Consider the following 72,089-nt stretch of genomic DNA (forward strand, 5'->3'; position numbering starts at 1 on the left):
GCTACGGGGGAACGGTCCGGATGGGATTTGAACCCGGTCCGGCCGTGTGGACTGGCGCCGTTTATCACATGCACCACCGGACCGCCCGACCATCTAAAATGTCCAATTTACTATCTTCGCTCCGTCAGAATTTCTTTACAATAGTTCTGCTACAATAGTCAAAATAGGAAAAATTCAAACATTGAAGATGTTGATGGAAGGCTTAAAAATTCCGTTTAAAAAGCACATCGGGTTTCTTTAGTCTTGGTTTCATGATGTGCCATTGTAGGATCGACCACGGAAAAGAAATATTTTCGGAGCGCATGACATGTATTCCGTTTTCTACAACCATTAAAAATAGAAAATTGTTGAATAAAATGTCTAATCAAATTCGAAAATTCCTTACCCCTTACCGACAGCAAATCAGATCTATTTAACGCAATATATTAATGGATGTTTTCACTGTTTTTCAAAATTTGCTGTGGTCAATGGTGGCCCGGTGGCCCGGTTGCCCGGTCTTGGTAATATTATCACCATCTTAACCAGCTATTCCTTTTCTCCTGGATGGGCATCACCATTTACTCTTCAAATTGTAGTGTTTTGTGTTTTGCACTATACGCTTAACATTTATTTAGTATATAAGTATAAGGATTTACACGGAGCGGTACAGAGCTTGGAAATTGATCTTACACGGTCGACGGTCCGTAAGTGAGAGAGCCGGTGATTGGATCTCAACGGCTGTGACCCCTGTGAACTCGCAGATAAACGGCATCGCACGCACTCTCTTACAGAACGGTGCGAGCCACCAGGTCATATCACAGGGGAGACATTACTGCCATCACAACATAGCGAATTTAAAAAAAAGAAGAAGAGGTCTTGGCCAGCCATTGCTAACTTTCCTTGGCTTTATTAACCCGTAGAGAGACAGTTTATCCTGCGTACGGAAGTTTAGCCCGGAAGAGATTTAATCACTGGTTCTGTGGTGTACAAACCCGCGCCGCTACCATTCAGCAATTCCCGCTCAGCAATTAAAAAATCACAAATCTTCGTTGAATTGCTTCAAACTAATATTCTGATGTTAAAATGTAATTAATTTTGCTTTCTTCAATTTTTGCTAATTTTCACTTGGCCAACACACTCTGGCAACCGTACCACTTGTACCATTTGTTGAGCCAGCCTACTAAGAAATATTTAGCATCGTACTACCGTAAAACATCGTTTGGTATAATCCATTAGGCGCGTCTACACGATACGATTCCGATTCGATTTTTCACATTCAGCGAATCTTTTTCGTATGCATTGGTGTGTTCGAGCAGAGTTGGGCAATCTTTTTCGCCTGAAAAGATTAACCAACTTTGGTGGATGCCTCGAATCTTTCGCTTGTAATCTTTACCCGGTTACTTTGATGAAAATTACATATCTTGTCAGATGTCAGATCTCAAATGTGAGAAGAAAGCAATCATCCTCCGGAAGACGGTGTGTATTTAACGTTGTTGTGAAGAAAAACAAACATCTACAAAAATATACGTTTTAAATGTAAGTATGGTTTGTGTATATATCGTTTTTCTTCACAAGGCGGGCGGAATTTTTAAATTTGGGTTCCCAGTTTTAGGAATAGAAATGAAGAATGGGCGAGTTCTTCTTTTCCTACTTTTATTTTCTCGTTCGCCACACGACGGGGTATTACGTAATGTTATACTACAAGGAGAGAAGTCCCCACACAAGAACAATAATTGCGGTAAACCTCCGGTTTATATACCGTCAGTACAGTGTACCAATCCTGTATCTTTCTCACTCAGGATACTCCGTACTTCCTCAGGGTTCTGTACTCAGGCTACAGTACTCAGGGTTCCGTACTTCCCACTTAACATTTCAACGTGGTCCGCAGGTCACCTACTAGAGGGGAAGGGTTGCCACATGTTTGACGACTATTTTGTGATGAAAGCCTAAACCATTCACGGTGTGCATTATGCGCATTTTTTTTGGTTGGTTATGTGTATTCTCGTGTTTGTTTTAACTGACCCAAGAATTTTCACACTACAACCAATGATTTATGTGTTTTTCTAATTATATTGCAAAACATAGCTTCGGTTTAGGAAAATAACTTATGATTTTATTATGTTTCTTTAGGATATAAAAGATCAAGCTTCATCGTTGAAATTGAACTCGATCGAACTCGTAAAAGAACATGGAGTCTTGTGGTCAGTAACGTCCAAAAAATATTTGGACAGTAATTTATAAAAGGATGCATGGAAAAAAAATTCCCTGGATTTGGGACAACCTGTGGAAATGTGTCGAAAGAAATGGAGTTCCTTGTGTGCTTACTATCGAAAAGAGAAGGCTAAAATTAACCAATCGATGATAACGGGTTCAGGTATGTACGACAACCAGTTATGTTCCAAATAATTAAAAAAAAATTATTGTAGGACACTCTGATGTATAACAGGTTGGCTGATAAGTCCCCGGTCGTACACATAGATGGCGCCGCTAGTATTAAATGCATATTATTTTTATATAGTAACAACCTTCAAACGATTAGTGTCAAAATTTGACGTCTGTATGTCAATTAGTTTGTGAGACAGAGCGTCTTTTGTCAAGCAACTTTTGTAATTGTGAAAAAAATGGAAAAAAAGGAATTTCGTGTTTTGATAAAATACTGTTTTCTGAAGGGAAAAAATACAGTGGAAGCAAAAACTTGGCTTGATAATGAGTTTCCGGACTCTGCCCCAGGGAAATCAACAATAATTGATTGGTATGCAAAATTCAAGCGTGGTGAAATGAACACGGAGGACGGTGAACGCAGTGGACGCCCGAAGGAGGTGGTCCCGACGAAAACATAAAAAAATCCAAAAAAAATTGTGAGACAGAGCGTCTTTTGTCAAGAAACTTTTGTTATTGTGAAAAAAATGGAAAAAAAGGAATTTCGTGTTTTGATAAAATACTGTTTTCTGAAGGGAAAAAATACAGTGGAAGCAAAAACTTGGCTTGATAATGAGTTTCCGGACTCTGCCCCAGGGAAATCAACAATAATTGATTGGTATGCAAAATTCAAGCGTGGTGAAATGAACACGGAGGACGGTGAACGCAGTGGACGCCCGAAGGAGGTGGTCCCGACGAAAACATAAAAAAATCCACAAAATGATTTTGAATGACCGTAGAATGAAGTTGATCGAGATAGCAGAGGCCTTAAAGATATCAAAGGAACGTGTTGGTCATATCATTCATCAATATTTGGATATGCGGAAGCTCTGTGCAAAATGGGTGCCACGCGAGCTCACATTTGACCAAAAACACCAACGTGTCGATGATTCAGAGCGGTGTTTGCAGCTGTTAACTCGTAATACACCCGAGTTTTTGCGTCGATATGTGACAATAGATGAAACATGGGTCCATCACTACACTCCTGAGTCCAATCGACAGTCGACTCAGTGGACAGCGACCGGTGAACCGGCTCCGAAGCGTGAAAAGACTCAAAAGTCCGCTGGCAAAGTAATGGCCTCTGTTTTTTGGGATGCGCATGGAATAATTTTTATCGATTATCTTGAGAAGGGAAAAACCATCAACAGTGACTATTATATGGCGTTATTGGAGCGTTTGAAGGTCGAAATCGAGGCAAAACGGCCCCATATGAAGAAGAAAAAAGTGTTGTTCGACCAAGACAACGCACCGTGCCACAAGTCATTGAGAACGATGGCAAAAATTCATGAATTGGGCTTCGAATTGCTTCCCCACTCACCGTATTCTCCAGATCTGGCCCCCAGCGACTTTTTCTTGTTCTCAGACCTCAAAAGGATGCTCACAGGGAAAAAATTTGGCTGCAATGAAGAGGTGGTCGCCGAAACTGATAATCGTTGTATCGCTCTTGAAGGGAACTATGTTGAATAATAAAAACGAATTTTGACAAAAAAAATGTGTTTTTCTTTGTTAGACCGGGGACTTATCAGCCAACCTGTTACCGCTCATCCTGGTTTGCGTATGAAAGCCTGGGATTCATAGGGAACACGGTGAAACCTCGGAAAACCCAGTCTACCGTAAGTTATCAATAATATATTTGTGTTCAGTGAAACATAGTATTAGTCTTGGTCCGGATAATCTAGTAGTATAGTAAGTGTTATTGGTCCGGAATCTGCTTAGTTAACTATTAACTGCTAATGCTTCCACTGTACATGTACAAAATGTGTACAAAATAATGTTTTCTAGACAACAAAAAATGTTGTAGACAAGTATTGTTTTATTGGTTTCGGTACTGATTTGCTATTGCGTAGTTTGTGATAAATTCATGCGCAAGATACAAGCGCACTTGCTGCATTTGTGCTGCTGATCGCCGTGGTATTCCAGCCAGAGGTAACATCGACGAGGTGGGTGCGCCAGGAACCATTGACGGTGTCTCCCTGAATTTCTTGATCGATGGATCCCACTGGTGTGTATATTTGGCTTGAATTCCTTTTACGGGAAAAATTATGCAGGTAGACCGTTGCCAACACCACCTTTTCTGCGACTGTTGGTTCGAGTAACATAGGTTTACGAAGTACTCTGTAAACGTTGCTTAAAATACCAAAAGCATTTTCCACAGTTCTTCTAGCTCTACTAAGGCGGTATTTATAAATTCTTTGCGGTGAATTTCTGACAGGAACACCCCCGAAAGGGGTTAGCATATAATGTTTGAGAGCAAAGGCCTTATCGCCTAAAAACACGTAGGGTACCCGTATACTGTTTGTATGTTGCCTTGATAATACTTCGGGTTCTGGTATATTTAGATTATTGTTCTCTAGTTCGCCAAAAATGGAGCTGTTAGCCAATACACCACCATCTGAAATTCTTCCCTGTCATCCGACATCAGCATACATAAAATTATAATTGGCGTCTACAATACCTAATAAAACTATACTGTAAAAATTTTTATAATTGTAATATTCTGCTCCGCTATTCTTAGGAGCAATTATGCTGACATGCTTTTCGTCAATAGCTCCGATGACGATGAGGAAAATTCCACTTCCTCTCAAATTATGTAGCTACCTCCTTCCACTCGGTATTCGTAGATGGCAGCTAAAAAAAGTACCATAATTATTATTAATATTTTTAATGCTAGTATAATAAGTAAATTATTTTGTTTTAATTTTCAATTGTCGAACCAGAACAACATCCTTCTACATCATCCGCTGTACATACATGCGAAACTGGTCGTCAAAAGAAAAAAAAAATTCGATGAAAAATTTGAGCAAATGTTTACGGCCATAGGACACAGCTTGGAGACAATTATAGATAGTTTGAGCGTTCAAAACAGCAGGAACGTTGCTTTTGGCAACCTCCTCACAAAAACGCTGAACCAATTACCTGTGGCTCGGCAGGAGGAGTTAATAAAACTCTGTAATGAGGCGATGCACCAGGTTGTAACAGGGCAACATGAGGAATAAACCAAATGAATGACCAAACATGAATTACCAAATGATTATTTATATTTAAAAAGGACTTCTTCTTTCATGGCTTATCGAGCTATGAGGCCATGTCCAGTTATAGATATAGAAAAATGTGTAAAGCTGATTTTACAACATTAATGTTCCTGTATGAATTTCACTGACCGGGAAATCGGTATTATAGTGATATTTAGAAAAAGGATGTGTTGCACGTTAGAGGGTCAGTTTGCTACTGTTTTTTATTCTGTCCGGTTACAAGTTCATTCGTAGTTCATGCGTTGAGTTCATTTTTCTTATCCCTATTCCTTACTTCGTGCGTCCGATTTATACTAATAGCTCCTAGTGTTGTCCTGTATCGTTACGTTGTAAAATTTAAAAAAAAACGGAATTCAAATAATTTTCGTGCTACAACTATAAATTCCAACAGTTCCTCTTAAATTTTTAATGTTATCGTTTAACTTAACATAGACTGAATACGTAGATAGTGGTAATCAAAAAATCTTACCTTTACATAATCATGAAGAGCATCTTTGATGGCATCACATACTTGAGGGATAATTTTCGAAATACTAGATTTTGAGACCTGCATGTAAACAAGGGTATTTGTGTGAACAGTAAAAACATATATTAAATTAGGTGTTTGAAAAATTTATCAAATTCTTACTCGGAATAGGACGGATAACGATTCATATGAATCGCCCGTTGCAAGGAATCGCATTTTTATACATAGTCTCTCCAGAGGAAAAATCGCTTTACGCATGTGTGAGAAACCTCACGAAACCAGTCGTGCGAGATTGTTTCTTTCGCAAAATCTTTCCGGATTCCTTTTAATACGTGTAACGCGCGCGATGATCGGTTAGCTACTGTGTATTCATTTGTCCTTAAATTCATTTTACATCGAGTTCATTTCGTAATCCTAATAGTTCATTAATCATTGCCCTCGATCGGTTGTCATAATTACTCCTCTAGTGCAGTTTTTAGCTAAGGTCTATATTGCATGTAAATATCCGTGAAATATTTCAACTTAATTTTAATTAATTCAGATAAATCTCAACATTCCGGCCACCAAAGAAAGTATTTCTTTAACTAATCTAAGAAGTTCAATATTGGCTTATCTGTAATGATTACATGCAATTCACTGCTCTAAACCTATCATGTGTGACCGCTATCAATGTGATCTCATGCCAAGTGAAGTGTATGTGTATGTGTATGTGTATGACACTTGTTTTGTTTTGTTTGTTTTGTTTTGATCGAAACCGAATGATCCCTCGTGGCTACTTATCTTCAAAAAGATTTGGATTCGGAAGAATAGCTAATCTAGCTGCTGCACGTACTATTTCCTTCCCTGCACCTGTTCTCAAAGTGACAACTCGAACCGTATTATCCTTCCCTGGGTGTAATTTCGTTATTCTGCCCATTGGCCATAAGGTAGGTGGTGTGTTGTCTTCCTTGATAATAACTAGTTGTCCCTCTTTCAGATCTACCGGTTTTGATGAAATATGCTTTGCACGGGCCTGTAGCTGTTGCAAATATTCTGGGTACCACCGTGCCCATATACACTGAAGGTGTTTTTGAACGAGTTCGTATTCTTTCAACCGATTTGACGGAGTGTTCGTACAATCAACCTGTGGTGGTGCTAACATGTTTGACCCTACTAAGAAATGACCCGGTGTCAACGGTTCCATATCAGTGGGTTCGCTCGATAACGGAACTAATGGTCGAGAATTAAGACATTGCTCAACCTGGGCCAACAATGTCAACCAGCCTTCTTGGGTGAGGCTCGCCGTTCCAATCGTCCGTATAATGTGATGTTTTGCGGACCGTACCGCAGCCTCCCACAGTCCACCGAAATGAGGCGCCCGTGGTGGAATGAACTTCCACCGGATTTCGTTGATCGCGCACCAATTGAAAATTTCCGCCCGTTCCGTGTTCCTGCACTTCAGCATCTGGTACAGACGATGCAGCTCGTGTGCAGCCCCCTTAAATGTAGTCGCGTTGTCGGAGTGAATTTCCGTAACCAGACCTCTGCGAGCGATGAATCGTCGTAGTGCGGCTAAAAATGCAAAGGTGGTTAGATCGTTGACCAACTCTATGTGCACCGCTCTCGTCGAAAAGCATACGAAGATCGCGATGTATGCTTTGGTTGCGCTTCGATTGCGGATGGCTGACTTGATCATTACGGGTCCGCAATAATCAACCCCGCACACTGCAAACGGCCTTGTCGGTGACACTCTACATGTAGGCAAATCGGCGGCAGCTTGTCTCACCAACGAAGGTAAAAAACACCTTAAAACACCTGTGGCATCGATGAAAAATAGACTTCACTAAACTGCGGCCTCCGATTATCCAAAATCGCTGACGAAGTGAAGCTAGCAAAAGTTGCGGTCCAGCATGCAACAGTTTGCGATGATACCAACAAACCAGTAATGATGCGAGCGGGTGTTTCGACGATAGCACAATCGGATGTTTCGTGGCGTCTGTAATCTGCGCGTTCCGAAGCCGGCCACCAACACGCAAGATTCCATCATGATCAACGAAAGGTGACAACCATTTTAACCGTGAGTGTCGTGGCATCTCGTTACCACTCCTTATCGCATGAAGATCCTCCGGAAACGAATCTTGTTGCGCAAGTTTACACAAGCAAATCTCAGCGCGATGTAGTTCATCCTTGGATAGTGTTGAGATCAATGCGATAAGTTCTGCAACTGTTGTATTTTTTCTGCTAACTGCTGTTACCGAAGATACGCTATCCTTTAAGCATCGAAGATAGCGCAAGGCGTAGGCCGTCGTTCGGAGAAGTTTCAGGTAGCCAGAAAACCGTGCGAAATATTTGCTGCCAAAATCGTTCGTTGTAGATGTTGCAGCAACCAATTGTGTAGCTCTCTCCTCGTCATTGCAAACGATTTCTTCTGTGGTAGGGTTATGTGGCCAATCTGCCTCCTTGCTACTTAACCAATGTGGCCCATGCCACCAGCGATGAGAAGATAGTAGCTTGTCTGGAAGCAGCCCACGAGATATATCATCTGCTGGATTGTCCACCCCAGGAACGTGTCTCCAGCATTTGATCCGAGTTTCCTGTTGGATCTGTGCCACTCTGTTGGCGACAAATGGCTTCCAGCGACGTGGAGGTGACTTTAGCCAATATAACACCGTCATCGAATCAGTCCAACAGAAGATGATGATGGGAGTATTGAGTGACGTACTGATTCTCTTAACCAATTGTATGGCTAACCGTGCAGCGCAGAGCTCGAGTCTGGCGATCGAGTGAGTGTTAGCTAGTGAAACAACCTTTGACTTTGCGGTCAACAGGTTCACAGAAATCCCATGATGATTTTCTGCCCGGAAGTAGCAACATGCTCCGTATGCTGCTTGAGAAGCATCCGCGAAGACATGCAATTGGGTGGTAGTTGCATTTGGAAGCGATATGAACCGTGGAATGTGCAACTCACGAAGAGAATGTAGCGATGAGTGAAACCTGTTCCACTCTTGTTGAAGATGCAATGGTAGCTCACTGTCCCAACCCAGTGCAACACCATTTTCCTTAAGCGACCATAACTGCTGCATAAATAGTTTGGCAATAACTATCGTTGGGCCGAGTACTCCGAGGATGTCGAATATTTTAGCGATATACGATAAAACCAAGCGCTTTGTCAACACTGATGCGGAAGGAGGTAGTTCGATGCGAAACCGAATAACGTCTGCTGTTGGCTCCCAGATCAGTCCCAAAGTGGACACAAATTGCGATTTTTTTCCATTCATGGCATGTTTGCAATGCCAAATCTTCCTGAGGGATCCCGTGAAGCGCCTTAGGATTGTTCGATGCCCACTTTTTCAGCGCGAACCCAGCTGACTGCAACATGGATGAGATTTGTTTCTGCATCTCGATCGCGTCTGATATTTCATCTGTCCCCGTCAACAGATCATCAACGTAGAAATCTCGAAGCACCGGAACGACTGCTCGAGGATACTGTTCCTGATGATCGTATGCAATTTGCTTCAATGTCCGTGTGGCTAAGAATGGCGCAGATGCGGTACCATACGTTACGGTTTGTAACTCGAAGGTTGCTATTGGTTCTGACGGATCCTTTCTGTACCGAATTCGAAGAAAGTTTTTATCTGCAGGGTGATGTCGGATTTGACGGTACATCTTTTCAACGTCAGCTGTGAGCGCAATAGCATGTGACCGAAATCGAAGCATAATAGTGTATAGATCTTGCTGAACGACAGGTCCAACCAGCAGGGAATCGTTCAACGAATAACCTGACGTCGTCTTACACGAAGCATCGAATACTACACGAACCTTTGTCGATGTGCTGGATTCTTTTACAACAGCATGGTGCGGTAGGTAGTAATGTGGACATGATTCATCAATTGGCTCCTCAAGCCTTATCATGTGTCCCAAATGTTCATACTCTCGCATGAATGACGAATATGCTTCCCTCATTTCAGGATTAGCCTTCAGTCGCCGTTCTACCGCTAGCAAACGACGATCTGCTATCTGCCTTGAGGCTCCTAAAATGATATTGGGATTAGACTTGTGTGGCAAGCTAACGACATACCTTCCTGAACCATCCCGAGTTGTATTAGCGGTGAAATGATTCTCACAGATGTCTTCTTCCACAGATAGAGCGGGTTCATCGGAGATGGTTTCGCTCTCCCAGAAACGTGTCATGATTGCCTCCAAAGGACTTTCGCTCATTGCAACATGACATACACGTGGAGTTGGTGATGACTGCACTGTATTTCCGGAAACAGCCCATCCAAATCGGGTCTCCACTAGCCACGGCTTGCCTGCGCCTAATGATCGCTTACGTCCAGTATGAACCTCCCAGAATGGATCACTGCCGATGATGAGATCCACCTTACCAGGAACGTGATAAGTGGGATCAGCGAGGGTCACGTTCGGCATATCCCATGAAGAAACGTCTACCGGTTTGGTAGGAATGGCTGCGATCGGTGTGTCAAGGATGAAAAACTCCATCGGTGTGGTGAAGTGTAGATCCTTAGATCGAACACTAGCGGTGATTGAACCTTTCACCTGCTGCCTAGCTGACCCGATGCCAGTAACGCACACATTCACCTTCGTACGAGGGGTGAGGAGTTTCTGAGCCAATGATTCCGATATAAAGTTTAACATCGATCCCGAATCAAGAAGCGCTCTAGCCTCGTGCTTAATTCCATAATCGTCTACGATGTAAACTATTGCCGTCTCGAGAAACACCATTTCATCGTCGGATTGAGCCGCCAGAGTAACTTTCGGTTGAACAGTTACGGATGAATGAGAAGCGTGATGAAGTAGGCTGTGATGACGTTCACGGCATGATCGGCACGAGTAGTCTGATCTACAAGATTTCACTTGGTGTGAGCTGCTGAGGCAGTTCCAACATAGACCCGTTTGTTTTGACGATGTCACGTCGTTGTTGTATCTCCTTGTTGATGAATTCCGGACAATTGCGTAGTAGATGAGGTTCCGGACACTGCAACGGACATCTCTGTAGTTGTGGTGAAGTAGACATGGATGCGTTCTTCTGCATTGCAGCTGCGCTCGTGATCGACTTCCGTGATGCAGGAAGACGATGTGCGCCGGCCACCTTGGTCGGTGCAATCTTTGCGCATGCAAAGCTCTTACTCGATTTCAATATTTGAACACGATCCTGCAGGAATTCAATCAGCTCACTGTACTTATCCCTTTTAAACTGCACGGAGTGTTTTTCCCATGCTAAGATGGTTTCGTTGTCCAACTTCATTAGCAGCATGTTGGACAGAGGTGTGTCCCACGAATCGACTGGTTCTTGTAGTTTTACCAATCCATTCACATGCCGCGTGAATTCATCCACCAACGATGTCAAACCGTCGACACTTTCTGCTTCTATTCCCGGAAGGAAATGAAGCTTCCGCCAATAATCGCGAATCAGCATCCGTGTATTGTCGTAACGCTTAAGAAGTGACGCCCACGTCACAGCGTAGTTCTCGGTAGTCAAAGCCACATGTTCAAAGGGCACCGCTGCGTCGCCCTTCAACGAAGAAAGCAGATATTGTAATTTTGCAATGTGTGGTAAGTCGGGTGAAGCGTCGATCATAGCGACAAAACGATCGCGGAATGACAACCACTTTGTTGAATCCCCATCGAACGTCGGCAGTTCGATTTTTGGCAACCGAAGATTGGGTGCGTTTGGCCGTCCAAACGCAAGCGTTGAATTTGCCAAAAGAGTGGATTCGTTTAGCGGGTTGGCGTCCTTCCGTTGGTTCTCTCTGAGAAATGATTTCAGCCGTCGGCACCGTTCTTCCATATCGATCCTGTCGTTGATACAGGATTGTATCGCCTCACTGCTGTCGTCGCATTCCTCCAGTTTCGCCACTGCGGTGAAAAACTCCTGCTTGTACTGCTCCAGCCCCTCCAAAGCCTCCGGAATTTGGCTTGCATCGTCGCTGCTGAACGCCTGTGTAAACCGCTCCAGCGATTTAATGTTCTCCAACGCGATTAATTTTTGATGCTGGGCAGTTTTGATCTTTTTGTCCATTTTAGTCACTTTCACTGACTGATGATTCATGAAAAATAACTACGACCGAAAAGGACCGAAAAACACGATGACACAAATTTGAACGATGGCGCAATTTCGACCGTTGCCCTTTCCGTAGGGCGAATGAACTTTCACGCGCGAATTCGGAATGGCGCGTAAGATGATTTGCACCTTGCTCGTGATGCGGAGCGTACCGAATATACCGATGCTCTTGATGCAGAGCGAAGAAAGAAACAATTCACACACTAATCCGTATCTATCCGGTTCGAAGGACCAAAAATGTGAGAAACCTCACGAAACCAGTCGTGCGAGATTGTTTCTTTCGCAAAATCTTTCCGGATTCCTTTTAATACGTGTAACGCGAGCGATTATCGGTTAGCTACTGTGTATTCATTTGTCCTTAAATTCATTTTACATCGAGTTCATTTCGTAATCCTAATAGTTCATTAATCATTGCCCTCGATCGGTTGTCATAATTACTCCTCTAGTGCAGTTTTTAGCTAAGGTCTATATTGCATGTAAATATCCGTGAAATATTTCAACTTAATTTTAATTAATTCAGATAAATCTCAACAGCATGGTTGAATCCTTCTTTGTGATACGATTCCTTACAAGCTGCAGCAGAGGATTGAAATCATCTCTGTTGAGCTGCACGAAATTCTTTAGAGTATCTCAAACTCCTTCATTTCTCATATCTTCCAAGTAGTATTTCTGCGATGTTCAAACAATGTTTGCGTCCAAAAATCACGACAACCCCGTTGTCGACGCGCTGCCGCAAATAACCTTATACCATTTGATACCGCTAGTAAACTTCTAGCTAACATCATTTTGCTATGATACATGTTTAATTCTGGTGAAAACACTATAGTATACACTGCGTTTTATTGCACTCCCTATCGACAAACTGCTCGCCTGAGAGTGAATTTCGAGTAAAATTCACGGCTTCACAAGCGGCTTCACAAAAGCTTCACAGCAGATCTTTTGAAGCCGTTTTTTGAGAGTGTGTGCGTGAGATTCATGATTTTATGAGCGCGTTTTCGTAAGGTTCATTTGTTTGCTATAATGTTCATTTTCAATCGTTCTTTCCAGACCGTTGATTTCCAACGGAGTAATGAAAACATTTTTTGTTTTTAACAAATGTTATATTATTTTTTTATTTTTTCTGGTTTTATGGCAAGCGTAAAAAGATAAGAATTAACATGTACTGTTTTAGAATCATAACAATATCAATATCTTACGCTTCATATACCATACCATTCCATCCTGGCAGCGTACAATTTTCAACGCTCGTACTCTGCGCCAGCTTAGCCAGGGATTTCTAATCCTGATCCATATGATTCCGCCCACGATATATTACCGTTTTTCATAATCACGCGGCCAGTTTCGATAGGTGCAGCGTAAACAATACATAAACTTGGACATTTTCTCCCTTCCAAGATCAATTTTCGAAGATATTGATATCCTGTATCAATCAAACAGGTCCAGGCTAAAATTTTTAATGGAATTTTCAGCGTGTTTCGAAACAAACTAACATCGTGTCTTTGAGTTTGGTATCGTATGCGATCTCGATTTAATTTGACCGCATTAACACGCGATTTTTTGCATATTTCACTCTATTTTGTACCTGCAAATGGAAAATAAGACCGATAGGAAAGAAAAAAAGTACACATGTTAGTTAAGTATTAACAAACGTTGTTTTTAGATATGCTTACCAACAAATACAAAGTTCAAATCATTAGGAAACTCGAATCGAATGGTGATTCCTGTACATGATACAAGAAAAAACAAGATTAATTATTAATTTCTCTACAATCTGCTAAAAGTCTAACATATTACTTACTCGAGTTAGTAAGCTTTATCGGTCACGGTTTGTAGAGGTGCTAGGTGGCCATAGAACATTGTCTCAGAGAAGGCGATAGAACATTGTGAGCAGAGCGAAGAAAAATCCAATCCAGCGCCTATGTAGAGTGCTAACAAGAGCGGTTTCCACTATCCTGTTTGTTGAGCAATGAAAATAAGGAAGATTAGGACACTGACACTTCTTCGAGAATCGTTAGCTGCGATACAAACCGATTTAGAACCGATCAGCAGCAAAAACAACCAATACTAAGGTTGGCTTGTCTTTCACTTCCATTGGCAGGTGCATCATAGAACTGGATAATCACGACCATGTCCAATAATTTGTTCCTTTCAAATGACGCGGAAAAGATGCTTCTAGCGATTCGTACGCTCTGTCCGAGAGCAACCACCAAGAAGTATGAATGTCAACTGAAATAAGAAGAAGAAGTTTCACGTTCAACCGATTGCGTTAGACGCCATGGCATTGATTGTACAGGGTAGCCTACCTTTGAAGCAGTAGGCCAAAGGGACGCGTGGGCACAGTTGTTAGAAAACACGCGCTTTTCTCTTTTGACGAAGTATTTCACACTACGGCACTTGAATCCTTCCTGCTTCCTGAATTTGTGTACACAAAAACCTCTAGATATGAGGTCAACTGTGGCCATATGTCCCCACGCGTTACTTTTCAAATGTCTTGAAACAGCTTGTCCTGCCTCTGCATCGTCGTATTCAGCCGAAATCTGCGCCAGCAGGTTACCACGCTGGCGGTACAACTTACCAGTGCCGGCACAGGAATATCCTTTTACAACTAGAACTGGAACAACTTTGCAAACACTATTCCACAATCGAATACACAGTCTACACACTGGCGCAATCCACAATTCACTAACTATTTCCGTATGAAAATGTACAGCGACCGAGCGAAACAGAAAAACAGGTTTTTCGCAGCTCGCTCGCCGTCGATGTACGAAGAACTGCTGGCAGAAAGAACAGCAATGGAAACTAAACGCAGCGGTTAATCGGCCGTATCGGGGAAATCGATCGTTCCGCAAAGGTCGTCGCGCGGTGTAACTCATTTTGTAGCACAGCTATCTGAGAGTATTTGAACAAACAGTTATGCACTGAGTTGAAAGGCAGTTTCGTTGTGAATTGATATACCTTTTTATGTCATTTGCGTACTGAAAACAAAAAACCTGTTTATTGTTCTCAAGCTACATAAAATATGAAATTTAGTTTCGTGGGTTTAAGTAAAACATGTAAAAATTCGCAATTAAAACATATTTTTGCTTAATTTTGAATCTCCATAAAGCTTGCAACAACATTCATGTTCTATAACATCAGTAGAAATATTTAAACACAACCATAAGCAAAATGCACCCCGAATCCGCTGCTCAAAAAGTCGCGGATTTCTTTCCATGCAAATGGGAACGGTCGTCGCCGTGTATAACACTTGTTTTCAAACATATTGCGTTTGCTTCAATCTAGTAGGCGCTTTAGTTTGAATGAGTGTAATTGAGTGGTTCCGTGAGTTGAAATGAGTGTAAATGAGTGCACCGCGGCGACCTTTGCGGAACAATCGATTTCCCCGATACGGCCGAATATGTTAACTCTGCATGCACCGCCACACTTATTATGATTGGATGAATTAATTACACGTTGTTTAATTAATCAACGATGTAGACTTTTTTTTATTCTAAATGCGGATTTTTTTATATTTATATCTTTCACCCCACTTCCTGACCGTTGTTATACATAATTAAAATAAATTGGTAAAAATCTGAACTGAAACTACAAACAAACAGATACAAAAACAAAGCTTCTCCTAGCTTTCGACAGGTCTTCTCCTCATCGAAACGATTTCGATCGAAATGTAGTGTTGGCGATACCAATTGTCGACAAAGTTGTCGACTGCTCGATGTTTTACTCACGTTTTGTCTACAGGTCGAAACTGACATTTCGATTTCGATTTCGATCGACTCATCCAGGCTTACGCGATGCCGCGGTGAATTTTGTTCACCCGAAATGAACATTTGTTCACGAGTTTTCGATTTCGATCGTAATCGAAAGCTTATACGATTCCACCCAATGTCAACAAAAGCAATGGTACCTCTACAGTGCGATGAATTTCATTGACGCTACAACGGAGTGTGGTGAAACAGAAGATACGGTGAGTTAAACAAATTAGGCTACGTGCCGATCATGTTTTTGAATGAATGCTCGGGTAAATGAAACAACTGATGTTTAAAAACTAACCTATCTCGGATTGTTGACAAAATATTCAGGCAAATGTTGTCGTATTTGTAACAACCTAAGATTTGGTCGTACGGTATTTCCTGCCAGTTCCGCCATATTGTTTGACGGATCACTACTTTCTGCATTTACTAATGCTTGTTCAGTTTCCTGATGTCTGCGAATAAAATTGGGCAGGTACACTGTGGCAAGCACTATTTTTCGGACAACTGGTGGTTCTAATTTCATTGGTTTTCTTAGCACCCTAAATCTGGCACTAAGAATACCAAACGCCATTTCTACTGGTCGCCGAGCTCGGGAATGACGCTCATTGAAAATTCTCTCTTTAGATCCCCGAGCGGTAATACCACCAAAGGGTCTGATACAATAATTGGTGAAAGCGAATGCTTTGTCACCTAATAGCATATACGGAATGTTGATATGTGATGAGTCATTTAGCGGTTGAGGTGCCGGAATGTTTAACATTCTTCTCTCTAACATGTAGTACAAACTAGTGCTTCGTAAAATTCCTTCATCTGATATTCTGCCCTTTGCTCCTACATTTGCGTACAGGAAATTGTAATTAGCATCAACCACAGCTAATAACTCAACACTGAAAAATCTTTATAATTGTAATTATCCGTTCCTGTGTTGTGTGGTGATGTAATGCCAACATGCTTTCCATCCATGGCTCCATTAGCATGAGGAAAATCCCATTTCTCTTCAAAGCCTTTTGACACACGTAACCATTCTTCAGTTGTGGACGGCAACTATGGAAATGAAATAGAAAAAAAAATTGAAATGAAATCTTGTACTACAAGCAACGTAAAAATTAAATTATTTATGGTAGCAATACTAACAGGCTTTTATTAAATGTATCAATTTCGTTTTAGTTTGAACCAGAAATCGAAATGTTGGATGAGGCACTGGAGTATTGTTACGACTTACAGCAAACAGTCTCAATACAACCAGAATCATCAGAACATTTCGAGCAACCACCATCACCAGGCCTGTCTACTTCAAGACCATCGTTAACCCCACATGATAATCCACGTGAGCTACCTTCCGTCCCGATACATCAAACTCCTCCTGCCGAACGTGCTAGGAATACAAAACGGAAATGGTACGAGGCTAACCTAAGCTATAATCAAGAAGTGCTCCGTACGCTGCAAGAAGTGTCCACGGCTACTAATACGATGTTAAGATCAATAACATCAGATAGTGACGCGTCACGTTTCGGGATAAATGCTACAAAAATATTGGAGCAATGGTCTCCCCAAAGACGACGGGCAGCCATAATAAAAATGGAAGCATTTTTGAATGAGGAGGAGGCAAAGCGCTTTCAGCATCATTTTGACAACGAGCCTTAATTTGATTGCATACGAACTGAAATAAAGTTAGTCTTGTTCTGAATTGTAACCTGTTAGGACGTGTCGTCTTTCTCTTTAAAAACAATTCAAAATTTCTTTCGGATTAGATATACTATCTGGTTATATATTAGTAAAGGTTTTTGGTGGAGGGTAGTATAAGTTATTATGAAACATTTTTGAAACATATATTCCTTTAGGCCAAATCGGCCTTTCAGGTAACGGCTTAGATTTACATTACTTACTCTAAAAAACTAATTTAAAGAACTATTAGAATCATTGAATAGAACTATTTCCTCATGTTAAAAAAGAACGGTCCAAATGGGATCCTGTCATGTAAAAAGCTGGTTTCACTACATGAGAACCACCACTTCTTTTGTGTACAATGACATACAATTTTGAAGTTACTTAGGCTCCGATCGTTTTTATCATTCCGGAAACCCATTTTCGTTCCTCACGGCTTTTGTTCGGAACGATGTAATAAAAGTGTGTAAACTAAGCCTTAGTAGTAGCGAGTAACGGTTGGAGATTTACTCGCATCTCGCACACATCTTTCTGCTCTTAGCTTCAGCCTCCAAATCCGCTACTTACGCCACTTTGGTCTCTTTTTCACGACACCAAAGGCGGGTTCTCCTCTAAATCACACAGGTTAATTTGATGAAATATATTTAGTTGTTCCTACCTTCACGTATCTCCGTAGCACTATAATCAGGCAGGAACAAACTTCCCCAATAAACTTTGAAATTGATTGCTCTGAAGGCTTATAATAATAGTGTTGTTAGAATTTACGTTAAAGATAAGTACGCAGGGAGCGCTTTTCTACTCGTCACACAACTCGGTTTATTCACACATATATATATATATATTATGCAACTCGTCTTGAGCGGAAGTAGTTAGAAGAATGACAATTGAAGAATGGCGTTACATTAGTTCGTCTGCGTTGCACAATGGGTGATCCCATGTCCAACAAGGGTAAGTTTAATATTACCATACAACAAAGCAATAGTGGACATTTTGGGCACTTACTCTGTAGGCATACTCCAAACTTTTATAATCATCACCCGAAGCAAGAAACCGTAAAGTGATAATCAATTTGTCCTTTGCTGTTATGGCCTTTCGCATATTCGTATCCTGTTTTTGGATCATGAGTGTCACTAGCAACAGCAGATAATTAAAATCTGCTCTCGACATCCGCATAAAATGTATGATGGTTGTATCTAACTCCTCCTTAAGTATCGAGGACAGGAGATTGCTTGCATGTTCATTCCTTTCCAAAAGCATAGGTCTCATCCAAATGCGCTCCCGTGGCCTACGTAATTGAAGAAGGTGTAGCCGAATAAAGTTCGTCCACGACGAAGTAAGCCTGAGAAGGTTTTCCTCCATTACTAGACAAATTTATAACGAAAGAACAAACACGAAAAGCGAAAACGGAAACGGAAAGAACAGAATAAACATTTGTATCGAACAACGTATTTAATATTTGTTGTTGTAAATTTCGGCGCTGACAGTTCAAATATCGCTAATAATTCCTGCGAAATTTAACATGAAATTACACGACAATTTCCAAATATGACAGTTTTGACAATTGAAATTTGCGACAAATCGCAATTGCGACATGTCGCAGCGCTCATCTATTTGCACCTTTACGATGTAACCGTGCCGACGAACCGCATGGTCGACATAGCGGTTATAGCAGGACAAAGGTTAGGGTAACATAAACAAACCATGACAGGATAGGGTAGGATGTAGGCACCTTGGTTGTCAAAGTGACAGAATAGGACTTTCGAACATGATCGAGAAAGCGCAATGATCGGAGCGAAGCGATAGCGCAACGGTCATCGCGGGAAAAAAAGGGATATAAGGAGCGTGCGTAGGGCAAACGGCCTCTGCGCATTACAAACCGTCAAAGTACCGCGTTTTTAAAAACCCCGCCACATAGTCATATAAAACTGTTATACGGATTAATAAGCGTATAAGCGGATTGATTGTTAGCGTTGTTATTTAAACGGTAAATAGTATCACGGGCGCAGAGAGTTGCGTTTGCAACAGAGCCTGTAACAAAAAGATTGGTAGGTGTGTTAGAAATTTTCGGGTAATTTTCTAACTAACAAGACTTTTTTTGCCAAACACCGCTCTATGGTGCGCCAAAAAATTGGTCTTTATTCGCTTGCGTACGAAAAAGCCCCTCTATGGGCGCATCCTGCGGTTTTTATACCTGTTTTTCTTCCATCCTTTTTTCTTCTTCTCCTGACATCCCTATTTTCTCATATCTTTTGACAGGTCGTTGGGACCTGATCTTCCTTCCTTTATAAGGTTCCAACAAGGTGTTTTCGTGTTTTCACGATACCAATCTTTACCAGGCCTGCTTACTTCTTCGTGCTTCCAGCACAAATAAAATATATCAGAAAAGATATGTTCTTTCATCAAAATAACCGTTTCTTATAATCGGGTGTCAAAAGATTACAAGCGAAAGATTCGAAGCATCCACCAAAGTTGTTTAATCTTTTCAGGCGTAAAAGATTGCCCAACTCTGCTCGAACGCACCAATACATACAAAAAAGATTCGCCGAATGTGAAAAATCGAGCAGGAATCGTATCGTGTAGACGCGCGTATTTACATTTCGATAAGTCGTAGTAGGTTTAGATTTGTACAACAATCAAAAAACGAAATCAATTCTAGTGAACATGCAGGGTGCACGAGTAGAATTTATATACAGATATTTTCTTTGGAACTGAAACAATCATGAATTGAATGCTGCAAAAGGTTTCAGAGAAATTTGTTCTTCTAGCGAAGCACCAGGCCGCCTCACAGGGCATGCATAACACTAAATTTTCGCATATCCGTACTCTTTCACTTGCTTAAAATATGAAAGTACACATAACATAATGCACTGGTTTAACTATTAAAAATAAACTTACCTTTTTCTAACGTTGTTTGGTTAATCAGCTTAAAGTGCACGTCCTCAATGAAGTAATATTCAATGTAATGTTATTTGATTTGCACAGTATGATCCGCTCACTAGTTTAGTCGCGGCCTCCTGAGAATACATGACCAGCAACACCATTTGTCAATTTGTGAGCTATCAGGCAAGCTTGGTTAATTCAGCCAAGGTATATACATGACAGCTCCTAGAGTTAGCCTGAAGTCACAGCTCCACCGTTCTGGTTTTTTTCCTATGATCATGTCAAAATTTTAGGTGGAATAACTAGGTACCATCTATTTTTCTAATTTTCTAATTACCCCTATTCATATTCACAACATATCCAAGTTCAGAGGTGTAGATTTCAATAGAGCAATGTGAATTTAGATCACGTTAGCAAAGCGTTCGCACACTCTCTCATGCCCTGTCTCTCGTGGTTTTAGTGCGTTGGTGTCAAAAAGTATATGTAAAACAGGCTTGTATATTGTGTTACATGCATACGTATGCATGCATTTACATAATTACTAAAAAGTTCATGTAATACTTTTGAGATACCATTTTCAACACGTTTGGGTTCGTAATAATGTTTTGGATTAATTCAATTATATACATTCTAACCCTATTAGCATCAAAAACAACAACAATAATTCATTAACTATTAAATCTAATCTATTGCAAGAAAATACCTAATTAATAAGAACAAGAAACGAACTACAACAAAATACACTACCCTAATACTAGCCTTAAAACTATTCAAAATGTTCTTGACCGTTCGAACAGTTGCTTAAATTCGTCCACATATGACGAACATACCCTTCACAGTCATTTCTCGAGATTAGGAATGATCCGTTGGAGACGGCAGCCATCAGATCATCTTCATTTATTGGCTGTTGAACGTCGGACCTTTCCTGGCCTGCTCACGGTCGAGCACTTCGCGAAGACTTGGCCCGGTTGCCAATCCGTTTCCAGGATACTCGGTCCAGGACTGCAGGCCTCCATCCTCGGCTGTATCCGATCTCCGACAGGTTTGACTCCACCTGATCCAGCCAACGAGCTCGCTGTGCTCCTCTCCGCCTCGTGCCGAACGGATCGCTGACGAGCACCTTCCTGGTGGGGCATGAGTCCGGCATCCTCATCACGTGCCATCGCCAGCGTATCCTTCCGGCTTTGACCACCGTCAGGATATCTGCACCGCCAAACAGCTCAGCTAGCTCGTGGTTCATTCTCCTTCTCCACACGCCCTGCTCGCACACACCGCCAAAGATAGTCCTTAGCACCTGCCGTTCGAAAATAGCGAGTGCATTGACATCCTCCGTTAGCAAGGTCCAGGACTCGTACCCGTAGAGGACTACCGGACGTATCAGTGTGCGATATATTGTGCATTTCGTGTGTTGCTGGAGCCTTCTGGATCGCAGGAGTTTGTGGAGCCCGTAGTAGGCACGATTTCCCAGAACAATGCGCCTTCGGATTTCGCTGTTCGTGTTGTTGTCCGAAGTTACGATCGTACCAAGATAGCAGAACTCCTCTACCACCTCGAGATCGTCGCCGTCAACTGATACTCTGCTCCCGAGTCGGGTTCTATCACGGTCAGAGCCTCCGGCAAACAGGTACTTTGTCTTCGTCTCATTGATCCTCAATCCAATACTGTCGGCCTCGCGTTTCAGTCGGGTGTACGCGTCGCACACCGCCGCAGATGTCCGTCCGATGATGTCGATGTCATCCGCGAAGCCGAGAAGTTGGAGAAAACGGGTGAAAATCGTGCCCCGGATGTCGAAGCCCGCGCTTCGCATGACACCTTTCAGTGCGATGTTAAACAGCAAACAGGAGAGTCCGTCCCCTTGCCTCAGACCCCGGTGAGATTCGAACGATTCCGACAGCATGTTCGATACTCTCACCTTGCACTGCACCCCATCCATCGTGGCCTTCAACAGCCGTACCAGCTTCCCTGGGAATCCGTACTGCTGCATGGTGTTCCATAGTTCGGTCCGATCTATGGTATCGTAGGCCGCCTTAAAGTCAATGAACAGGTGGTGCGTGGGGATCCGATGCTCTCGGCACTTCTGGAGGATCAGCCGTAGAGTAAAGATTTGGTAGGTGGTCGATATTCCTTCAACAAATCCAGCTTGGTAGCTTCCGACGAAATCTATGGCAAGGGACGCAAGTCTGCAGAATAGTATTCGGTACAAGATCTTGCAGGCAGCATTCAGGACTGTGATGGCTCGGAAGTTAGCACAGTCCAGTCTGTCGCTCTTTTTGTACACTGGGTGCATGACGCCCAGCTTCCACTCGTCCGGTAGTTCTTCCTGGTCCCAAATTCTTACGACCACCCGATGCATTATCGCGGTAAGCCTCTCGGGGCCCATTTTGAACAACTCGGACACCAGACCATCGCTGCCAGCTGACTTGTTGTGTTTCAGCTGTTTGAAGGAACTGATGACTTCGCCCAAGGATGGCGGGGGCACTTCGTCATCCAACTGGCTGTCGTAATACTGTTCTCTTCTGCTTCCTGCGCCTGGTTCAGTCTCTCCTGCATCTGCTCCGTTCAGGTGCCTGTCGAAGTAGCACTTCCACCTGTCGATCACCTCTCGCTCGTCCGACAGGATATCTCCCTCCTCGTTGCGACACATAGCGATCATGGGAGTGAAACCGCCTCGTGCCGCATGCAGCATCCTGTAGAACTTACGAGTTTAAACGTAAACGAATTTACGATTCGGGCGTACTGAATTAGCGATTTATTGATGTCGATAACTAGAACACCACCAGCGTTCAAAACAGCGTCGTGCACCATTTGCTGTGCCACTAAACTTTCTTCAATTAAGTTTATGTGGGAACGGACGATAATGTCAGTTGTGTGGTATGCCATAATTTTGTAGCAAACGGGCACTATAAAAAGGTTAAAAATAATAAACCGATTATCATTCCTACATTTATAACCAGGCATACTTTATTTACTGAAAAGCCTCGCTTCAGCGTTGCATTGCCGTGAGCCAGTATCAAATTTTTTTCTCAAAAAAAACTTCAAACTAGAGTGTTCTTTTCCCGAATCTGCAATAACTTTGAACCAGAATGAATCTAGCCTGCATTCACGTTGCTTGTAAGCAGCTAGCGATGAATATATACTTAAAATTTGCACTGCCTTTGCGAATTCTTCACGAGCTTTGTCAGCTCCAGAACACGCTATTTGGTCTTTTTGGGCCATGTGATCCAGGCAGAACTCCAATCTTTTCAGTGCAATTTCCAGAGAGCTTGTTATTATCTCGGGGTCGATACACGAAATATAACATGTAAAACTATGTTTTAGTGGCGACCGGTCACACCTTTTATTATGTATTTTAATCCGTTAAAGTAAACTCAATATTACAACAAAGGTACAAGTGCGTTCGACAGCCGGAGTGACAACTACTGTTTTCCTTACACACCCAGTCAGGTCGAGTCGTATTCTCCAGAATGACACTGAATGTCATTTCATATCCCAAACATTTTCTTCAAAAATGTAACATAATAGGCTTGGCAATCGTTAAAATAAATTTCAACATCACCTTTTCAGATATCTTGCCATGGGTAATAGTTGCTTTAATTACCGCTTTGACACCGAAACCGATATCAACTTGCGGGAGATAATATCGGGAGAATGTTGTTGTCTGTCAGCTCGATATCGGTGATTGCTTTCGCTTTTACATTCAAACATTTCGGTTTTAAACCTTGCCCATGATAGAACGAATAAGTGCAGTCAACTCCTTGAACAAGAATGGAGTCATAGAAGCATCGCATTAGAACTCTCCCAAAAAAGGTTCCACCAATGCAGCTGATGATATGAAAAAAGCAAGTTTTGAGCTCAACATTTGATCAGAAATGGCTTTTTCTTGTGCAGCGAACGGCCTGTACTGAAATTCTGATGCAAAACTCCTTTTGAACGAATGGTGGCCTTGTTTAAGCTTTTTGTCACGTTGGTTTTTGACTGCAGTCTCATATATCTTCAAATGAGAAGCCGTTTTAGAATCACGCTCAGCAACACTCAAATTTTCGATCCATCGAACAGGACAAAACTTCAGCGGGAATAGATCAGATCCGGTGGTTTCTTTGTATTCCACACGGCGCAATGGAAAGTCCTTGAACAAGTAATATAGCGATGACAAAAACTCGTCGATGCCCCATTCCGTATGCTTTATGCCATGGCGTATGCGGGTTGAAGGCGTTGTGAATAGTAATTCTTCACTGAAGTCCTTCATTAAACGCCAATTGACGTTTGGCCCGTCCATGCTGAGTTGGATCACGTTATTTAAAAGAGCTGGGTTTCTCTCTGTACACTGTTTCAATCCGTTAAGTAAATCACTAACACGAAAAGAATCCAGAAACGCTAATCCGAGGTATCGGATTTTCACCTGGTCGATGTTGTCATTCCAAAATCTCACTCTGACATCCATCTGTTGGCGTTGCGACACTTTATTCAATGTTTCATCGAAACCAATCACGAACTCAGAGCATGCTTCGAGTTGTTTAAAGGTTTCGTTTTTTGTGCCAAACCGTACGTTATGAAATAGGACAGTTTTATGCGTCCCAACTCGATCTTGGCAGCGATTTGAATATCCGGAAACATCTTCTTAAACAGATTCGTGTTAGCTCCAGCACTGCGATAGTAGTTATGAAAGGCATATTCGTAGTAAAAATGTGAAATGTGAAAATGTTGAAATGTTGTGAATTTTGTCGTTCTCAGCGGCACAAAAAGAGTCAAACGTTCAAACGTTCGCTCTTCGAAAAATCAACTCTAAATCGTTCTACCAACTACGGTATAGGGGCACTACTATCGGTTGCCGCCATGATGCATAGTCAGGACCAACGTGCGCCTACGAGCGTCGGTCCCGCCTTTGAGGCCAGCCCGGCCGCGGGCGAGAGAGTGCCATCTACCCTAATCGTTAACATACCGCTCGTTGCTTACGCCGCTGCCGATCTCCACGTGGAGAAGCTGAACGCCATGCGGTTGAAATCGCCGGAGTTGAACACTGCGAACATCCATAAATTTTTTTACGCACTGGAAAATTCGTTCGACGCATGGAACATACCACCACGCAGTGATAATAAACATTTCAACAAACTAAAAACACAGATGCCAACGCGTATCCTTCCCAAAGTGCGCCATTTTCTTGACCACGTGCCATCTGCGGAACGATATGAAGCCGTCAAACGATCTCTCATACGCCATTTTGAAGAATCGCAGCGAAGTCGTTTACATCGGTTGCTAACGGAGATGAGCCTCGGCGATCGCAAACCCTCGCAACTGTTGGCCGAGATGCGGCGCACCGCCATCGGAGCCATGTCGGAGCCATCAGTTGACCTTTGGGTTGGGCGACTGCTACCCTACGTGCGGTCGGCAGTGTTCGCAGCTTCGCAAGGTGTGGAGGAGAAAGTGAATGTCGGCCGACGCTGACTGTATCATAGAACGGGTCTGTTGCCTGTTGTGCCAACAGGGTCCAAACCAAAGTTCTTCTGAGGTTAGGAACAGTGAGTTGGATCGACTCACACGACAAGTGGAAGAACTAAGCGAGCGCATGGAGACCATTTTGAAGCGGGTCAACCGGCCGGAGCATTGCCGTCAACGTTCACTGTGGCGATCACAGGACCCAAACCGGGGCAACTCCGCGAACAGGATTGACCACAAGCTGTGCTAATATCATCGGAAATTCGTCCAGGAAGCGCGTTCTTTGTGATCCGGCAATATGCCAGAAATCCACGCGGTAACATCAACTAGTTATCGCCTTATGGTGGTGGACCTGAGAAGCAATCAACAATTTTTTATAGATACCGGCGCTGACGTCTCTGTGATTCCACTCCTTTCAGAATCCTTGTATTCCTTGGATCTTGGCCTCCGACGATCTTTTTCATGGAATTTCATTATTGCAGATGTAGGAACAGCCATTATCGGTGCTGATTTTGAACCTGTTAGTGGATCTTCGACGTAAATGCTTGGTGGACGCCCTGACCAACATGCGAACTATGGGAGTAGCGGAACGGAATCTGGGAGAGCCAACCGTCAAGGTTTGTGATGCTGACCAGCCTGTCGCTTCCTTGCTGAGGGAATTCCCTGGAGTAACCGCCCCAGTAACACCTGGAACCTTTTTACAAACTCGGGTTAGCCACCGAATCGAGACCACCGGTCAACCGACCTTCACGCGTCCGCGAAGGTTATCTCCAGAGAAGTACGCTGCAGCTCGCGCGGAGTTAGAAGCATTGGTGCAGTTGGGAGTTTGCCGTCCTTCTAGCAGCAGTTGGGCCAGCCCACTGCATATGACGAAGAAAGCAGATGGTACTTGGCGCCCTTGCGGTGATTACAGAGCTCTCAACGCAAAACGCAACGCAACGCGTCTGATCTGTCATTCTGATCGTTCGCTTGTGGTTGTCTCACGCTCTGTTTCTTATCAGTATTTTTGTGTGCAAATCGTAACTTATCGTTATCTGTGCATATATATTGTCTGTGTTGTTTCCTGGTGATCATTCCTGTTATATCCCGAGAATTCCTCCTGTGAATCAGAAGCAGTTATTTGCGTTTGTTTATCGTTCCTGTTTGCTGTTAGTTGCATCTGCAGTTCGTCGCTATAGCCGCATCCTGTCCTTCGTATCTGCAATCGGTAATGGGAGAAAATGTTTACTTGTGTGCTGGTCTATGCAATAACACCTAGCATCAAGCTTGTCTGGGGATCTCGGATGAAGTTTTGGCTGAAATCGCTGTTGGAGGCGTTCACGGATATTCTGTCCAACTTTAAAATGGTGTTGTTAAATGAATTTGATCGTCGCCTATCAGAATCGTTTGCTGCAATTTAAAAGCGATATTCAGACAACGGTGTGCGTATTATCGTCTCGTTTGTTGACCGTCACGCAGCCTGTATTGCAAAACGCTCACCTGTTGGATACGCAACCTACTCTCTGCAACACTTACACACCGCTCAGTACACGAAATAGTGACACTAGCTCCAGGAATGCTCCGAAACGTAATGCGCCTAAACGTAGGCTAGTTGATTACACTCCACCGAAAACAGCTTCTACCGACAGTGCCGCACCATTGCTTTAGACACCATAGGCACGGCTCCCATTTCAACACCGTCTCGTGCCTTACCAACGGTCCAAGCAAAGGAACCGAATTTTTGGTTGTATTCGACCCGCAGTGCACCAACGGTCTGGGACGCTAATGTTAAACCTATGGCCGCTCACCAATTAGGCATCGATGACGTCATAGTAATAAAGCTGCTGCCACAGGATCGCGATATGAGCACACTCACCCTTTATATCATTCAAGGTCGGGCTGTCGCTGGCGCACAAAAGTAAGGCCATCTGGTTTGGTCTTCCGTGAATTCACTGATCGAAGCACTAATGTACAAAATTTTTGATATCCTGCATCGCAGAACCCACCTCGCGACCCACCAATGGATATTCTAGTAAACACGCAGCACATGTCACCGCACACAGAAACTACCTCAGGTGCCAAACCACAAATAAGATTTCAAACCGATCCCACCACAAACACCGCACCACTGACAACAGCATCCATTCAGCAATAGTAATTTCACCAGTAACTGAGCATATACACGTGTATTATCAAAATGTACGAGGAGTGTGCTCTAAACTTGACAACCTTCTGCTAGTTATTGATGAATCTGACCACGATGTGATCGTGCTTACGGAAACCTGGCTGAATGATTCTATAGTATCAACGCGCTTTGCAGATAACACCCACACCATTTACCGCTGCGATCGAAATATGGATAACAGTCTTTGCTCTCGGGGCGGTGGAGTATTGATCGCATGCTCTGCTATTCTCACCACTTCTGAAGTTACGCATACTTTTTTATCGCTCGAACTTACCTGGATTTGCATCAAGATGAACCATGCATCGGTGTTCATCGGTGTAATTCATCGTATACTGTTGCTGGGTGATTTTAACACCCCAAATCTCTGTTGGAGCGTATGCCCTAATGACACCACCTGCTACATTCCTGCTTCAACATCCGTTAATGACTGACTACTTACGACAGTATCACCCTTAATGGACTGTCAAAAATTTCCGGAGTGTAAAACATGATCAACCGCCAGCTTGATCTTATTTTTGCCAATCCTTTGAGCGCATCGTCCTGCTCTGTTGATGTACATCGCTGCTTATACTGGACAAATACCACACGGGACTTGAATTTACCTTGTCAATCCCATCGATCGTACCGGCTCCAACCAGACTCATTCATCGAGATCCTGGCATGAACAGAATCAGACGTTATAATTTTCGTAAACTTGACTACCCTACTTTCGAACGAATCTTAGCTAACTCGGACCTTAACTTCATCGAATCTGCTGCAATAATTGACGCCGCCATGACTCAACTGTACAATATTATCCTTTCATCCTTTTCAACCCCCTCCCTCCAACCCGTTGTGGTCGAACAGGTGTCTAAGAGCTCTTAAAGCTGATAAGAAGCGTTCGTTCCGGGCTCTAAGACGTACTCGTACATCCCATGCCATACAAGTTTATAAATACGCTTCGACTGCATACAGTATCTATAACAGGGCATGCTATAAGTCATACCTGGCACACCTTCAGTTTAGATTTTCCAGTGACCCTCGATCATTCTGGCGTTATGTCAATGCTCGTCGCAAAACCAACGGCATCCCCTCTACTATATCCCTGGGCAATGACGTGGCTGATACACCCTCTGGCTGCTGCGAACTGTTCGCTAGGCATTTTTCTGGCGTGTTCGTTGATCCATGCAGCAGTACAGTTTCTCTCTCGGAAAGCTTGTCCCTCACACCCAGCAACGTTTTTAGTTGCAACACAGTCGAACTAAATGTAGAAGTGTTACTACAAGCCCTAACAAAACTCAAATTTTCCTTTGCGCCAGGACCAGATGGAATACCATCCTGTGTCCTAAAGAAATGTAGTGCCTTTTTTGCCCCAATTTTGCTTCGTCTGTTTTCTAGATCGTTTTGTGAGGGTAGTTTTCCATCTATTTGGAAAACTTCCTGGGTATATCCTATTTTTAAAAAGGGAGATCGTTCAGTCGCGTCCAATTTTCGTGGTGTTGCTATGTCTAAACTCTGTGAATCCATCGTCCAATCGTATATCCTTCCTATAGTGACTAGGTACATTTCTCCCCACCTAAAGGTGGCTTTATGCCTAAACGTTCTACTTCGACAAATCTTATGTGTTTTGTGTCTTTTGTGATGTCCAACATCGTCCGTAAAAGTCAAGTAGACGTAATTTATACCGACTTTAAAGCAGCCTTCGATAGTTTGCCTCATGTTTTACTCTAAGCAAAACTCGCGCAATTTGGATTTGGTAGTCCATTTCTATCTTGGTTGGGGTCCTATCTCTCGAATAGATCCTATACAGTTAGATTGGACAACTCAATTTCCTCGTCATTTGTGGGCTTGTCTGGTGTCCCTCAAGGAAGTGCACTTAGTCCTATCCTTTTCTCCCTTTTTATCAATGACTGCATCAATGTTCTCCCAATTGATGGACATCTCCTTTATGCTGACGATATAAAAATATTTCTTCCCGTGTCCTCGTCCTCCGATTGCCGATCTCTCCAGAGTTTTGTAAACAATTTCTCTCTGTGGTGTTTGTATAATGGGCTGGTGCTCTGTCCACCTAAATGTTGCGTCATCTCTTTCGGGAGACCTGCTGCTGCCCGGCTGTCTTGGGACTATTACCTATGTGGTACCCAAATAAGCAGGGAATCCACTGTGAAAGATCTTGGGGTCTGGTTGGATGAGGGTCTCTCGTTCGCTACTCATATTAACCATGTGATCAATAAAGCGAACAGAGCATTAGGCCTCATTATGCGCATGTCCACGGAAATTCGCGATCCTCTTTGTCTTAAGGCACTGTACTCTTGCTGGGTTCGATCCGTTCTTGATTATGCCAGCGTCGTGTGGACTCCAGGTGGAGGTACTGCTATGCAGAGGCTAGAGAGAGTTCAGAGGAAATTTACGCGCTTCGCAGTACGTAAATGTATCCTCTTATTCTCTCCGCTGCCGTTTGCTGGGTTTAATAGAAATTGAATCCCGCCATAGGCAAGCGCAATCCTACTTCATTGCCTGCATCCTTTCTGCCGATCTCGATGTTCCTTCCCTTTTATCTTCCTTACCACTGTATGTTCCCTCTCGCAGACTTCGCGACAGGGCTCCCACCTTTATTCCAACCCGCTGTAAAAACGAAATCGTAAGCACGACTTTTAGGGAACAAATGCTTTATTGCAACCAAAATTAAAGTGCTTGTGCTGGGCAACCGAACAATGTCCGCGATTTCCTCCCTCACCCCTATTTATATCCTTTTTTCCATTCGGCCATTGCACATCCTCGCTCGTTGACCCTACGGCGACGACGGGATCTCAACCTTCCACCATAAACTCGCATTGTTTACCTTCCGACTATCGCGTTTTCCGTGCAGTGTCAGTGCTGCCAAATCTGTTCGTAACATTCTCCCCCATAGTGAGATGCTCTCACTAGCTGCATCTCACTCACACTAGGAAGCACTGACACGTCACTACCCATGTGCTTTACGTTCAATTCTACTCGGTAAGTACGTTTCTCGGTCCTATCTCTAATACGGCCAGTTTCGTTGCAGGTCTTTTATAAATACCGTTTGCTGTTTCCACCACTGCTTGCCTAACCTGTCCGTCTTTAGCACGCAACACAGATAGAATTCTACCCTTTGGCCAGCAATTACGGGGAAATCGGTTGTCCACTACTATCACAACATCTCCTTCCTGAATGGGTCGCACTGGCTTAAACCACTTCGTTCTTCGCGCTAAAGTGGGTAAATATTCTGCAACCCACTTCTTCCAGAACATATCCGCGATCAGTTGTGATGTTTTCCACATCGACTTAGCCTCAACTTCACTGCAGTTTACCGGAAGGGACTTGCTACCATCGGAAGTACCCAACAGGATGTGGTTCGGCGTCAAGGGTGTAGCCAATTCGTCTTCGACGGGAACATACGTCAGTGGCCTGGAGTTGATGATGAACTCGATCTCGATGAGCGCGGTCTCGAGCATCTCATCCGTCGGCCGCCGGGGAAGGTCAAGCTGCCCAAGTACCTTCTTCACTGAACGAACTAGGCGTTCCCAGCAGCCACCAAAATGAGGTGCACCTGGTGGATTGAACGTCCACTTCATCGCCGGACTGCAGAACTCCGTCGCCAGCGCATCGTGATCTATTTCCGCGACCGCTTCTACCAGCTCCCGCGCAGCTCCCACGAAGTTGGTACCACAATCGCTGATGACCTCACGTGGCGTTCCACGTCTAGCGATAAACCGCCTTATCGCCGCGATGCAGGATCCTGTGGCGAGTGTGTGCGCGAGCTCAAGGTGCACCGCCCTGACGGTTAGACACGTGAAGATGACTCCCCATCTTTTCTCTACGCGTCTACCTACCGAAACGTGTATGGGTCCGAAGTAGTCGATGCCAGTGTACGTGAACGCACGCTGGCCCAGCGCGATTCTGGGGTCCGGAAGGTTGCTCATCATGGGAGGGTTGGGTGCTGCATCACGGTTTCGGCATCTCTGGCACGCACGGCGTATCTGCTGATAAGTCCTCAGGAGCCGTGGGATCCAGTACCTGGTTCTAATGTCGTTGATAACTGACATGTGATTGCAGTGCCTGAAACGTTGATGTACATCGGTTAATAGTAATAATGTTCCATAGTGGTTCGGAGGGAGTATTATGGGTCGTCGCGTTTCCCTATTCACTACTCCACACTCGGATAAGCGTCCATTCATGAGCATTATTCCGCGATCATCTAGGACAGGAGATAGTTTGTATAGTGCACTATCTCGATGGACACCCTTGTCACACTGATGAACGCTTTCTTGTTGTCGTTTCAGGCACTGAATTTCTGTAGGGTACGCTTCGAGCTGGATCCTTTGGAATAATATCCTTTCTGCATCGGCCAATTCAGCTTGCGTCAGAGGGCCGTGATGTTTCGATTCCTTTCGAGCGCTACTTCGACTGTTCGTTACAAATCGAATAACGTACGCCACTGCCCGAAGCAGTCTCCTCCACTTGCTGAATCGTTCAAAACGGATGAACGCACCTTGTTCGGCATTTGAACCAGCTGCATGATGTTGTAGTAAGCATACCCGTAGTTCCTCGCTAATGTTTTGTTCGGGTTTCTCCTTCGCAGGCCATTCGTTTTCTGGTTGCCACAGGAATGATGGACCCTTGAACCAGCGACTGTCGGGCGACAGTTCGGGTGTCTTCGTCCACTTGGTGCCGTCGTCGGCCACGTTGAGCTTCGTAGGGATCCACCGCCACTGATGCACATCCGTAGTTTCAAGCAATTCACCGACTCGAAAGGCAACGAATTGATGGTAGCGCCGGTGATCGGAATTCAACCAGCTTAATACGTTCCTGGAGTCAGTCCAGTACACAGTACGCCGAATGTCCAGGCGGTGTGATCGAATGATAGCTCCGGCAAACCGCGCGCCGAGTACAGCAGCCTGCAGTTCCAGTCTGGGAATGGACAAAAACTTTAGTGGTGCAACTCGTGTCTTTGATCCAACGAGAGCACACTCCACCGCACCGTCTTCCTCGAACCTGAGGTATGCTACTGCAGCCATGCCAAACTCGCTTGCATCACAAAACACGTGAAGCTCAATCTTCGCACCAGTACACAAATGACGACGGTAACATCTCGAAACCTTTACTGTTGAGATACCCCGCAATACTTTAGTCCAAGTGAACCATTTGTCGGCGAGGTGACCGTCTATCTCCTGATCCCAGTTTACGCCGCTCCGCCAAATCTCTTGTAAGAGCATTTTCAGGAACATGAGGAACTGTCCTATGAGTCCTATCGGGTCGTAGATGCTCATTAACGTCCGCAATACGAGCCGTTTTGTGGGTAACCTTTCGCCAGATAAAAGATTCTCGTCGTACTTAAGGGATAATCGAAACGTAAAGGTATCGGACACGGTATCCCACCACATACCCAGTACCTTTTCTGAGTTGAATATACTATCCATACTCAAATTTCTCTCCGTTTCAGATCCGTCCCGCATGCGTTGTAGTACACTTGATGAGTTGGAAATCCAATTACGGATCTCGAATCCTCCCCATGAGTGGATGTTACACACTTGTTCTGCGAGAGACATGGCTTCCTCTTCCGTTTCAACACTGAACAGCATGTCGTCGACATAGTGTTCATCCTTCACGCACTCTACCGCTCTTGGATACTCGGACTCGAAACGTTCTGCATTGCGATTCTTTACGTATTGAGCAGTGCTTGGTGAACAGGCAGCCCCGAAGGTCATTACTGTTACCGCGTATGTAATGGGCTCGCTGCCGGCCTCATCTCCGTCCCACAGAATCATCTGACTTCTTTGATCGGATTTTTTAATCATGATCTGGTGGAACATCTCTCTTATATCGCCAACTACCGCCACCTTGCACTCTCGAAATTTGAACAATACTGCCAAGAGATTTGTTGTGAGGTCCGGACCGGTGAGTAGAGCGCTGTTAAGACTGACTCCGTTAACAGTTGCTGCGGCATCGAAAACTAAACGCACCTTTCCCGGTTTATTTGGATTCATCACAGGAAACACGGGCAAGTACCAATCTCTCGGATGTCGCTCCGCTGCTTCAGCTGCTGTAAGGCGTCGAATATACCCTTTTGCCTCGTAACTCTTCATCAGATCTCGAACTGCGGAATCGAGAGCATTATCGTGTCGCAATCGTCTTTGCAGACAGTGATACCGTTTTATGGCCATCGTTTTGTTACAAGGAAGGCACACGTTTTCGTTTTTCCACAACAAGCCAGTTTCAAATCGATTATTCACCAATATCGTTTCTCTTTCCAGCAGAATAAGAGCCCTTTCGTCCTCGCTAGAGCGCCAAGCTTTAGCAGGTTTTGCAACTGCGATGGTTTCTAAGGAAAAGAACTTCTTTAACTCCTCGTTTAACAACTCCTCACTGATTCCATCACACAAACACACATGAAAATTGCTGTACGTTGTCCCTGGAACATTCTCAGCCACTGGACATGGACCATAGATAATCCAACCCAACTTCGTCTTCGACGCGACGGGTTCGTCACGTTTCCTTTCGACGCTCTTCACTATTTTGGTCACGCTACAGTTATCCACGCCTATCAAGATTCTGGGCTGCACACGAGTATAGGACTCCAACGGCAGTCCCTGTAAGTGCTGATACTGGCTCGTCAACTGTTGTATCTCCACCGTTTGGCTCGGTAACGCAAGTTCCTTAACCGATCTTACATTATGTAACGTCACCTTATGCCTTCCGTTTCTAGCAGAAATCTCCACATTCAACTTGACGGAATCCTGTTCCAACCGGGTAATCCCACCAGTCCATTGAAGGCACAACGGCGCGGGAGTACCAACAACCCCCAACTCATCCAAAAGCGAGCTGTCCATAAAGGACGAAGAAGAACCATCGTCGATGAACGCATAAGTATTAACCAAGCCACGCGGTCCGTATATAGATACAGGTACGTATTTTAAGAGCACTCGTTCCTGAGTTCCCGAATGAGTGCCGCTGATGGAAGTTGGAACGTCATGTTGTACCGATGGCTGTGCTGTGTGTGTATTCCAATAAGTGGTTGGAGGACCATCGCGATCTTGCCGGGTTTGCTTCGGAGGCTCTCGGAGTGGACGCTGATTTCGTGGAGGAGGTAGGTGCTGCCCTTGACCACGAACGTCACGAGCTGGGTTTCGTCTCTCGGGTTCTCCTTGAACGCTACTCCCACGACGCGGCGGATCAACGATCGCTTCGCTTGCATCCTGCGCCAGCTGACTAATCCAGACCCCGAACTCCGTCAGCGTTACTACGCGCAATTGTCTACGATGGCGAACCCATTCGAGTGCAAACTGTGCCGGCAACTTACCGATAAATTCCCGAAGCAATGCTACATCGCACGCATGTTCCGGTAACTTCAGCGCTTCAATTGTCGCACATAGATTGCGCACCGCAAAGCCAAAGGCTGCTAACGAGCGCAAACAACCCGGCTTTGGATCCGGCATTTTCCTGATTGTATCGATGGTGGACTCAATTATAAGATCAGGTCGACCGAACTGCACTTCAAGCGCCTTCATAACATCAACCAACCCATCGGGCAACAACAACAAGTGTCCAACAGCCTCCTTGGCTTCACCTTTCAACGCTCGCTGAAGCCGTAACAAGTTTTCTGCCTCTGAAAATCCGCACACTTCGGTCGACCGTTGGAACATTCGAATGAACATCGGCCACTCTTTAACCGAACCACTGAATTCCGGCAGCTCCTTTCCAACCGCTCCATGTCGTGCTGAAACTTGTGTCTGTGAAAGGTTACCGACATAGTGTAGTGCAGTGTGATGTAATTGGCTCGTAGCCGCGTGCGTGGGTGTGCGATATGGTGGACCATGGGCGGGTAATGACGCCCTTCTGTAGGCATCATCGTGAACCTTTCTCCAAGTGTGATAATCAGGAACCTGAGGGTAGTCCTGATACCACGGCGGGGGCTGGTTGGCAGTGCTTGCGAAGTGAGCTCTAGTGGACGGATATGTCCCACAGCGATCCGTTGCAGCCAGCAATTGCTCCGCTTTAGATCGCGAGACGCCATCGCCAAAGTGTTCCGCTTCAACGTCCTCTTCGAGCTCCATTAACCGCAGCTCCAACCTCCTTAACTCTCCTTGCTTTCTTTCAACCACTTCTCTCATACTTAACATTTCCGCGCGTCGATTTATCGGTCCATCCGGTGAAGCGCTGCGTTGTCCCGCCGTGCCCCTTCTGATCGTTGTATCCTCGACCAGGAAGAGCGAATCCAAAGGTGTCGCAGCGCGATCCTCCCTGGGATTTCTCAGCGGTGACCGCAAACCCGTCTCGTCCCGTTGACCGCTCCTTGGCGTAAAACTGTCCGATGATCCGTCCGCGACCATTGCCGTTGGCTCATTTGCAAGGGCGCCGCGTCCTCTCGGCGTAACGGCTGCCTGGTCTTCCTGACGCTTGCTAGAAGCAGGGTTGAACATTTTACGATTCACTCGCGCGCGTTTTCTTTAACGGTTGACGATTGCCGATTTTCGCGTACTAATTTTCAACGAACAATTTAATTTTGGAATGTAAAAACGAAATCGTAAGCACGACTTTTAGGGAACAAATGCTTTATTGCAACCAAAATTAAAGTGCTTGTGCTGGGCAACCGAACAATGTCCGCGATTTCCTCCCTCACCCCTATTTATATCCTTTTTTCCATTCGGCCATTGCACATCCTCGCTCGTTGACCCTACGGCGACGACGGGATCTCAACCTTCCACCATAAACTCGCATTGTTTACCTTCCGACTATCGCGTTTTCCGTGCAGTGTCAGTGCTGCCAAATCTGTTCGTAACACCCGCCGTTCGGTTTTTGGCCAGAATGATCCCTGGTGAATAGCATGCGCTGCTTTTAACACAGACTTCACCTGTTCGATTTCAACGTTCCCATTTCCCACTTCCGCACTCGCCTCCTTAATAATTCCGCTTTCTCCTCATAACCAATCTTGCTTCCTCTTACAATATCTTCCATATCCCGTTCTTCCTACTCTCCTAGTTTTTAAGAATCATTGTGAAACCCATGCGGCAGACAATTTGACGAATAAATAAAACAAAAATAAAAATTGCCAACGCTTGTTCAAGCGAATGTGCTGCTAAGCTGGAATTTGTGCGACATCGACGAATGCTACGATATACTTCTGTAACAGGCTTTGACATTACCTGTTTTGTCACCTATCTTATCATCGGACTTTCTTCCCGTTCCATTACTTGGTGGAAATTAGCGAAGCTCGGATATATCTTAAGGACTTGACGAACGTTGGACACATTGAGACGTTACTCAATGGTCTGGAAATAAACGGACACAGATTGGTTACGTTCTATGCCAGGTCCAGATTAATTCTGTCTTACTTTGGCCCGGTACTTTATTATATAGCATTCTAAAAGTATGCTTAAGTTTGACGCCTTTGTCCTTCTTGGGCGGAGCCTCGCGGGTTGACCTACTTTCTTGCGCTTACACGCTTTCGTCATAGCGTGGACATGTTTTGCCTCGTAAACAATGTTGGGCTTCGCTGCGCGGGTCAGTTTTGATTTTGATTTGGTATCATAAATAATCATGCGGGTTCTACCTGTTGACGTTTCCAATCATTGTGGCCAATGCTTACGCAGCACATGTATGTAGCCTACTTGCATTGGACTCATTTACTTTATGTGGGTCATTATAAATTTAGGTTGCATACTTGTGCTGTCCATTTCTGTTACTTTAATACTATAGCTGTATAGCAGATTAGATATTATCTGCTACACTTCGGATCCTTTAGCTCGAGCAGATGAAGCGTATGTACCGGAACATGCACTATACACTGTTCGCTTATTTTTATTAAGAATCGTTTCTTTTTTCAGTTTTATTGAAAATTTTAGAATTTGAAAGGCTATCTTTTTGCACTTGCTTGATGGTCTGAGATCGCAATTGGATTCTAAACGAGGCTATGGAATAACTTCGTCGGAAAAAAATGCAGCATCCCTTCTCTTTTTTGCAACTGGGAGCTATCAACGTGGAATTGGAAAAGTTTTTCATGTTGCTTTAGCACAGAAAGCCTTTTCCAAAATATTACAGCAAACTTTGCTTCCACTGCATACACTAATAAGTGATTGGGTAACACTAGCGATGTGTGAAGAGGACAGACTGGAAGCAAAACAATATTTTTTGCTTAAAAGTGGATTTACGGATATCGTCATATGCGTTGATGGTACCCATATTAAGATTAAAAAACCACGCAATCGCCCATTACTGTACCTGAACCGTAAAAACGTTTACAGCATTAATGCTATGGTAGTAAGTACATGCTTTTCTTTAAAGTTAGAAATGTAAACAAATAAAACTATGTTTTTATTTATGGTTTGTGATCATAAGTATCGAATTAGAGCGATAGATGCTCGGTTTCCAGGATCAAACCATGACGCTCATATTTGGATAGTGAGTCCAGTCCGACGACATTTCGAAGAGCTGCACAGAAATGGAAAAAATGATAGACTATTTGGTAATTTGATAAAACTATTTATGTTATGTTTGAAACTTGTTTTAATCTGTATTATAAGTTTCAGGAGATGCAGGATATTCTTCAGAACCATGGCTTTTATTTCCTTATTAGCTATTTCTTCTAGTTTTGATAGTTTAAATTCTATTTCCTTATTAGCTATTTCTTTTTTTAATTCCAATTTTTTAAATGATAATTCTACTCTTAAATCTAACTCCTTGTTCGAAATAGTTTGCCTTAACTCTAACTCCTTATGTGCTAATTCAAACTTAAAATAAATTATTTTGTTTTTTAAATCTAATTCCTTGTGTGTTATCTCTCGTTTCAAATCAATATATTCTTTTACAGTTACCACCAATTGCTTTTTCAACTCCAACTCTTCCATTTTGATGTTCGCTGTTTTCTCTGTATGTCTGTTATATTTTTTTAAACTCTAATAGTTGAAGTTCAGCAATGCTTCTCTTTTTAAAACGAAATTGCGTGCCATGCAGATGTTCTTCATCTTCATTTTCTTGTTGTTGTTGTTGTTGTTGTGAATGTTGCTCCTGTTGTTGTGGTGGTTGTTGTTGTTGTGCTGTTGATTGTTGTTGTGATTGTTGTTGCTGTGGTGGTAGTAGTAATTGTTGGACATGGGATAACCCATTGTGCAACGCAGACGAACTAATGTAATGTCATTCTTCAACTGTCATTCTTCTAACTACTTCCGATCAAGTGTGTTGCATAATTTAATACATGTGTGAATAAACCGAGTTGTGTGACGAGTAGAAAAGTGCTCCCTGCGTACTTATCTTTAACGTAAATTCTAACAGTAATTCTTGCTGCTGATGTCGTTGCTGTTCAGATTGTGAGGATGTTCCGGGTTGAGGCTCATTTCCCTCACATGCCAAACCTAAAACGGGTACATTAGGTGTACCTTCTACTCACCGCCTTAGGTCCAGCATGTCAATGGCATGTTTTTCCATCATAGTAAAAGTGCTTAAATTGCATGGACCTCCACCTGTAGCCCTATATTCTCTGTTGTTGTGGGCGAGTTTTTTTTCAACCCCGACTTATAATCGGCCCAGACCTAAAAATAAATTGAATTTTTTTTCTCAATTTAATAAATTTCAATTCATTTCATACATAAAAATTCGCAACGTTAATTTACCTTTTTCCAACCAGAGCCATCTTTCACGGGAGGTCCTAACTGATTTAGTTCGCTAGATACTTTTTCCCAAAATCCAGCGCTTCCTTTACTCCTGTCACCGGCAACATCAGCATTTTGCTCGATTAGGGAAATAAGTCGCTCGAACTGCGCCTTATTCGTAGTTTTTCGTTTGTCCTAAAATATATATTTCATATTTTGTAATAATAAATTGGAATGTTGTTTAAATTTAACATACTTACAGACATATTTATACAAGTGTAGCACTAATTACGTTGTTACTTCAACGAGTTTATCACCTGAACTAAAACAAACTAAGGCAAATCGGCGACGGGTTGTTACGAAAAAAAAACAGTTGGGATTGTGTTGTTTTCTATAGAATTTTCCAATACGAACCATGCAGTATTGATGTTTCATATGATTGTTCAAACACTATTGACCTTTCGTTCTGGCCTGTATGTGACATTTGACACACACTGCACACACTCATAACACGCGTGCAATATACATTTTTAGAACATTTTCTTCAAAATATAGTAAAGAATACAATCATGTGTTCGCTCCGATTGCTCGTTTCCTAGAAACATATTCTATAGTCCGCAACGACCAGTCTGGCCAGTAAGGAACCAGGAACAGTGAGGAATAACCACTATAAGGAACACATTTAAATTCGTTTTTATAATTTAAATATGTCTTGATTAAAAAAAATTATAAAACATATTCAAAAAATTGGGATCGATTTTTTAAATATGTAGAAAATATAAAAGTGTCATAACTTTGACTGTACTTTGTACATGGAAATTTTAATTTTTAAACAAAGTTGTAGAAAAAATAAATAAAAATAATAAAATAAATAAATAAAAATAAAAAAAAATAAAAAAATTTTGTACCGTTGATTTTCCAAATTATTTGCATACTGAAACACTGCTGATAATCAAAATATCAGTTATTTTTACTACTAGAGAAATAACTTTTCTCGGCCATAGCCGTAATCATTAATTATTAATAAAACAAATAAAGAAATAACTTTTCTATTTAGTTGTAAATCATGAAATTTATTTTAAAAATAATTATAAAACACATAAAATTTGTTTCAATGAGCTTATTAACATTCATGGAAGGCTAAAACAGCAAAATTTACTGAAAAAAATCCATCCCCAAACAGATTTGTTTAAAATCCGCAGCTCAAAACCTCGCGGATTTCTTTCCATACAAACGTGAACGGGCTAAATTCTGAAACACGACCCCCCCCCCCACTCACGGGCACTCATTTGAGTGACTTTTTTTCGTGCAGGGTGGTTCGAAATCGGTTGCGTGTTTTTTAATTATGTTTCGAGACACCCCTGCGGGCAAGGTAACTCAAATTCGGTTGGTTTTAGCATGCCGCCTCTGTTACTCCTACACGAAAAAAATGCTCGTGCTCCCTCTTCTAGTCGTTTGGCTTTGAAACGAACCGTCTGCTGCAGGAGAAGTGCACACACACGCAAGCACACAGTTAGTGATGCCGTCGATCGTGTTCAGTTTGTGTTATCGTTTTGCAGCGACAGACGCGTGCCGAGAAGCCATCGATAAAATAAAGGATATTTGCTGAATATATTGATAAAAGGTATGCTAATGTGTTTTATTTGGCAATGCTGGGTAAAATCTTACTAATTACAATTTTCTTTCCAGTTTCACAGTTTCATTTGAACCAGTAAGGAAGAGAAAAACATCTAGCCGGCGTCGTTCGTGCATCGAAGCTACGTTGGAAAATCACAGCGCAAAGATGGAAAGCAGCTGTGTTTAGTGATTAAAAAGTTATAATATGGTGATAAAAAGTTATAATATTAAGCAAAGTGCAATGAAAAAGTAATAAAATTGTGTTTAATGTGAAAAATAAAGTAAGTAAAAAAAATTTTCATCGTTGTCACACAAATATCGTGTCCATCACTATCACTATTCTGAAAGAAATCATAGAAAAGAGATGGCAATGCAAGCGAGCGAGAGCGCCTGCCAATCACTCAAAAGAGGTTGTAACTTTGACTGCCTTACAACCGAGTTACAGCCTTGTTTCAGCCTCGCGGGTAACTCAGTTTTGTATGGGATATTGCTCGCAGGGACAGACACCTGAGGGCATGGCCGTCGAAGAAGAAAATTTAGCAATTGGTGCCATCTATCGACCACAGGTCAAAGATTGGCGATCCGTTGGAGCTTTCGCGAATAGCTCCGGCCACAGACATGGTAGCGATTAGTGGTGCATGGACGAAATGTAGCCACAAGTGCCATCTAGCCATGGCCAGAAGAAAGTTTGGCGATATCTTGGATACCGGCGGAGCTATGGGGCAAATTGGGGCCAAAAATGAGGAAAATTTTACGGTTTCACAAACAGCGTATGGAACTTGGTTCCTCGATGAATAAATCACTTTTCACTATGCGAAAACCTCCTTACAATTTAATAGTAATTGTAAAAAAAATCAAATTCAGGCCACATTGCATAGTCTCCGAACCACCCTGTACGAAAAATTGACACGCAGATGAGTGACCGTGAGTGGGGGGGGTCGTGTTTCAGACTTTAGCCAAATTTTCTAATCTGAAGCTGCGGGGCCACGACAGTTGAGGATTCCCTCAGAACTCAAAACCTCAGGAACTCATGAGTGATTTTGAGGGATTTGCGTTTTGAGGAAAACCTGGCCGATCTACAAAAACCTCAAAAACTTTTTGAGACTTTTTTTGAGGAATCGTTTTGACAGTTCCGATGCCTCAGCCGTTCAGAATGTAAACAAAACATATTTTTGTTTGCGGTTTTTTTCAATGAAAGTACACTTTTCGTGTGCCATTGTTAATGCAAATACCCACTGAAGAACTAAAATTAACATTAATTATAATTTAACACCGTATTTGTGTGTTTATTTTTTTTCTTTTTTGCGACGGTTAATTGTTCATTTTGTTGCACAGTGTGTGACACAATTTATGTATACGTTTTAATTTAAAAAATAAACTTTTTATGCGAAAGAGTATCCTTGTATCTCGTTCTTTTGATTGATAAAATGTTTAAATACTTTCTTTTCCTTAAAACAACTTTTTATTGACCATATTTTCCATTGAATTGATCAAAAAACACCTTCGAACAAAGATTACAATAGCATGAAATACGTAGCATTTGTCAAACACTGTTTGTTGTCGCTGACGAAAAGAGAGGCAGCATGAGTGATTGTTTGTGTGACCAAATTTGAGGAAAACCTCAAACGGCCACGGCAACACTGGTTTTGAGACGCTTTTTGAGGGATTTGAGTGACTGAGGAAGTTTGAGGGAAAGTCTCAACTGTCGTGGCCCCGCAGCTTGAAATACGCAGGTTTATTTTGCTGAGCGGTTTGTATGGAAAACATGCAGCAAATAAGCCGCGAAACGTCAAAATCCATATAAAAAAACTAGTGGAAGGTATCATAGACCCCATTCCCGTGGCCGTTTGAGGTTTTCCTCAAATTTGGTCTCACAAACAATCACTCATGCTGCCTCTCTTTTCGTCAGCGACAACAAACAGTGTTTGACAAATGCTACGTATTTCATGTTATTGTAATCTTTGTTCGAAGGTGTTTTTTGATCAATTCAATGGAAAATATGGTCAATAAAAAGTTGTTTTAAGGAAAAGAAAGTATTCAAACATTTTATCAATCAAACGAACGAGATTCATGGATAGTCTTTCGCATAAAAAGTTTAGTTTTTAAATTAAAACTGTTACCGCCTAAGTACAATTCGTCATGATATTTGCCCAATGTGCAGTTGTGCTGCACGATCGAAGGCAGCTTAGTGCTGTCAGTAAGTGCTGTCAGTGTGTGTAACTGTCAGTTAGGAAAACGTTACAAAAACATTACAACATCACAACAACAGTACCACGACGGAAGAGTTACAAGTAAAGCAAACGTATAAAACCAAAAAATCTGATTTCACGAAAGTGTTGAAACCCCACAAAGATCCGAAACCACAGTTTATCGCTTAACAAAAACGTATACATAAATTGTGTCACACACTGTGCAACAAATGAACAACGCAAAAAAAAAAATAAACACACGAGTTAGGTGGTAAATTGCAATTAATGTTAATTTTAATTCTTCAGTAGGTATTTGCATTAACAATGGCACACGAAAAGTGTACTTTCATTGAAAAAAACCGCAAACAAATATATGTTTTGTTTACATTTTGAACGGCTGAGGCATCGGAACTGTCAAAACGATTCCTCAAAAAAAGTCTCAAAAAGTTTTTGAGGTTTATGTTGATCGGCCAGGTTTTCCTCAAAACGCAAATCCCTCAAAATCACTCATGAGTTCCTGAGGTTTAGAGTTCTGAGGGAATCTTCAACTGTCGTGGCCCCACAGCTTTAGTTTCGATATGGCTAGAGCAGTACAAGAAACAAATTTAACAACAGAAGTAGCTAAACTAGTTGGGATTCTAGATTCCAATTAACGAGTAAGATTTGATAATTATAGTAACACATTAGTAGATCAAGCCATAATCCTTAATCCAAGGTTTAAGGAAAAAAAAATTTTGTGAAAAATATGATGCGACAATTGCTTCTATGGCCATAGAATTACTATGGCGTAAATGGCGCGAGCTAGAAAATAATACGGAAATAACAATGAATGAACAAACGACTGTTGTTCCCGAAATAGTAATCGTTATCTTCGAGAAATAATCTCGAAAAATCGTTATCTACAAGAAAAGGCAATGAATAGCATGGATGATCCGCTAATCTGGTGGAAAACTAAACATAATTTGTATCCCCAGCTGTACAAGATCGTAGAAAAAAAACTTTGTGCATACCTGCTACATCAGTGCGCGTGAGCGTGTATTTTCTAAAGCAGGAGGAATTATAACGGAAAAGCGAAACAAATTGCTACCTAAAAAACTAAACGAAATGCTGTTTATTAAATAAAATTTACAATTTAAAGCTTAGTACTATAAAGAATGTAAAAATGTGAACTAAAACTAACTATAATCATTTGTTATAAGTAAGAACTAATTTTTAATTGAACACATTTTTCGTATAATCATTACAAATAAATCTGTGAACTACAATAAATTATGAATTAATTATTCCTTTGCTGTCCGCATCACACAACTTTTTACCCACTGGCTCGGGTGAGCAAAAGACACCAAAAATGATCAACCTGTAGCACTGAAGATAACGCATACAAATATTTCGTACGAAGAAAAGCTTACAGAATAAAACACCAAAATATTTGTTGGCGCCATGCAATATGCAATACGCATATCAATTTATTATAGCGAATAGGAACTACCATAAAATAATGAATTTAGTTGTAATGAAATAATGAATTTAGTTGTAATGAATTACATGACGAAGGAATAAACAGTTGAACTTGGAACCCCGGCGAGAGTACACAGTATTTTAGCATTGAGAAGCGAGAACAATATTGAAGGTTCATCATTCCATTTCTATGACTGATATCAGTTTAAAATCATAAGAAAACCCTAAAACCTCGCGGCCATGGCAGTTGAAACTTGTCGGAAATTAAGATAGGGAATATGCGATCGCGTAGCGCCATCTAGTGGACAGTGGATTAGCTAGGACAATAGCGAGATAGAAAAAGAACGGTAGCTCCCTATCGGAAATTGTTGGTTGTTGTCCTAGGTTTAAAGGATTAACTTTAATAGTAATGTTCGCCCCGCTGTGCATCGCTAACAAACCACGCCTAGGGTCAATCTGAATTCAACGTGAAATATACTTAAATTGAGTTCAACTTACAAACGAACAGAGTTAGTAGTATTTTATACTCATTCAACTCTGTACACAGTTCAAGAACTGTAGTTTTTGATATCCCTTCCCTTCCCACCAGGTGTAATCTGTTGGCTTGTCCATCGATTACTCTTGGCCTCCCTTCCACTCTCCCTCAAGGTGGTCTGTTGGCTTGTCCATCGACCACTTCTTGACTCCTTTCCCCACATAAACTCCCGGAGTAGGCCGTACCCTACAAAACTTTTTCTCAAACTTCTTCAGTCACTCAAAAAGCATCTCTAAATCAAAATACCCTTTGCTCTTTGGGGTTTTTCTCAAATTTGATCTCACAAACCAACATTCATGCTCATGGTCATACTGCTCTTCTTTTTGTCAACGACGACAAACAGTGTTATTTATTTCATGTAATTGTAATTTTCGTTTAATAGACTTTCATATTCAATTGAATAGAAAATAGTAATAGTATTTCTGTTCAAAAGTTTCTTTTTATTTTAAACGTATACACACTTGTGTCACACATTGTTCAATAAATGTATAATTAATCTTTACACTTATGTGAGTTTGAATGCTTCAATGTGAGTTTATATTACCAATGACACACGCGAAGTGTGCTGTCATTTAAAATAACAGTTATCTGTCAATCTGTAAAAAAAACCCTACTTAACTACCAGAACCGAAAAACCTACTTCGACCCGAGTCCGACCCGAACTCGCTGCACTCCTACTTCTATCTACGGCAGAATTCACACGTGATGCCCACGCCCTGCCCACGTCCACAAGTAACTTCGTAGAAAGCCGAAACAAACCCTCTATGCTTTCTGCACGCTTAAGCAAAACAACGCTTTACCGAGTGCTACCCCGAATGCAGCGTACGTGGTATTCTAATGCGGATCGCAGGTATAATTTACGAATCCTCCTTCTCTTCGCGAAAGATGCCAGGTATAATTCCCGAACCTTCTTTCGCTTCGCGATTTGTGGAAGCGTCCAGGACAGGACCCAATTTTTTTTGAAATTTTATATGACTTCGGCTTTTTTGGACGTCTCATGAGCCATAATGTGTACGGTCGCTATGACCCATCACTACTGTTAGAGATTTCAAGTATGGAACATAAACGGATGTCGTCGGATAACTGAAGCATGAGCTATAAACAACGTTTATATGACAGTTGAATAAACTCTCTCTCTCTTTCAACTTGGACGCCGTACCGTAAGCACGCGTTTTTCTTTCTGCAGGTGAATTATATCCGAAGTATAATAATAACTACCCTGCACCCATGCACAATGTTTGGGACTGACGACTGTGTCGCAAAGAGGGAAGAAATGGTTATCGAATTTAATGATGGTCGAAAACCCGTCTTCCAAACGCGCCATCGACCTCTGCTTTGAATGCGTTCCCGGAGCAATAAGTGCGTTCCTGTCACCTGTCAAAGACAGTGCCGCGTGGGAGAGAGTTTCTGTCATGGATCCTCTCTGCTCCTTTAAAAGAGGCTCCGTGTGATCAATCGCTCTCGTTATTCGCGTGTTATTTCGTGAAAACGCTAGTGAAAACGTTAAAAGAGGTTTGTATAATTGATGTAAAGTGTACTGATACCTAATCAACAAAGCAAATGTTTAACATATTGGCTATAGTCATTTGCCGCCATACGGGTATTTGATAATAGCAACGGACTCATAAGCTGCGGGGCCACGACAGTTGAGACTTTCCCTCAAACTTCCTCAGTCACTCAAATCCCTCAAAAAGCGTCTCAAAACCAGTGTTGCCGTGGCCGTTTGAGGTTTTCCTCAAATTTGGTCACACAAACAATCACTCATGCTGCCTCTCTTTTCGTCAGCGACAACAAACAGTGTTTGACAAATGCTATGTAATTCATGTAATTGTAATCTTTGTTCGAAGGTATTTTTTGATCAATCCAATGGAAAATATGGTCAATAAATAGTTGTTTTAAGAAAAAGAAAGTATTTAAACATTTTATCAATCAAAAGAACGAGATACAAGGATACTCTTTCGCATAAAAAGTTTATTTTTTAAATTAAAACGTATACATAAATTGTGTCACACACTGTGCAACAAATGAACAATTTACCGTCACAAAACACAAAAAATAAACACACAAATACGGTGTTTAATTATAATTAATGTTAATTCTAGTTCTTCAGTAGGTATTTGCATTAACAGTAGCAAACGAAAAGTGTACTTTCATTGGAAAAAACCGCAAACAAAAATATGTTTTGTTTACATTCTGAACAGCTGAGGCATCGGAACTGTCAAAACGATTCCTCAAAAAAAGTCTCAAAAAGTTTTTGAGGTTTTTGTTGATCGGCCAGGTTTTCCTCAAAACGCAAATCCCTCAAAATCACTCATGAGTTCCTGAGGTTTTGAGTTCTGAGGGAATCCTCAACTGTCGTGGCCCCGCAGCTATACGAATCACACTGTTGTTCATTGCAGAACAACAAGAGCAAAAAAAGCAAATGTTTTGAAGTACCTATTGTGGTGGACCGAAATGAAGATGAACCTTTTCTTCGCGATCAATAGACGGGCCACATTGGAAAATCGTGCTATTGAAAAAGATAAAAGAGGTTTGCATAAAAGATGTGTAATGAAGTGAAAACTAATACGTTATTGTGCTAAACAAAAGAATCAGACTTCCAAAAATTCATTCCAGAAATAACAAACCTAAAATGGGTTCAACGAATAATCAACATGGTATTTGGAGTTATTTTGATCTGCCTAATGCAATATCAAATAAGTATAAGTGCAAAATTTGTAAGGATGTGTTAACTATTAGTAATCGTTCGTGTTTAACCTTGAAGCTCCATTTCTCGGAAAACCACCTTACGGTTTTTATGAATGAATCGAAAAACTCTTCATCGTCCAGTACATCGAACGCAGTGAGTCAAAATTCTGGTTCAGAAAAAATAATTCAACAGTCACTAGGCGACTACGTAGACGTATTTAAACCACTAAGTACTAACTCGAAAACCAGTGTACATGAGCAATTATTGAATGTTTTTTTGTAACCATGCGTTGCCGTTTTATTGATTAGACACAAACGATTTTAAGGAGCTTTTTCGCACAATTTGTCCCAACTATGTTTTGCCGAAACGAAAAACGTTCATTAACGCAATGCTCGATAAGCATTACGAAAATCTATTAGGAAAAGTTCAAAATAGCCTAAAAAATGCAAAAGTCGTCTGTTTAACGTCCGATGGTTGGAAAGATTTAAATAATGCTAGTTTTATAGCCGCGACTGCACATTGTATACACGAAGGCGATTGCACCCTGCACCCCCACTTCTGTCAATATTGCGTAACGGTTAAGACGTGTAACCCCGTGCCTACATGCTTAGCAATTGTCGCGTTTGCGAACGCGACAATCGTAGCACAGTTTTCCCAAAAAATTTTGCGACTTTCGGCGCGACTTCAAGGTTGTTTAAGTTTTCTCGTGCAAGGTTTGTTTATGTTTTCAATCTGGCCAGTAGCGGGAAATTAATTTCGAATTAAATTAAATTAATTTAAACAAAGAAAATTATAATATATAGTAAATTTATTGTTTTGATGAAGTTGATGAGAAAGACAAGTTTTTTAAGCCCAGTGACGATGTTTCAAAACAAAGGACCATCAAGAAAACTCGTGGCAAGATGCTGCTGACTCCTGTGATACAAATAACTGCTGTTGCTAACAGTACCGCAGATTTGTCCGTTTTGTTTTCTTGTGTGTTTAACGCTGGAAAACCTTGTCATAATTTTTTCCGGTAGCCAGAAAAAATTGCAACAAGATAAATAGGTGAACGAAGATGTGTTTGCCCACCGCGTCATACACTGGGCAAAATAGAATTGGTATCGGCAGCTTCGAGTAGCATAAAGGTAAAAATCTTCGAATACGGGTAATCAAACGTGTATGGCTTTTTTCTCATTTCATGACCGTCACCGTACCCTCAATATACAGGTATTCATAACCACGATTCCAACACAGCTTCCAAACTACCACCAATATACAGGTATTCATAACCACGATTCCAACACAGCTTCCAAAAGGGATCGAACACTGTGCTGTGGACTATCTAATATTTTTAAACTCTATTTTTTTAACTCTAATATTTTTTCTAATTAATTAATTTAATTAATTTATTAATAAATTTTTCAAAGCTAATATTTATCTTGTTCAAATAGTTCAAAATACAAGTAATAAATTCATAACCAATGCAGCCATGCATTTGTCCACGATATGGGATTTTTGTTTTGAATTAACAGCGATTCTTCTGTTTTAAAAATAATATTGACATTCACAATAATTATATACAAATCCTGCGTACTTTTAAAAAATAAATAGCACTCGATTTGTTAATTTAATTTACAATATTTAATAACACTCAAAATATTTAATTTTTTATTTTGTATTAGTTTACCTTGGTATTGCCATGTTTACCTTGTTATTACAGAAAACTGTCATGGCGTCAAGTCGCGCTTCGAATCGCGATTTTTCGCTGAAAATACACGTATAGCGACTTTTCACAATTTTTTTTATATGGAGTTTCGCAAAATTTTTCTGAATCGCGTTCGCAAACGCGACAATTGCTAAGCGTTTAGAGCCGGGGTAACAAGCAAGTTCAATATGCATGAAAAAGTTTGTTGCGTTGTCACTGACAATGCAGCTAACATGAAAAGCGCTATGAGGTGTTTGGAAATCCAACACATTCCATGTTATGCACATACGCTACATCTGGTTGTATAGGATGCAATCACCAAAAATATTTCAACAGAAACTGTTGTTAAAGTCAGAAAGTTTGTAAACTATGTTGAGAAAAGCTCACCTGCGACGCAGAAACTACGTGATATGCAAACCAAATTAAATTACATGCAATTGAAGCTTATACTAGATGTGGCCACACGGTGGAACTCCACCTATTACATGCTCGAGCGCCAATCATCACCAATAAGGAACCAATCATTGCTTCTCTCGCACTTCATGCAATTCCTTTAAAATTAAATGAAAGCGATTGGATCATTATGCTGGAGGCATCGAAAGTGTTAAAAATATTTGATGTGATAACCATAGAGATATCCTCAGAAAAAATGTTTCCCTCTCAAAAGTATGTGTCTTAAACACATTACTGCTAAATAAGATAAACCAGATATGTAATAACAATACATCGCAGGAAGTGACAAAGATGGTAGAATGTTTGACGACTGGAATGAGGCAAAGTTTTCACTATGAAAACACCAGCATAGTATCGAAAGGAACTGTTCTTGATCCAAGGTTCAAGCAAAAGGGGTTTTCTAATTCGAATTTATTTAAAGAATGTTGCGACGAATTGCCCATTGAAATGGGCTCCATGAACATAGAAAGTATTAACGATATTGATGAGGCACCCGAGTTACCGCAATGCGTACGAGTGAAAACATTTGGGAAGAGTTTGATTTGGATCAAATTTATCCGCAAATCGTGCTTCATTCACAATCATCTACTCAAATAGAGTTAGACAATTATGTTGCATAACCGTTGGCAGATCGCAACGATGATCCGTTGGAGCGGTGGAAGCTACACAAGGTGCAGTATCCTTTATTGTACCAAATAATGTAGCGAGTTTTATGTATTCCCGCCTTTTCTGTTCCTTGCGAGCGTGTGTTTTCGAAGGCTGGTGAAATAGAAACAAGCAAGCGAAACAGATTAAAGCCCAGCAAGGTTAGCATGATATTGTTTATAAAGCAAAATAAAATAAGGATTAGAGTAAATTTGAAAAACCGATGCGGTTTCTCGCTTGACCGTTCGGCGTACGTGTTGTATTGCAAGTGATTTTTTACAATGGTAGATCTTAGCCTAACGGTCCTTACACTCTCTCTCTCCTTGGCTTTAACGACCTTACACAGGTCACGCCGGCCATTTCTGGTTTTTTTTTTTTTTTTTTTTTTTTTTTGTTAACGGGGAGGGAACCTTCAAAAGGTACCCATCTCGAAGGGCGGCTTGCGGCTACAAACCAATCCCTCCGAGATGGGTTATGTGGGATTCATCGTGACGCTGGGCCCGTGAAGCGGACCCGGCAGCCGATGGGACCCTAACTAAACCACTCCTCGACCTGATCCGAACCCTACCGATGCGCTTGATGTGCGTAGTACTCCATGCAGGAACGTTTGTACGATGCACCCATCCTGTTGACGCGCTGCTGCTTTCCAAGGTTGCTACTGCGTCATCCGTCCTAGTTGTCTCATCTGCTGCTGCTGCTTCGTGCCTTCCTTCCGCTGTTGCTAAAATAAATCCGCCCGTCCGTAGCCGCTACTTCCGATAGGGTCAAGCTCCTGCTGCTGTCGTCCTTTGTTGCGGCTGCTATTGCTGCCATGTTTGATCCGTATTCCGCCTTCGTTGTTGTCGTCTCCGTCTTGCCGTTGGTGGACTTTCCTCGTTCCACCTCACCTGAAGGATTCTGAAGATGGTCCGTGTGGCAGTCCGGACAGCTTCCCAAGTCTTACTGTTGGCACACATTTCCGCTGCAAGATTCCATCGTCAAGCGGGAGTGGCTCTGCTGCTGCATCTCGTGTTGGGTTCGAGCAAACCGTGGACAGTGGAAAATTACGTAGTCGACATCTTCCAGTTAGTGTTCACACACCGGGCAGTTTGGCGAGCCGTCGAGGATGCCTTTTTCGACGAAGTAGCTCCGGAGAAACCCATGCCCTGTAAAGAGTTGAGAGAGATAAAATTCAATTTCTCTGTGCTTGCGATTTACCCAGGACATAATGTCCGGGATAATTCTCCTCGTCTTCATCCCCGGCGATCTCGGCTGCCCCGCTCCGGCTGTCCATTGTTGTTGCCAGCGTCCCATGGTCTCTTCCCTTTGCCGCTTTCGTATGTCTGGTCCTGGACTTCCCCTCGCTACCTTTTCGTCGTGGCAGCGGATGTCCTCCTCTAGGAGAAGGACTAGCGGGATAGTGCTTGCGACCACGCAAGCGGCATCGTAGGAGACCGTTTGGAAGGCACTGGCCACTCGAAGAACTCCTGTGCGGTGCGCCCTCTGAACCGTGGTACGGTGAACGTCCTTCTGAAGAAGCGTCCGTCCCCACGATGGTGCCGCGTAACGGACAATGCTATTCCCAACGTTAACCAAGGGTCTCCTTCTGCTGCTTTTTGGGCCACACTTATTCGGCATCAGAGCGGTCAAGACATTCGTGATACGTGATGCCTTGCTGCAAACCTTTTCCAAATGCCGACCGTGGTGCTGTTTGCGGCAGAGCTCGACCCCCAGGTACTTGAGCGATTCCGTGGATACGATCGTGTGTCCCCCCGCACGTAGTTGACCTACCTGCGGGTTGTGATGAGTGCAGAAGATCATGTAGCCGTGTAACAGGCTTTGACCTTACCTGTTTATCACCTATCTTATCATCGGACTTTCTTCCCGTTCCATCACTTGGTGGAAGTTAGTGAAGCGCGGATACATCTTACTGACTTTACGAACGTTGGACACATTGAGACGTTACTCAATGGTCTGGAAATAAACGGACACAGATTGGTTACGTTCTATGCCAAGTCCAGATTAAGTCTGTCTTACTTTGGCCCGGTACTTTATTATATATCATTCTAAAAGTATGCTTAAGTTTGACGCCTTTGTCGTTCTTGGGCGGAGCCTCGCGGGTTGACCTACTTTCTTGCGCTTAAACGTTTTTGTCATAGCGTGGACATATTTTGCCTCGTAAACAATTTTGGGCTTCGCTGCGCGGGTCAGTTTTGATTTTTGATTTGGTGTTATTAAATAAACATCCGGGTTCTACCTGTTGACGTTTACCACGGTTGTGGCCAATGCTTACGCAGCACATGTATGTAGCCTACTTGCATTGCACTCATGTACTTTATGTGGGTCATTATAGATTTGGGTTGCAAACTTGTGTTGTCTATTTCTTAAATACCGATCCCAAAGTCTGATTTTTGTAATAGCTGTTACTTTAATACTAGCTGTATAGCAGATTAGATATTATCTGCTACACCTCCCCTCTTTAGGAGAATAATGTTATGACTTGAAAAGAATGACATTATTCTTTACAGTTGCGTTTTTATTCTGTTTTTATGTACTGTTGTTTCTTTGTCTGTTATGTTATGTCTGATAACGCAGTTTGTGCCATTGATGTCTATAATTGTGAATGGTCCAATGTATACTGGGTCTAACTTTCTTCTGTTTTCGTTTGTAAGGTATACTTGGTCTCCTAATTTAACATTACTAGGATTAATATTTTGGTTTAGTACGCTTTGTGTCCTGAATTTTGATTTAATTAGGTTGTTTCTAGCTGTTTCGTTGGATTTCTGTAATTTGAATTTCATTTCGTTGTAGTATTGTTCTACATTGTAGACTGGATCTATTTTTGTTTTGTATATATCTTGTGGTAAATTAGCTTGTCTTCCGAAAACTAGTTCGTAAGGTGTATATCCTGTAGCTGTGTGCATTGTGGTATTGTAAACGAATTCATAGAATTTTGTCCATTGATCCCAATCATCGTGGTGTTCATTAGTGTAACTCCTTAGATATTCGTTTAGGCTTCTATGATTTCTTTCTAACGCTCCTATTGTTTGTGGGTGATATGCTGTAGCAAATGATTGTTTAATTTTGAGAATTTCGGAAATTTTCCTCAACACTTCGTTGTTGTATTCCAAACCTTGATCTGATTTTAGTTCTACAAAATTTCCAAATGTTAGTATGAAGTTTTCTACCAATGCTTTTGCTATTGTGTTAGCTTCTTTGTTGTAAATGGGTATTATTACTATATACTTGGTTAGTTCACACTGAATTGTTACAGCGTATCTATTGTTATTATTTGTTTTCGGTAGTGGTCCTACTGTATCTATTGCTATTACGTCAAATGGTTTTGAAGGAGTTGTCGTCACAACTGTTTCTTCTTTCGTATGTCTTGTCGTTTTATTCGTTATGCATGCTTTACATTTTTGTATAAATTTGCGGATATCCGTCTTCATATGCTTCCAGTTATATTTTTCTTTTAATTTGCTATACAATCGATATTGGCCTATGTGTCCTCCCGAAGGGGTCACATGATAATCCGAGATTATTCTTAGCCTTTCATCCTGCGATTCTATCCACCTGGGTGGAGTATATACGACAATTTCACTATCGGATATAGCTTTATTTGCTATTTCTTTGATTGTCTGCAGGGAATAATACTGGAATATGCTATCATTTGTTGATAGAGCTACTTTGTCTCTTTTGTATTTCTTTGCGATTTGGCATACTTGATGCAGCGCAAACTCTAATGTTTGGCTTGTTTTCGCATTTTTATGTAATGGAATATCGGTCATTCCTAGCGCTTTATTATAATTGTGGTTGTATACCACTATCTCGAGTTTATTCTTTGTTTTGGCCGTTTTTATTTTAAGAAGTTTTTTCACTTCTGAAGCTTTATTTGCTTCCCAGACTGTGGGGTGATCAATCCTCGTCTGTTTTTCATGTTTCTTTTGTGAGACTTGACCTTTTCTTGCCATTGCCCTAGTGTTTACCATGAGTACTGTTTCACTCTTTAACTTTGGAATTGATGCTTTTAGTTCATTCGAGTTAATCACTATTCGTGACAATGCATCAGCAGTTACATTTGCTTTTCCAGATAGGAATTCAATGTCAAAATCGTATTCTTCCAAATCTAGTCTCATCCTTGTGAGTTTAGAAGTTGGGTTTTTCATACCAAACAGATATACTAAAGGCCTATGATCTGTTCGTACTAAGAATTTTCTGCCGTATACATATGGTTTGAAATAGTCAATAGCCCAATGTATTGCTGTTAATTCTTTTTCGATTATTGGTTTGTTCTTTTCACCTGGGGTGAAACCTTTGCTGGCAAATGCTATTGGATGGTCATTACCATCTGTTATTTGTGACAATACTGCTCCGCAAGCCATATCTGAAGCATCTGTCGTTATTATAAATTGTTTGGTGAAATCTGGGTACTTTAGGATAGTTGGTGAAAGTAATCTTTGCTTTAATGTGTCGAATGCATTTTGACATTCCGTTGTCCATTCGAATTTTATTTCCTTTTTAATTAGGTTATTTAAAGGTTTTGCAATCTTTGCAAAATCTTTTATAAATTTTCTATAATAATTACAAAAAGCGACGAATCTTCTGGATTCGTCGGCGCTAGTTGGTATGGGGAATTTCTTTATAGATTCATATTTTGAATCATCCGGATAAATTCCTTTATCAGTAATTTTATGCCCTAAATATGTTACTTGTGTTTTGAAAAAGTGGCATTTTTCTGGGTTAAGCTTAAGATTATATTTTCTTAGCCTATCAAAAACTTTAACTAAGTTACTGATGTGATGCTGCGCGCTGCATCCAGTAACTATTATATCATCTATATATACAAATGCTAGCTCAGGTGTTAAACCTGCCATAGCGATAGCCATCATACGCTGAAAGCTGTTGGGGCTAATGTTCAATCCAAAAGGCATTCGTTTGAATTGGTAATGCCCTGTCGTTGTTGAAAATGCCGTATATTTTCTTGAGTTTTGTTCAAGGGGTATTTGATGAAAACCTGACATAAGATCTAAAGTACTAAAATATTTTGCTCTTCCTAGCTGATCTAAAATGAAATCAATTCGAGGCAATGGGAATTTGTCAGGTAGTACTTTTTTGTTGAGTTGTCGAAAGTCAACAACAAGTCTCCATTTCTTGTTTCCGTCGGTTGCCTTTTTTGGTACTAACAGGATAGGTGAGTTATAAGAAGACACAGAATGTTCTATTATGTCATCTTGTAACATTTTATTTACCTGTTTATGTACTTCTTCTGTCTGTGCGTGTATCTGTTTGTAATTTGGTATATATGTGGGAATATTGTCTTTTAGCTGTATTTCCTGTGTATAAAAATTGTTCGTAGTAATCTGATCATTTTCTAGACAAAAGATGTCGTTATATTGTAAAATAACTTGTTGTAATCTTTGTCTATCTGTTGCTGTGCCATTTTCTATGTCGATTTTTGCCAAAAGTTTGTGTACTCTATCTTTTTTGTTATCGGCTGTTGTGTTAAATTTGAGTATGTTGTAATTTTGTAGCGGTTCAATTTGTGGCTTAAATTCATTATTCTTGATTTGTATTGGTTCATCTCTAGTATTAATAAATTTGATGAACTGGTTATTTTTGCTAATAATTGTGTTACCGCAAAAAACTCCTGGCTTAATTTCTTGTGCTGATATGATAGAATCTTCTGTAATATGTGTAAATCTGATTTTCTTTATAACTTCGCTTCGTGGAGGTAGGTACATTCCCTTGACGTCTCCATCTTCCAACGGATGATACACTTCTATACCGTTATGGATCAAATGGAGTGATTCCATTCGATATAAAATGTCGCAATTGTAGTGTTTGAAGAAGTCTCTTCCCAAAATTCCGTCTGCCAGTAATTCAACATTTTCGGTAATTAAATGAAATTTGTGGTTGATTATGGCGTTGTTGAAATGTAAGTCTGTATCTAGTGAGCCTACTGTACTGATCGGGTTATTACAAATGCCTGTTAGTGTGATTAGGTTGTTAGTATTAATGTTAGAATATGGTTTTACTTTGTTTCTCTTCAGTAGCGATACTGATGCACCTGTATCTACCATTAAGATGCAATATGCGTCATCCGTAGCCTGTATTTTTAATTTGATGTAGTCTGCTCCCGTTAAATTTATTGCAAATATGTGTCGTTGATTTGGGACGACATGGGTTGATCTAAAAAATTGTTTCCCTGTGCTTGTACTGACGTTTGGTAAATACGGCGATTATTATTTGTTCGCCAGTTTTGATTTCTAGTGTTTTGTGGGTTTGCCCTATAATTTTGTTGTGGCCTATTATCTGAATTGTACCTGTTTCTGTCGTTGTAGTTGTTAGTAACTCGCTTCTGGTGATACGCGTAGTTTTGTTTGTATTTGTTGTATCTGTGATTTGTGTTGTTATTGTAAGTGTTATTCCTAGTGTATGGTTTGTCAGGCATTCTAACATTGAAAACATGCTTGTTAGTCTCATCACCCTCGTTTTCCATTACTTTTTGTGTAACGTCTGTTATGGTCGTAAATGTTCCTGCCTTCAGAAGCGTTTTTGTTTCCGCATTAGTGATCTTCTCCTTTAGAGTATCTATTCCTTTTTTCACGATCATGTCGTTTGCCACTTTTTCTGGGATTCCTTGTTCTAAGTAAATTACCTTTAACTTTGCTGTCAACAATTCTACTTCATTGCAAATCTTTTGAGTATCTCCGGATTTTATTGCTCTAAGTTTTGCTATTACTTTGTCCGGATTAGTTTTCTCTTCACACCTTAATTTTATATCATCCAATAGTTCCTTGAATGTTGTTATCGATGTTGGTAATCCTATTCTTGCTTTACCTGTTAATCTAGTTCTTAAGAATTTTACTAGCATTTCTTCGTGTTGTTCGTTCAACTCGAACAGTAACTTAGAGGCATCTTCGAAGGTGCTAAACAATTCAGCTGATCCATCGTAGATGGGTACTAGCCCTGTGGCTAATTTTATATCGAAATTAGTCATTTTTATTCCTTTTGTTTTAAATGTTGCCTGAGGTTTTTGCTCTTTTATCTCTGTTTCCTCGGCTAAACTTTCTAACGACGAGTTTATCAATTCGTTTTCTATTTTGCAGCAGATTTCTTCCCATGCATTTTTTGCGGTGCGTTTTAGCTGTATTATTTCCTCTATACCGTATTTTCTGTTATTTATTTCTATTTCCTTTTGGATCTCCTTATGTAATTCCTCAGCTTGCAATTTTAGTTGTGTTAGTCTACTCGTTCTTAATTTTTGAGTTTTATCGTTTAATTTCTTAAGGATATATTGTAATTTTTGAACTAATTCTATTAGTTTTGACATACCTGTCTATTTTGCATTGATTAATAGTTACTCCTTTACTTGCCGGTGTATTTTCTGCAATTCATCTGCTGATCATGTTGCCTGGTTGTTTTCTTCTTATCGGCTGCTCTTCGTGGGGTTCCTGATCGATGTCTTCAACGTTGGAGGCTCCTGCCTCTTGGGATCCCGCCGGTCACCATTTGTGAGCCGTGGTCTCGCCTTCCACTCGCCTTGTTTTGCTTTTCCGCTCTCACTCGTTCATTATCACTCACTTTGGCAGCGTTAATGTTTGGATTGCTCTTCTTTCTGCCTGCTGCGAAACCATCTTGTATGCCATTTTTAGTACTTTGATGATTAACACAATCGTCACCATTATTAACACCAGATTCAACTTGAGTTCGTGATTGACGTGCTGTTCACTGTGTACATTCTGTGTTTGAATGATCGTAAGATCATTATCTCCTTGCACTTTCGTAGTTGGAGTAGAGTTTTTTCCACCCATTTTTATTTCTTCACGTACATGTGTTGCTTATGCAATTCTGGTATACATATGCACTTCTGGTACACTTTTACCTGTGTAACACGTTAACTGTACACTGCCAAAATTTGCTGTATCGTCAATTTTTCAATTCACTTATTGTTTTCTGCTACACTTTTGCATTTTTAATGCACACTTGCTAATCATCACGTTTGGCGCAAATGTTTTGTCTCTTTTTTTTTTCTCGGGATCTCAATATTGACACCATCCTTCTATGCGTATTGTTTGGATTCACATTGTCGACTGTATTTTTAACGTGGTTATAACTGCACTGTTGTTCACATTACGCACTTTTAGTGTTTCTTTAATAGACTCACTCGATGAGACAGTTTTTCCATCCGAAGATTGCCGATTAAAGTCACGGTCGCCATGTAACAGGCTTTGACCTTACCTGTTTATCACCTATCTTATCATCGGACTTTCTTCCCGTTCCATCACTTGGTGGAAGTTAGTGAAGCGCGGATACATCTTACTGACTTTACGAACGTTGGACACATTGAGACGTTACTCAATGGTCTGGAAATAAACGGACACAGATTGGTTACGTTCTATGCCAAGTCCAGATTAAGTCTGTCTTACTTTGGCCCGGTACTTTATTATATATCATTCTAAAAGTATGCTTAAGTTTGACGCCTTTGTCGTTCTTGGGCGGAGCCTCGCGGGTTGACCTACTTTCTTGCGCTTAAACGTTTTTGTCATAGCGTGGACATATTTTGCCTCGTAAACAATTTTGGGCTTCGCTGCGCGGGTCAGTTTTGATTTTTGATTTGGTGTTATTAAATAAACATCCGGGTTCTACCTGTTGACGTTTACCACGGTTGTGGCCAATGCTTACGCAGCACATGTATGTAGCCTACTTGCATTGCACTCATGTACTTTATGTGGGTCATTATAGATTTGGGTTGCAAACTTGTGTTGTCTATTTCTTAAATACCGATCCCAAAGTCTGATTTTTGTAATAGCTGTTACTTTAATACTAGCTGTATAGCAGATTAGATATTATCTGCTACAGCCGGTCTTTTGATGGGCCAGCTTCAATCCCCCTCCATCCATCCAACGCTCGATCATCTCCAGGTTCCTCGTAGCAAGGTTGCTGATTTCCTGCGGGTCCCTCCCGATAAGGGTGAACGCCACATCATCAGCAAACCCTATAATGTCCGCACGCTTTCCGAACAGCTCCAAACGAAGAAGGTCATCGTACATAACATTCCGCAGTGTTGGCCCTAGAACCGAACCCTGCGGGACACCTGCCGATACTGGTAGCGAGACCATTCCTTCATCTGTTTCGTAGTGGAGCGTGCGATTCGTGAAGTAGTTCCGCAGCAACGCCTGGAGGTACGGTGGCGTGTTCCTTCGCTGCAGAGCTGCTCCGATCGCTGTCCAGTTGGCCGTGTTGAAGGCGTTCTTCACGTCGATTGTCACCATCGCACACAGTCGATCGCCCCTGCGCTTCTTGTCGAGCGCAACCCTTCCGTTGGCAATCACCCTGTTAATGGCATCCATGGTTGAGCGTCCTTTCCTGAATCCGTATTTCTGGCTTACTAGACTTATTTTACCACGTAGCCGGATAGTCAGTCCTTGCTACGGGGGAACGGTCCGGATGGGATTTGAACCCGGTCCGGCCGTGTGGACCGGCGCCGTTTATCACATGCACCACCGGGCCGCCCCTTTACACTGGTCCTTAGACTAATACACTTCAATATAATAGCAACGCTGCCCTGGTGAAAATTCTATCGGTACTCTGAAGAAATCGGATCTGTCACAGCAGGGCAGCGTTTCTCACACAAAACATAAACAATGTATGTATGTAAACAGAAAGTATTTTACGAATAAACAAATATACCTTTAAACTACGTCTTTTAACGATGCCCATTAATTCTGTATGAAAACGGTAAGTATTTTACCAGGTGTGCTAGGTGTGCAAGGTGTCCTAGGTCTGCAAGGTGTGCTAAGTGTGCAAAGTGTGCAAGGTGTGCGAAGTGTGCGAAATGTGCAAGGTGTGCAAGGTGTGCGAGGTGTGCTAGGTATGCGAGGTGTGCGCATAGCACACTGAAGTTTACGTGCGCGCTCGCTCAACACACCCAATTGTGCGAATTTTCCCAACACTACCCAGTGTGCAGAGAGCGAGAGAAACGGACCAAAAAATTGAGGGGGAAAAGGTGCGAAGAGCCATGTAAAAAATGGTCCGAAGGAAGAGAAGTTCGGACCATTTCCTATGTGCTAGCATAGGGCAAAAAAGAGAAACGGACCATTCCTAGCATTCCATTGCAGAGTGCGCTCTCCGTATTTCTTTCATTGTGTGCGTGTAGGTTCAAGCAGTGATCTTCAGTTCACACGTACGAATGATTTCGAAGAGAATGACGAAAACTCGATCCTTCGCTGCACATACATATCCCATATCACTGGGATATCCCAGTGTGCAATTCAACCACGCCTGCTAATAAATACTATTGCCGCTATGTTCTGGCCTACAGGCGAAGTGAGATAAAAAAAACGTGCACATTCAAAAAACATGAATTTGAATTCAATTGCTTCGCTAGTACAATGACTTATAATGGAACCTTGCGCTTGCTGTGTTTTATAAAACTCGTACGGTTTCTTTAGCTCGCGAGCTGCTCCTCGAAAGTTTTTTGAGTGGTCGCATTCTATCAATGCTGGCTTTCCTCGTCGAGCCACGAAGCGCTGGAGGGTTGCAAGGGTTGATAAAACAGCTACTTATTCCACGTGTACTGCCTTGGTTACCAGACATATAAAAACTACAAAGTAACCCTTAATAGGTGTAGATTTGCAAGATGCGAGACGATACCAGAACGGCCCACATAGTTCGACTCCAGTATTCAGGAACGGAAAGGTTGGTGTGACACTTTCTGGGAGTAAGTCGCCCATCAGCTGTTCCAAGCACGTAGGTTTGGTTCGGTAGCACTTTACACAGTTATGTACTACTTTTCGTGCTAGGTTGCGCGCCCGCAGTGACCAGAATTTTTCACGAACTAGAGCTAGAAGCAGTTGGGGACCTGCATGCAAAAATTGACGATGATATGAGTTCATGATGAGTAGGGTAAGAGGATGATTGGGGTCCAATATGTTATGATTGGATGTTTTCGGGTGTATGAAACTGGAGCATTCCGAAGGCTACCTTCAAGACATGTAATACCATCCACTAATATGGGTGCAAGCGATTTCATCTTCGATGTTGCTTTAACTTGACCATCTTTAAGACGCACTATTTCATCTCCTAATGTTTCCGATTGTGCTAACCGAACTAGTACCTTTGTGGCCTGATGTAGTTCAGAAACCGTCAGCAATCCTATTCGTCGTTGGTATCGGTACGTTCTTTGATTATTATAACGGAAACGGAGTATATACGCTACTAACCGCACTAAGGCTGTATACGATGATCGAAGAATGAACAACGGGCTTGAGCCTTTTGATTTAGCAACAGATACTCGCTCGCTCTTCCAATTGTTCTGCCGTGAAGTTTGCATTTGAGATAGATGTTTGTGATTCCCATTGGCGCTGCTGAATCAGCCATTTTGGACCATGCCACCAAATCTAACTGTTCTTGGGTTCGCTATGTAACATACCTCTAGATATGATATCTGCTGGATTTGCTTCCCCTGACACATGATTTTTTTTCCCCACAATGGGGGACATGGGATTTTTACCCAGTAAAAAACTCTCCTTGAACCCTTTGCACCCTCCCACGGAATCACCTCGCGGTATTACTTCATGGGAGGGGCAGTGCTGTGGCACTCAGTCTGTCTTATGATACGCGCTAGCAACAAGCAACACTTTTGTTTGTTTATTTTATTTTTTCACAGCACCACACTGGACATCACATACACAGCACAGCACACACTCATGCGAGACCAAACCGTTGATCTTGTCGTCACTGTTTCTGCAGTTTCACCAGAATCGATCGCATCGCCGTTTCAGCTGCCTTCCACAGATCTGCACTCTGCAACATCACTTGCAGGATCGACACGTTCACTGCCGTTCCGCATTCAATTGCTGGCGCTCCTCAGCAAATCTGGGACAGTAGAGCAAAACGTGTTCAGCTGTCTCATCTTCGTCCCCGCATGCTGGGCATCGTGGTGAAGCGGCATGTCGGAATCTATGCAGGTAGTTCCTGAAACAGCCATGACCGGAGAGAAATTGTGTGACGAAGAATTTCACTTCGCCATGTTTCCTTCCCAGCCACGTTTCAACATCGGGCATCAAAGAATAGGTCCATCTCCCTTGCGCCGAGTTGCTCCAAGCCACCTGCCATTTCCTCTTTGACTCCGACTTAACTTAGGGATTAGGTTCCCCCGAGCGTGCGTTGCGGAAGCTCTTCGCGTCTTCTTCAAGGGTGATGTAGAGCGGCATGATTCCCGCAATTACGCATACCGAATCATACGATATGGTACGATATGCACTGGTAACACGCATGACCAATCGTCTGTGTACCACGCAGGGGCTCCGTACCTCACTACGGACGTAGCTATATTAGCGTGTAGGCGCCTAATGTTGCTGCTTGGTCCACCTATATTTGGCATGAATGTTGGCATCGTATTTGCGGTCTTCATAGCCTTCCCACACACTTCTACGAGGTGCTGCTTAAAGATCAGCCGATCGTCGATTATAACTCCAAGATATTTTAGATATCTGGTAGACTCAATGTGAAGCGAGCCTACCAATATCGTAGCTTTCTGAACTTCCCTGTGGCTGCTGATGAGTACAAACTTCGTCTTCGCGTGCTCAATTTGCAGTTTTATACCTCTCATCCACCCATCAATCCTGCTGACTGCGTCAGTTGCCAGCATCTCGACCTCCTCGATCGTTTCGCCGGTTACTGTAAGGGCGATGTCATCTGCAAACCCGATCAACTGAGCTCGTGGAGGCAGTGCGAGAGTGAGCACACCATCATACATGACGTTCCACAGAGTCGGTCCAAGAACTGATCCCTGAACCAAGGGTCCAAGAACATGATCAATTCATGGAGGGTCATGAGTAGGGAACAAATTCCCAATTATCCTTTCAAGCCTCATGGGACATCGTTCGACATGAGACAGGCTCTTGACGAGTTTTTACCTTCTGCATCACTGTCTTGTAAGCGAAACCCCAGGGCTTCAGGGCAATTTCAGCACTGAGCTCTAAGAAGCATCTCCTCTTACTGTCTTTAATTGCTCTATCGTTTCTACTAAACGTGGGAGTTGAACCTACGTTTCCCAAAACAAAGTCTAGTCGAGCAAGGCTTTCTAGCACGGCTTCTCCTCTGCTGTTCGTCCGTCTGCTTCCCCATTCAACCGCCCAAGCATTGAAATCTCCAGCTATAACTACTGGCATTCGCCCCTCGAGCTGCTCCACTAGGCTGTCTAACATGTCGTTGAATTTGTTTAGCTCCCACCTGGGGGGAGCGTAGCAGCTGCAGAAATAGACTCCGTTGATCAGGGCGATGACGAACCCCTCGAAGCCGCAGGATACTACTGTTTGTGCAGCCTCGCAATGGTTCAGGTTCACTTGGATTACTTCCATGCTTTGCGAGCTGCGTGGCAACGGATTCCTCCGACTTGGTGTGCATTGCTTCCCGGAGGGAACACGAGGCACAGTGCTGGTTTGACGCAGGTTCGTGCTTGATGCCCTTTTTCATCGCAGCGTAGACAGTGCTCTCTTCTGTCTGGGCCCTTACAGTCACGTAGGACATGGTCGAACTCCCAACAACGATAGCACCTTCTGGTCTGAGGCAAAATGCGGACGCGACAGATTGACCAATTAACCTCTACCTCTCTGGCTTCTGCAACAATCAACGCTTGCTTCAACAGCATTTTTATGTACGCTGTCTGCGTTTTATTGAACGACGGCTTCATTTGCATCTCTAAGCTGACGTTTCCGAGATCGAACCGATTCCGTAGTCTTCTTCTTCTTCTTGGCTTAACGACCTTACAGGTCACGTCGGCCATTTCTGGCTTACTAGACTTATTTTACCACGTAGCCCGATAGTCCGTCCTTGCTACGGGGGAACGGTCCGGATGGGATTTGAACCCGGTCCGGCCGTGTGGACTGGCGCCGTTTATCACATGCACCACCGGACCTCCGATTCCGTAGTGCGCCCTCTAAATCTTTCTCCGTGGTTACTTCGTCTAGGTTACGACATTCAACGGTAACGTCATTCCCTAGGACCTTAACCTGCGCTGATTCTCCCACGGATTCTTGTAAGATGTCCTTATAATCGGCCCTGCTTACACCGTCTGCTCTCTTTAGCTCAAATAGCATTTTCCGTCTTGAATTCGCCGGATTTTGGAGACGCATTGCCCCAGGGCTTTAAGCTTCGGATCCGCCTTGACTTTTCGTAGAATATCTGCATAAGATGCAGCATCCTTCACTCCTAAAACGATGGCTTCTGATCTCGGGCGCGTCGTTGCTCTTTTGGTGCTGGAACGACTTCGGCATTTACGATTCTTTTCTTACGCTGCTGTTTCCTGGCTACTGTAGTCCACTCTTCGTCTACGGCGGGCGCTGAGGTCGTGTATGCTGCTACATCATCTTAACTTACGGAATTGACTAGTCGTGACTTTAGAAAGTTGTCACCCCTCTGCTTCTTCTGTCCCTCTTCTTCAGTCTCAGGCGTTCTTTGACTTCTTCCTCGCTTGAATGGTCTTACTGGGGCGATTCGTGGTGGCGCCGGGGACCACGTGTTTCTTCCGTTTCACTAAGTGTCTTCTCAGCCTGTTCTGCTCGCAGCTTCCAGGCCTTTAGCTCTTGTTGTACGCAGGTAAGGGCGGACAGAATTTTAACCGACATTTTCTTGATCGGCACGTGTACGTTGTTGCGATCCTTCGTATAGGAGTGCAACTCTCTCGCTGCCTCTAGAGCTTCTTGCAACTTGCTGTTGGTAGCAGATGCCCCACTCTCCTGCCCGAAGATGTTCCTTGTCCACATTGACTGACTTCGATCATCCGCTTTGGGTTTTTTCGCTTGCGCACAGTCACTGGTTTTTCCGGTTGTGTTTCACATGCCGGGTCGCGCACTGCAGCTGTGAGAGGCTTATCTGACACTTCGCTGTCTTCTTTTTCGCTTCCTTCCGATAGCAGATCGTTAGATAGGGACAATTGTCCGACCAACCAGGTGTCAAAAACTGCATATTGATTCCGACACAAATCGAAGTTGAAAATATTTTGCATTATATTTGCTAGCTTCCATATTCCTTCTAGTACTGTCTAATTCGCCTCATTACATTTTTGTGTTTCCTCCGAACAAACACAGTCAAAATGCTTGAACAGCTTGAACAGATGAACAGCATCAGAAATGCTTTGAAGATTAAAAACATTGTACCACTGTACCATTGTACCAAAAACATTGCACCGTTTGACTGCGTTCGTGAACAGACGAGCCTGATTATACTGTTAATGTAAACACCGCTTTAAATGCCAATCCCGGACTCCAATCCTGACAGATCCGGATCTGGGATCTGGACTCTTGTTTTGGATCCCAATCCGGACTCGGAATCCAGGCAATCCAAGATATGGGATTGAATCCGGATTGATCCGAGGAAGGATCGAATCCCAGAATCCGATCCGGATCCCATTGCCTAACACTAGTTGGAATTCCAAAACCCTGTTTGCAATGAATTGTTTCCATTGTGAAGGATTACCAGCGATCCAATGCAGTACAATTGTCGAATCTACCCAGAGTACAATCTTCATTTCCGCGTTTAGTGCTCAATTTCACCTTCTGGCACAGATGACATAGTAGTAAAGCTGCTGACAGCTCTTTTGCCTTTTGTCGTTTCTATATGTGCAACTCTTGATTTTGCACATAGTAGCTCTACGAATCTCAGCGTCCATCTGCGGTAATCGTGCGTATGTAATACAGGCACCGAATGCCTTTTCAGAGGCGCCACTAAAGCCATGCACTTCTACGATATTCGTTTCTTCCGTAACTACTGGACGTGGTACAGCAATATGCTTTGGTTAAAGTGCATTCATTTCTCTCTTAGCTCCTCCTCTAGTGGTTCATCCCAGGTTACACATCTTTCCCAAAGAACTTGAAAGAAACATTTTGCTTTAATTATGGTTGGACCAATCAGTCCCAAAGGATCATACAGACGAGCTGCATCTGATACCACAGTTCGTTTAGTGATTTGATCATCCTTATTCCATTTTGGGATACTGAAAGTAAGTATGTCTTGCACTGGAATCCATTTAAGAGCAAGTATTTCAATAGACTTGTGGAGATCGATCAAAAGTTCCGAACCCATTTCTCGAAAGTCGGCCGGAAGTGTATTCAGTATCTGCGCTGAATTAGAAGCCCACTTTCTCAGATGAAACCCTGCCGTATGCAGTAAGTCAGATAATCCTCTGCACAGGAGTCTTCCGTGTCTACTCCGCTACTCAGATCATCCATATAAAAATCCGATGTCAAAATCTTTGAAGCTACCGGATGCGATAGACTGGACATGTTGGCAAGTGCTTGAAGACATTTTGTCGCTAAATAGCAGACGAGGTACCGTACGTCACTGTCTCTACTTGAAATTCTCGAATTCCACTTGATTCATATCCCCAAAGAATGCGTTGGAGAGGGCGGTCGGCGTCTCATATCTATATTTGTCTGTACATCTTCTTGAAATCAGCCGTCAACGCGTATCTTGGGAAACGAATGCACATTATGATACTGAACAGGTCATCTTGCATGACAGGACCAACTAATAAAGTTTCGTTCAACGAAACTCCTGAATCTGTCGCACAAGAGGCATCAAAAACAAATGGAGTCGTCGCTTTGCGATTTCGTACGAGCACTCTAACTTCTTTATCTTTACTTCATCTTTTGGCAATGCTACTATAAACTTTCCATCCGATCCACGGGTAGTTGTACTTTCGAAAATCGATTCAGATTGAGATTCTTCGGGGGGAAATATGTTCGATGACTGACACGCTTCATGTTCCCAAAATTTGAAAAGTTGTTCGTCTAATGATTCTGCTCTGCACGTAATATTGACAAGACTTCTTGATACGCATCTTCTCTCTTTAAAGCCTTTCTAGACATTACCCAACCTAATAGCACTTCTTCTAGCATCAAGCTATTAGCCTCATTTGTTGCAGCCTGATGTTGCGGCCGAGCTAAGTAGAGACCTTATCCGCACGCTCGATGTTGTCTGGGAACTGACAGCATCCGATGCCTAGCGATATAGTCGTCTCTGTCTCTGTCTCTCGCTCGGCACGCACTTACATCCGGCGATGTAACGGGAATCTGCCTTGTGTGTCCTAGTCGTCAAGCCGAACGGACGTGGCTCGCTATATCGTTTTAGTTGTGAAGATTACGTTTTATATGTGTCTTATTTATTCGCATTTGTTCAATAAAGTTAAATTTTACCCTTAAAACACAAAATCATTTACTATACACAAGTTGTAGAGACAAGTTGTCAAAAACGGCAGATTTGTATTATGACAGTCAAGTATGTGAGCTGTTGGAAAAATCAAATTTAACGAAAGGCAAGCTTACAATCAAGCAGCCTAGATTTGCATCCTTATAAACAAACGGAAAGCCGAAACTGTCAAACAACTTTCCGTCAGCTTTTTCCCACGGAAGGGTGTCAATTTCAGTGCGTGCGTATAATACTACTGTTGTGCAGTTTGACCCAAAATGTGAGTATTTTGTTTGAGAAATCAAATCAAAATCAAATCAAAATTTTCTTAATTAAAACAAAAATATGTATACCGCCATATATGTACGCCGATATGTTGGATACTGGAAATATTCTGCTATACGGCTCGCGCAGACGTTTTGTGTTCAACAGCAATGGAACCCAGCAATTTCTTTACTCAGTAGTTTCTCGAACTACCAACAGCATTTATCACATCTAATACTGCATACACTTTTAGGAGTAACAAAGATGCTCGCACATCAAGAGTGCAGTACCAGCTTATGGTTAACAAGCTGGAAAATGTTTTTTCCGTTTCGTTTCCGTTTTCGTTTTCTGGGAAGAAATGGCTGAGCACCTTAACGCCCTAGGACCGCCGATACGATCGAGCGTAACGTGGAAGAGAGTAAGATAAAAAGGCTAACAAAAATGGTTTACATTTTGTTTTGAATGTTCGCTGTCTATTTTACAGGTTTGGTTCGATTTCAAGTGCGCTGTGAAAAAAAATCTGCGATTAAATAAAGCGTCTTTGTTGGCCACTGGCGGCGGCCCGTTCCAGCAAAAGCCTTTAAGCGAAGTCGAAGAGCGAGTGGCCAATATTACAAACTTGAAGGTCACCACTGAGGGTAACTCGGGTTGTTCTTTGGGCATGCCACCCGACACCATACCGTACGACGCCATACCGAACAACAACTAGAGCGAGCTGCCACCAAGATCCGAGAGCACCGAGGAGCCAAACGGCGGCGATCACCCAAATCCGACAACAGCAAGGGCCAGGCAAAAAAGAAAACGCCAACGGCATAATACAGAAACCATTTTGCGACAAAATAAAAAGCTGCTTGAACTCATGAAGGAGAACATAGAATCTCAAAAGCAATTAACGGCTGCTTTAAATAAGCTAGCGCACCTGCCATTGCTTTGCAAAGCGCCACAGCCGCCTTAACACGTTGGCTGCCACAGCTGTTTTGGTCGTGTTTCCTGCCAGGAGGCCGAGCCGTTTTGTCATACAATTTCGCTGGCTATCATTTTTGATAGCCATGGCCTGCTGGGAATTGTATTGCTGCGCGCAACGCACATACACAGATATGCAGTTCTTAATTTTCGGGTGGTTTTCTTTAACATATAGTGCGAATGTGTCGATTTCGTTCAAACATGCATTGTATCGCTTCATCGGCATTTTCGGCAAATTTGATAAAGCAAATCGGTGATAGTTACAACTAGTCATTTCTGTAGTGGTCAGTCTTGATTCAGTTGTGTACCTGATAACATCAATTTTAAACGTTTCAATCCCAGTTTATTTGTTCAATATAAATAAATTATGTATGTCAATATATTACAGAGTTTCGAATCATATAACTGAACATTGGAATCACTCCGTTGAATGTTTCAAATTTACAGTTGAACATTGCAAGCGTATGGTTGAATTTTGCAGTCATATAATTGAATCTTGCAACTGGATAGTTGAAGTTTGCAATGACATCGGGGAATTTTGCAATCTGTTGTAGAGTTCACAGACATGGATTGAAAAGAAATCTGTGGTAAAAAAAAGCTAAGCCACAACAAGAAGGAAACCCAAAAGACAGGAGGTGGCATACCGACATTCAACGCACTCAGCGATCTGGAGGAGCGAATTGCCGTATTGACTAAAATGCGAGAAGTTACTGAGATGATGGAAGCCACTCTCTGCATTGGTATAAGCAAGCCAGGTTCATCGCACCACAGCGAGACCGAGGAACTTTCATCGCATCACAGCCAGCTTCCAGCACCATCACACCGAAGCCAGCCTTTAGAAGAACAGGGTCCATCAGACCGAAGCCAGATCTCTCCACAACCAGAACCATCACATCGAAGCCAGCCTTTAGAGGAACAGGGTCCATCAGACCGAAGCCAGATCTCTCCACAACCAGAACCATCACATCGAAGCCAACCTTTAGAGGAACAGGGACCATCACACCGAAGCCAGATCTCTCCACAACCAGAACCATCACATCGAAGCCAACCTTTAGAGGAACAGGGACCATCACACCGAAGCCAGACCTCGCAGGAACCGAGCCAAGCAAGTAAAATTCAAACAGGGAACAGGGCAAAAACAACAGCTGCTTCCAAGCTCGAGGAGTTCCAAAAAAATATTGCAGCAAAATGAAGAAACAAACGAGCATCTGAAAGAAATTTCGTCAAACTTAAAAACTTTAACAGAGGGAACATTGGGGATATACAAACAGATGATTGATTACATGAAAAATTAAAACTGAAATCATAAAATTAAACTTTTGTTTCATTATTGTAATACCATTAACTATTGTATAATGTATTTGGTCGTCAAACTTAACGTTATTCGAAACCGTCAAGCGAGGATGCGTTCCTCCGCGTCCTTGAGTTCAAAAATAATACGTGCGTTCCGATACGCACTTGACCCTATGACCTCGTATTCGCACGTCAGACATCGATGTGTCATGTGCGAGCGTGCGTGGGAGAGAATTGAATGCGTGACAGAATGTTCACCGCTCCCTGCGTGAGCGATTATTATAAGCTGCGTGCGATTGATTGTATTCAATCTTTGTGATTTTGCGCACTAAAGAGCAAGTGGCAATAAACCCTTTAAAAGTGTATCAAGCGAATACGACCGGCTTCGTGTTTATATTAATTGAGAATACGAATGGCTACGCGTGCGTAAAACAGTATTATTTAACCTAATTCTCGTTAGAAATATCATGCATTACCAAAAGGTGTGGAGTATGCAACAAACATTTACTATTCGAACGCATTTCTTAGGTGCATAGTGGAGCTGCCTTTCACCGTTAATGCAGCGAAATCGTCCTTGGAGCATGCCAAATGTTCTTTCCACAATTGCTCGCGCTTTGGCATGTTGTTCATTGAATATTGCTTCTGCAGTATTAGCCTCGGCATTTCTGTGCGGCTTTATAAGCCATGGTTTTGATGGATAAGCAGAGTCCCCTAAAATTTTATGAAAAGTACGGTTAATCACATAAGAAATATGAAAGCAATAATAAGAAAGCCATACAAACCCAAGATCTTACACATCTGATCTCCGCTTCTCCACTTTTCTTCTATAAACGGAGAAATCGGACTGGAATTAAAGATGTAAGAATCATGATCGGAGCCACTGAACCTAGCGTCCACAAACCGGATCATTTGTCTGTGGTCACATATCTAAAAGATAAATTTATTAACATTAAACATACTTTTAACCGATGCGAATTTTAATACTTGCCATTAAAGCGTTGAGGCTATAAAACCCTTTCCTGTTGTAGAATTGAATAGCGTTTTCTCGAGGCGCAACAATCCGGATATGTGTTCCGTCAATGCACATTACTACACCGGGTACAGGTAATTTAAAATAAAAGTATCTTCTAGCATCCGATTTCTCGTCTTCATTCAGATCCATATTGATAACATATGATAGTTCACGCTCTAGCACTTCTAATGTTTGATCCAATGTTTCCGAAAACGTAGTGTTACGACGGGAATCGTTCGACACCCCAGACGCGTGGACAGGCCTGGCACGGCGAAAAGTGCTAGTGCGAAATGCAGGAGAGTAGGATCGAGACTGATCGAGAGTAGGAGTATAGAAAAAGCAACGAGTGAAACAAGTCGATAAAAGGACAAGAAATGTAGGTCGCGCTACGGGAGTGAAAGAGTGTGAATTTAATAATAATTTTGATAAATATAGTTTTAGAACCTGCGGAAGCGGTTATCAACGAAATCTTGTCTACAAAATTCTAAAAATTTCTTCGCTGAGGAAATAATTACACGAGGTTAGGATGGATGGAAAGAAGAAGTGCCAGCAATGCAACCGACCGGAGGAAAGCGACGCCACGATGGCACAATGCTGCCTTTGTACGAAGATGGAGCATATGGAGTGTGCAGGACTGAATTCAGCCGATTTCAACGATCCTACTTTTCGGTATGTAT

At 42.3% G+C, this 72,089-nt stretch overlaps 2 protein-coding genes and 1 pseudogene across 2 annotated transcripts; all 3 read right to left on the reverse strand.

The window, feature by feature from the left end:
- Positions 1–4,249: 4,249 nt before the first annotated feature.
- Positions 4,250–6,153, reverse strand: LOC125769718 (putative nuclease HARBI1; annotated as a pseudogene).
- A 1,932-nt stretch (positions 6,154–8,085) lies between these two features.
- On the reverse strand, positions 8,086–10,780 carry LOC125769625 (uncharacterized). Its single transcript, XM_049438422.1, has one exon. It carries the CDS (start codon positions 10,615–10,617, stop codon positions 9,013–9,015), a length of 1,605 nt encoding a protein of 534 aa, XP_049294379.1. The 5' UTR covers positions 10,618–10,780; the 3' UTR covers positions 8,086–9,012.
- On the reverse strand, positions 10,736–11,914 carry LOC125769472 (uncharacterized). Its single transcript, XM_049438206.1, has one exon. It carries the CDS (start codon positions 11,912–11,914, stop codon positions 10,736–10,738), a length of 1,179 nt encoding a protein of 392 aa, XP_049294163.1.
- Positions 11,915–72,089: the final 60,175 nt, after the last annotated feature.

Source organism: Anopheles funestus, chromosome 3RL (genome assembly GCF_943734845.2).
Source record: "Anopheles funestus chromosome 3RL, idAnoFuneDA-416_04, whole genome shotgun sequence".
In the NCBI taxonomy this organism is placed as follows: Eukaryota; Metazoa; Arthropoda; class Insecta; order Diptera; family Culicidae; genus Anopheles; species Anopheles funestus.

Excerpts from the sequence above, each read along its gene's own strand:
- LOC125769625 (XM_049438422.1), bottom strand. The coding sequence starts at position 10,617 with ATGGTGTTTCTCGAGACGGCAATAGTTTACATCGTAGACGATTATGGA.
- LOC125769472 (XM_049438206.1), bottom strand. The coding sequence starts at position 11,914 with ATGGACAAAAAGATCAAAACTGCCCAGCATCAAAAATTAATCGCGTTG.